This window comes from Saccopteryx leptura, chromosome 3 (genome assembly GCF_036850995.1).
Source record: "Saccopteryx leptura isolate mSacLep1 chromosome 3, mSacLep1_pri_phased_curated, whole genome shotgun sequence".
Classification (NCBI taxonomy): Eukaryota; Metazoa; Chordata; class Mammalia; order Chiroptera; family Emballonuridae; genus Saccopteryx; species Saccopteryx leptura.
Window position 1 is genome coordinate 47,286,096 of NC_089505.1, and position 72,089 is coordinate 47,358,184.

Sequence of the window (72,089 nt, forward strand, 5' to 3'; positions counted from 1 at the left end):
TTTTTTGTTTGTTTCCCTCACCTGAAAAGATATTAGAAAAATCATATTGCTGTGAGAAATGTCTGAGATGTTACTGCTTATATTTTCTTCTGAAATTTATGGTTTTAAGTCTAACTCACTTGGGGCCTTATTTGTTGGGGTTTTTTTCCAAGTTCATTTAAGCATAAAATTAGATTAGTTGAGATTTTTCTTGTTTCTTGAGGTAGGCCTGTAATGCTATAAATTTCCCTCTTATGACTGCTTTTGCTGTGTCCATGGATTGTACGTTGTGTGTTCTTTTTATTTATTTTTTGCAAGGTATCTTTTACTTTTTTCCTTAATCTCATTGTTCTCATTTATTATTTAATAATGTGGCCCTGGCCGGTTGGCTCAGCGGTAGAGCATCGGCCTGGCGTGCGGGGGACCCGGGTTCAATTCCCGGCCAGGGCACATAGGAGAAGCGCCCATTTGCTTCTCCACCCCCCCCCTCCTTCCTTTCTGTTTCTCTCTTCCCCTCCCACAGCCAAGGATCCATTGGAACAAAAACGGCCCGGGCGCTTGGGATGGCTCCTTGGCCTCTGCCCCAGGTGCTAGAGTGGCTCTGGTTGCGGCAGAGCGATGCCCCGGAGGGGCAGAGCATCCCCCCTGGTGGGCAGAGCACCGCCCCTGGTGGGCATGCCGGGTGGATCCCAGTCGGGCGCATCTGGGAGTCTGTCTGACTGTCTCTCCCCGTTTCCAGCTTCAAAAAATACAAAAAAAAAAAGTATTATTTAGTAATGTATTGTTTAGCTTCCATGTCTTTGTGTGTTTTTCAGTTTTTTTCTTGTGGTTGATTTCTAGTCTCATACCATTATGCTCAAAGAAGATGTTTGATATAATTTCAATCTTCTTAAATATACTAAGACTTGTTTTGTGTCCTAATGTGATCTCTTCTAGATAATATTTCATGTGCACTTGAAAAGAATGTATATTCTGCTGCTTGGGTAAAATTTTTTGAAGATATCAATTAAATTCAGATGATCTTGTGTCATTTAAGGCTACCATTTCTTTGTTGATTATTTGAAAGATCGATCCATTGATGTCAATAGGTTGTTAAAATCCCTTACTACATGTTTATTGCTGTCAATCTCTCCCTTTATGCCCAACAAGGTTTGCTATATAATTTAGATGTTCCTACATTGGATGCATAAATATTAACAATAGTTATATTTTCTTGTTGGGTTACTCCCTTTATCATTATGTATTATAATTTTTTGTCTCTTTATAAACTTTGTTTTAAAGTTTATTTCATCAGATATAAGTATTGCTATCCCAGCCTTTTTTTCTTTTCATTTGCATGAAATATCTTTTTCCATCCCTTTACTTTTAGTCTATGTATATCTTTCACTCTGAGGTGGGCATCTTGTAGACAGCATATATATAAGTCTTGTTTTCTTATATTTTCAGCTACCCTATGTCTTTTAATTAGAATATTTAAGCCATTTACATTTAAATTAATTATTATTAGGTATGTATTTATTGCCATTTTATTATTTTACCTATGTTCTTTTTTTCTTTTTCCTTCTTCTTTTTCTTCTTCTTCTCTTCCTCCTTCTCCTCTTCTTTTCCTCCTTACTCTTCTCTTCCTCCTCCTCCTCTTTTTCTTCTCTTTCTCCTTCTCCTTCTTAAAGTAGGCCATTTAACATTTCTTATAATACTGGCTTGGTGGTAACAAACATTGTTAGCTCTTTCTTTTCTGGGAACCTCTTTATTTCTCCTTCAATTTTCAATGATAGCTTTGCTGGGTAAAGTAGTCTTGGTTGTAGGTTCTTGCTTTTTATAATTTTGAATATTTTATGCCAATCCTTTCTGGACTGAAATGTTTCAGTTGATAAAACCACTAACAGTCTTATGGGAGCTCCCTTGTAGGTAACTAACTGCTTTTCTCTTGCTGCTTTTAAGCTTCTTTGTCTTACATTTGTCATTTTAATTATGGTTTGTCTTGGTGTGTACCTCTTTGGTTCCATCTAGTTTGGGACTCTCTGTGCTTCCTGGATTTGTGTCTTTTTTTTTCACCAGGTTAGGGAAATTTTTGGTCATTATTTCTTCAATTAAGTTCTTGATTCTTTGCTCTCTCTCTCTTCTCCCCCTGGTACCCCTATGGTATATATTTACAATAGATGTTGTTATAATTCATGTTGTCCTAACAGTCCCTTAAAATCTCTTCAGCTTTTAAAAATATTTTTTCTTTTTGCTCCTCTGATAGCTTGTTTTTTCTACCTTGTCTTCCAAATTACTGATTTTATCCTCTACTTCATTCAACCTACTTTTTATTCCTTCCAGTGTATTCTTGATATAAGATATTCTTCATTTCTGAGTGGTATGTTTTATGGTTTATATGTCTTTTTTATACTGTTGTAGTTCCCACTAAGTTCTTTGAGCATCCTTATAATTATTACTTTGGACTCTACTCTAATAAATGCTTACTTCCATTTCATTTAACTATTTTGCCAGAGATTTCTCCTGTTTTGTCATTTGGGGTCTGTGTCTTTGTTTCCCCACTTTGGCTGCCCTTTGTGTTGTTTTCTGTTTATTAGATAAATTTGCTATGACTCCCAGTCTTTGTGAAGTGACCTTATGTAGTAAGTGTTTATTGGGTCCAGTGATGTAGACTCCTTGATCAACTGAACTGTGTGCTCCAGAAATGTCTCTTGTGTTGATTATGTGGACCCTCCCATTGTAATTGAGTCTTGATTGCTGTTGAACCATTGTGTGTGGGATCAACCCTCAGGCTTGCTGACTTGACCAAAGTGTGTAAACTGCTGTGCAGGTGCTGACCACAGGAAGCAGATTCTCCTCAGCTGGGTTTGGTGCCAGATGAGCCTTTTCTTTGGATATGCCACTTGTAAAATGAATTAAATTCTGCTCTGATGTTGTCTGAATTTGGCCACTGAGTGTTTTGGTTCTGAGCCTCTTTGGAAGGACTTTGGTGCAGGCCAATGTCAGGTGTTTTCTGTGCCTCTCCCTCATCCACCTCTTTGGAGCTATGAGTAATTCACATCTTGTGGCTGACTTGAGTGCACATGGGAAGGGCCTAGCTACACACCAAGGCTGACTTCTATCAGCACTGGTCTTGGGGGCAGGTCAGCAAAAGTCTCAAGTTGCACAACCCTAGGTCCATTTCCAGCTGCCTCCACTTTCCAGCTGCCTGTTTGAGTCAGTCACTGAGAAAGCCTCTGATGGAGTTGGGAGGATAGAGCTAGTTGATCTTCCTTGAGTAAAAGGTGCCAGTCAGGCTTCAGGGAAGGTAGTGGGTGTGGCCTCAGCCCCAAAGTCCCATAACTCAGTCTGACCTGGATTTTGCTCTGACCTCAGCAGGGTAGAGCCACTAATAGTCAGAAGGGTGGGGACTCCATACCCAGGAGGGTAGGTCTACCAGAAGCTGAAATAGTAGTTCTATTGACTTCCAATGAGGGGGAAGCACCAGTTAGGTTTTCCAAGAAAGTGGAGAAAACTACCCCTTCCCTGTATGAATCTGCTCTGAAATTATGCAGAATTAGGATAACAATTAGAGACAGTGATGCACCCTAGAGTGAAAGCCCTGAACAGACAAGAGTCCAGGGCTCCTATGACCCATACTGGAAACAGTGCATGCTGGGAATAGCAAAACAGCAGGATAAGATTTAGCAACACAGAATATCTTTAGGCTCTCAAACAGAGATTAAAAGTCAGCATGTTCTTTGCACGTCACTTCACTCCCTGAAGACTTCAGCTGTCTGCTTCCTTGACTAATATATAAGGTAAGTAAAGCTGGGAATAAAGCTTCAGTCCTTCTGTCTGCTGATCAGGGTTGTTGCCTCCCCTCGGTCCCTTGGAGCATGTCATCTGGTCTCTGAGTAGTTCATTGTCACTGCTACAAGTGGTGCCCCATGTGAGGAAATAGAAGAAATAACCTCCTAAATCCTGGCAAAGGAAAAAGACATCTGCTTATCCTGTTTAGTAAGGGACACAAGCAGCAGGGAAAAGCCCTTGAATGCTTGTGATGAGGTCACTTTTAGGAACCATGCCATTGGATTCCCATTTCCTTTCATCTCTCCTTCGTCATGGAGAATTCCCTTTCCCCTGAGCACCGGAATCTCAAGTTATAGCTACAGGGACTCCTCCCTGCTACAGGGCATTGGATCAGAATTTAACTGCCCTCTTGCTCATGATCCAACAACAATACCCTTAGTATCTGAAGAAGGAGACTTCAGACTTAGAAGACTGGGAAAGCATTTTTACCCAGAGGATAATTAAAGCAATTTGAATGAGATATGAAAAGGCTCATTGGGATTGGAAAAGGCTTGTAAAAACTGTTCTCACCACCTAGCTTGAACTTCAGACCAGCCCCTCCCCTTAGATATTTCACCAACCCTAACCATTAGGAAGTAGCTTCAGCAGAAGAGACTTTCACTCCTTTTTCTTAAACAACAAAAGGCTGGAATGTTATGTTTAGGTCTGGGTTTCCTTTAAATTCAGAGCCCCTTTAAAAACTCAAATTTCCCGGCCCTGGCCGGTTGGCTCAGTGGTAGAGCGTTGGCCTAGCGTGCGGAGGACCCGGGTTCGATTCCCGCCCAGGGCACACAGGAGAAGCGCCCATTTGCTTCTCCACCCCTCCGCCGCACTTTCCTCTCTGTCTCTCTCTTCCCCTCCCGCAGCCAAGGCTCCATTGGAGCAAAGATAGCCCGGGCGCTGGGGATGGCTCTGTGGCCTCTGCCTCAGGCGCTAGAGTGGCTCTGGTCGCAACATGGCGACGCCCAGGATGGGCAGAGCATCGCCCCTGGTGGGCGTGCCGGGTGGATCCCGGTCGGGCGCATGCGGGAGTCTTTCTGACTGTCTCTCCCTGTTTCCAGCTTCAGAAAAAAAAAAAAAAAATGAAAAAACTCAAATTTCCCTAACAATTAAACAACTCCCTCAACCCTGGGAAGGTTCTGGACAAGGCCTTCAGGAGGAACCTAAGGATTGGAAAAGGGAGATAGTCTGTGATCAAGGACACAAACCTGTTACCACTGTGGGGAAGAAAGACATTTTCAGAAAGACTGCAACCGTGTCCTTGGCTTTTGTGTGTGCCTTGAGAAGTTAATTAAAATTCAATCTAAAAATCTCTTATAAAGTTCTGGCAAAGCAGACTGTAAAAAGCCAATATGATCAGTTACTATTCTTGTTGTCGTGTCTATGCTAATTACCAGGCCAAGTTAAAACTAGACTTAATACTGTAAATAGGATAATCTTAAAAAAAAAGAAAGAAAGGAAAAAAAAAAAAGAAAAACAACTGAGAGTGACTTTAGTAAGAAAAAAAATGAGAAACCAGGTCATTTAGATATCTTAAAGCCTTCTCCTGGAGGCCTGGGAGCTATTGTAGTCTTGAGAACAATAGAAAAGTAATTAATAATACTATAAAAGTGTAAAACTATTCTAATTTTTTTAACCAGGTGGTCTAGAAAAGCATTTGACATTACTACTAGTTTAAATTTTATTAGTGTCTTTTGAAGCTCTTAACAAAAAATATGTTTGTTTTGCCTGGGCTTACAAAAGGTTCCTATTATCTCTCTTATATCTTTTAAAAATATGAGATTGTTTGCCAATAAAAGAACCTGTTTCTAAAGGTCATGAAATATGTTCATAAAAACATCAATCTAAAATTACTAATTACTAACTTAATCCTCACTGAAAGTGAAAGTTTTTGAAAGTTGAGAATTCTGATTGATTAGAAAGAAATTGTATAGTTTTAATAATAAAAGGTACAGGGGGAGAGATATTTTTGAAAGGGAAAGGAAGAAAGTAAATTGTTCTGAAAGCTGGTTATTTCTGAATTGTGAAGAAGGTTTGTGTAAGTTGTAGAAAGTTTGTGCAGGTTGTAGAAGGTTTGCGCAGAGAAGAAACATAAAGAAAAGTAACTAAGAAAGTAGACAAAGGTGAGGAAAAAAAGAGGAAGGAAAGATTTTAGAAAAAGGATTGTTCTGAAAGGAAAATGGAAAGAAATATTAGGACATTCTTAGGGGCTTCAGGAGCTTGAGAAACTTACCCAAACTTACAGGAATTGCAGAAAGAGCCAATAGCCTTCTTAAACCCTAATTACAGAAACAAAAAAGGGGGAGTCAGAAGGAGAGACTCACCCCACAAGAACAATTGTATAAGGCTCCTTTTACTCTTAATTTTTAAAATATTTCCTCATTTGGACTTACTGCAACTGAGAGGCATTTTATTCCAGCCGAGCAATAGCCTAAGCCTTTCATATTGTACCAAGGTGTCTTAGCGTGACAGAATCTGGTCTAATTGCTAACCTAGGGGTAGCAGTATGTTGCAATTTTCTCATCAACAGGTCTTCTTTAGACACCAGCGAGGAAGGTGAAGCCTTATCATGAGTTGGTATCAGCCCCTAGAAAGCAATCTGGTTCCAGAGATTCAGAAATTGATAGTGAATCCACCTCCAGAAGAAATGAACTCGAAAAAGTGAAGGACACCTAACTTGCTCCCAAGCACTCAGGGAGCACCTGACATCACCTAGAACATTTAGAACATCTAACTAGGCATGCTGAAGTTTTTGCAAAATACATACATGATTGTAGCCCCTAAAAACCTGTTTCTCTCTATGCTTGTCCTTCACCTAACCATCTTACTCTCTCTTAATCTCGACTAGAACAAAAAAAGGAAGATATGTAGAAATATGCTCTGAAAATGTACAGAATTAGGATAACAATTAGAGATGGCGAGGCACCCTAGAACAAAAGCCCTGAGTGGACAAGAGTTCAGGGCTTCTCTGATCTGTACTGGAAACAGTGTGTACTGGAAGTAGCAAAACAGTGGATAAGATTCGGCAACACAGACTATGTTTAGGCTCTCAGCACAGAGATTAGAAGTCAGCATATTCCTTGTACTTTACTTTATCACTTGAAAACTTCTGCTGTCTGCTTCCTTGAGTTATCTGTACTAGCTAATACATTTCTGAGTAAGGCTGGGGATAGGGCTTCAGTCCTTCAGTCTGCTGACCAGGGCTATTGCCTCCCCTTGGCCCTTTAGCCCCTCGGAGCATGTCATCTGGTCTCCGAGTAGATCATTGTCACCATGGCATTTCCCCAAAGCCAGACAACTGAGTCACTGTCACCTCCTGAGTCTGTCTAGACCTCTACCCCATGGCCAAGGCAGCTAACAACTCAGCAGGGCCTAAGCTTGGTAGAGTAGAGGCAAGAGGGAATCCAATGTTGGGGCAATTGCTTTTCCCCAGGCTGATGTCAAACACAGTAGAGAGCTCCATCTAAGAAAGATGGAATCTGTAAATGAGAGAATGACTCAGCACAAGTGGTGTCTCCCTATGTCTCTCCCCAGAACTGCAAACCTCAAACTTTTTACAGGCAACTCTAGTCTACTTCTTTCTCCCTTTGTCAGAGCCCAGGGTGAGTGGCTGTGAATAAAAATTTTGTGTGTTGGTTCTTTAAGAAGGTGCCTGTGTCTCTGGCCATCTCTCCCTGGTTGACAGGAACACAACTGCTTTTCACAGCTGAATGTTATGTGGGTACCTCTTTCAGACTCTAGTGCTCTGAGCTAGGGAGCCTGGATTGGGGTTTTGGCCCCACACTTCTCAGGGTGACCCCCTTCCTGCTACTAAGATATTCTTTTAGAACTTTAGCCACTGCCTGAGCTACTGCACCAGCTCTTTTTGCTTCTTTATCCCTCCTACTAGTCTTGATGTAGCTTATTCTGTATATTCTTTGTTATGACTCCTCTTTAGCTAGTCTTCACTTGGTTATTCAAGATAATTCATCTCTAATTTAGCTGTAATTCTGGGTTGGTTTTTGGAGGAGGTTGGTGTAGCTTTTATCTACTCTGCCACCATTTTGATCTCCATATCTTAGGTCCTAAAACAAATATTTGAATTATGTATGCTCTCTTCCACATATAATTTTTTTTATAAATAAACAGGATGCAGTTGGTGGATTATCATAGTTATATTAATATAGCACATTACAAATTCCCTGTATGTGTATGTATAAATATGTGTATGTGCATATATATATATATATATATATATATATATATATATATATAATCTTTCATATGAATCAACCTTAAGGCTGGCTAATATCATACATATATATGAATGAAATACTATGATTAAATTAGAGCTATGTTTAATAATGTGAGATTTATACTTCCCTCTGTGTGTGTGTGCATATCATTTCACTCATATATACATATATATGTATGAATAAAATGATATGTCTAAATTACTTAAAGCAATGCTTAATATAAGATTAATAATAATGTTAGGATAACTTTAATATAAAAACATGAAGAATATATTATAGTTTGAGATTTATGAAGATGCTGGCTGACATGCCTTAGCAGTGTCAAATTTGACAGGCTCTATACAATATGTATCTAAGATCAGAACAGTTGAGAGCATCTAAATAGAAGAGAGACTTATGACTGATATACCACTGGAACAATGAAACTTTCATTAATTTTGAATTATAAACTTGTGTGGATGTTTTCATAACATAGAATTAAATTGTGAGTATTAACCTCAGAAGCCTGGATCCCTTCTGAATAACTGCTTCATGCTGCCTCATGTTTTATGTAGATTATGTTTTCGCTAAAATTGCCATTGCCAGACTACATTAAACTTTAATTTACTTAGAGAAAAATTGGATTATAAAAATTACTGTTAATATCATCATATCTATGTAAAAAAGTTAAGAAGCATATTGGAACATTTTGAAAAGAGACATAGGGAGGAGAAAGATGAATGATAGAGGAGAAAATAATTATTTTACTCTAAATATAGAATGATTTGATGTTTGGAGTCAAAGTTTAGGTCAGTTCTTCACAATCTGATTCACAATATTATTAACATTCAAAAGTCACTCTTTACTTCTGTCTAAAGTGAGCTTAGATTCTAATCAGTCTCTTTAAGTTAGTCTTCTTCAGAAGTGAGTATCTCGTATTTGTAGAAATTTTCTAACTAAATAAAATAATTATTATAATTGCATAGCAATATATTCTATATATTTATAATATGACTATGAAGAGTATATTCCTATGTGTCTTGTCTTGCTTATTATACTTTCTTTACTTGATTTAGGATCAACTGAATCATGACAAAAAAGATTTCCATAAATTTGAAACTTCCCTAGGACTTTCATAAATAAATTTGGGCTTTTCGACACATTTATCTTAAAAGTATAAAATCTATCCTAAAAAAGATAATAAAAACAAGGTTTCTTTTCATTTTTGGTTATTTTCTAATATATGTACTATATACTATTATATGTGTGTGTCTATATATATATATATACACATATATGGTATATGTATATATGATATATATATTGATATAAAGAACCTACTTTTATTGTTTAAAATTTATTCAAGGAAGTTATAATTAATACAACCTGGGAATATTTCAAGAAGTTGGTAAAGGCTTATTAAATGAAGTTTCAAGGTTTATCTAAAAGTGAATGTGTTGGCTGAAGAAAAACACAATCAGGGAAAGATATGGATATAAGGACCAATGAACAGATGTTGGGTACATAGATTTAATACTTTCCCTTTGCCTTGTTAAACATTTTATAGTTAAAGATAGTCTTTAATATTTATCCACATACCATTTCTAGTAATTTTATTGCTTTTAGTCAGTAGCTCCGAATTCTATTTGCTATTGTTTTCCTTTAACCTGAACACCTTCCTTTAATATTTCTTTTACTCATCTGCTGGTTATAAATTCTGTCAGCTTTTTCAGTTTTTTGCTCTTTGATATAAGATGTTTTCATTTTCTGAAGTATAATTTTGTGGAATATAAAATTTTGAACAAATTACTTTTTTAAGACTTTAAAGTTATTAAACCTTGCCTTTGTATTTACATTGCTTATGAAAAGAAGGTGGTTTAGTTTTCGTATTTGGTCTTCTACATAGGAAACCATGCATGCAACATGTCACTTTAATCTGGATAGTTTTACAGTTTTCTCTTTAACTTTATATGAAATGATTTGTCTCTGATGTTTTAAAGTATAGTTTTCATTATATTACCTTGCTTAAAATAAACTGAAGTTTTGGAATCTAGGTTGAAGTTTTCCATCACATTTGTGTAATATTCATTCACTGTTTCTTCAAATACATTTTTCCATTTCATATTCTTTTTTGAGTTTCCTTTATGTTGTTGCATATATCGGTAGTTTATTCATTGTATTGCTGAGTAGCATTTTATTGTACGGATGTACCATAGTCTGTATATTTATTTACCAGTTCACATACATTCATTTTTTGTTTTTCAATTTTTGGCTATTGCAGGTAAACTAGGATCATTGGGAGGCAACTGCAATATGTCTTGTAATTAAAAAAAAATTATTGGCTTATAAATATGTGACCCTCCCCCCAAATTCCATGTGATTCTATAGCAAGACTTTAACATGAAAATCAGGCTGCCTTCTTATATAAAATATTAATGGCTTTGAAAATATTTCATTAACGTGTCTTAGATTCTCAGTCAAGGCCCTGGCCGGTTGGCTCAGTGATAGAGCGTCGGCCTGGCGTGCAGGAGTCCCGGGTTTGATTCCCTGCCAGGGCACACAGGAGAAGCACCCATCTGCTTCTCCACCCCTCCCCCTCTCTTTCCTCTCTGTCTCTCTCTTCCCCTCCTGTAGCTGAAGCTCCATGGGAGCAAAGTTGGCCCGGGCGCTGAGGATGGCTCTGTGGCCTCCGCCTCAGGCGCTAGAATTGTTCTGGTTGCAACAGAGCAATGCCCCAGATGGGCAGAGCATCGCCCCTTAGTGGGCGTGCCAGGTGGATCCCGGTGGGGTGAATGAGGGAGTCTGTCTGACTGCCTCCCCGTTTCCAACTTCAGAAAAATACAAAAAAAAAAAAAAAAAAGATTCTCAGTCAAGGATGCACTTGCTAACTTTAACTTCTAAACAATAACTTAAGATATGTAATTCATATAAACTTTAAATTTTCATTAATTCACAAAAAATTAGCTGTTGCCTGACCTGTGGAGACATAGTGGTCAAGTGTGTAGACTTGGAATGCTGAGGTTGCCAGTTTGAAACTCTGGGATCTGCCTGGTTAAGGTTCATACAAGAAGCAACTACCATGAGTTGATGCTTCCTGCTCCTACCCCCTTCTCTCTCTCTCCCCTTTCTGTAAAAAAAAAATCAACAAATAAAGTATTTTTAAAAAGTTAGCTGTAGATATAGAATAGTACAGTGTAGTGATTTTGATCTATTTTTATTGGAGAATAATAGAGCACATGATTTTCAGTATTTCTTTCAGAATTTTCAAGGTTCAAACGTTAAAGTAACTTACTGCCTTTCACTTCTACAGTGAATTCTTTTTCCTCCAAGGACAAAAGTGCTGTTGATGCCCTCTCCAGCTTTAAGTCACAGTGAGGATGATGGATTTTGCTTTCACAGTCATCCTGAGAGAGCTGATACCATAAACACATTTGTAGTCACGCAGTCTGTGAAGTCAGCTTGTAGGTTTAGCAAAAAGTGAAAACAAACTCCTTAGACTCCTTAGCCTTAGTTGTGAAATGAGCAGTCTCTCTAGTTTCTAGTAGAAAATTGTAGAATTTTTCATAATGTATGTCATGTATTTGAAACCTGCCAGCTTCATAGGGTGGATAACATCATGGTTTGTAGAGTAGCTTTATTTTTTTTTAACAATTAAATCACAATAACTTGTATACACACTAGGCCAGCGGTTCTCAACCTGTGGGTTGCGACCCCGGCGGGGGTCAAACGACCAAAACACATGGGTCGCCTAGCCATCGGAAAAAACATATTTTATTTAAAAATGTATTGTATAATAAATATGTATTTTCCGATGGCTTTAGGCGACCCCTGTGTTTTGGTCGTTTGACCCCCGCCGGGGTCGGGACCCACAGGTTGAGAACCACTGCACTAGGCCATCTCTGAATATTCCAAAATACATTCTAGACATTGCAAAATTAATCTATCCAAGGGAGCTAGAAAAGAGCACATAGGATTTCCTTTTATTCCAAACAAATAATACATTTATAAAAAGTTATTTATCCATCTATAATTTTGATACAACTATGATGTAAATTTGTCATAAATTATGGTCAGATACCTCTTTACTCCTCTCTCCACTGTCCCCCGTCCCCAATTCTTGTGTCTCAAGGTTAGAGGCCAGCTGTGCCTCTTGCATCAACATTAAATTTAAATATCTACTTAGCATTTGCTAAGGAGCATCTTCTTTATTGAAAATACTGAACATACAAAATGACTTTTGCTTAAATAATTTAAAAATAAAAAATGAAAAATTTTCCTTTTATCTGCAAAGTTCATTTTTTCCTCAATCAGTATCCCATTCAATACTACCACTGCAAAAAAGGTATTTTCAAGTGGAAAACAATTTTTATTGCTAAAATATCTCAATGGTTTTACCATTATCTATGTTTAAAATGCACATTTCCAAATTAATATTAATGTTTGATTGAAATGTTTGGTTTAACAATTAGTCTTTTTCTTTTTTTATTAAATATATTGAGTACACAAAACCATACATATTTCAAGTGCACAACTCAAGACACACCATCTATTCCTTGCACTGTGCTCCCTCTACTCCAAACACTCTCTTTCCATATCCATTTCTCCTCATGTCCCAAACCTTTGCCTAACTCCACCAAGCCCCCCACCATCAACACAGTGTTGTCTGTGTTATGTGTTATGTACATAGGAATTTCGGCTAATTCTTCACCTTCTTTCACCCAGCTCTCCAGACCCCTCCTCTCTGACAGCAGTCAGTCTGTTCCATGTATTCATGCCTCTGTTTCTATTTTGTTCCTTAGTTTATTTTGTTCATTAGATTCAGCATATAAGTGGGATCATATGATATTTGTCTTTCTCTGACTGGCTTATTTTATTTTACATAATAAACTGATATTAGATTCTATTGAACATCCTTTTACTAAAAAAACCAATAAAACAATTACAAATAAACTTTTAGAAAATCAGAAAATAGATAAAATTAGTTTAGGGTGTGAGATGCATTAAAAATATCCATAAATGACCATGACAATGATGTTGCCAACACCCTAGTTATAAGATTCATGTCTCTCAATATAAATAGATTAAAGGTCATGATAAATGTAAAAATGTAAAAGAATAATAACTTGGCTTTTGCACAAAATAGTTGAACTTCCTATTTGCTAGAGGAGGTTACTATTTCTAGATAACTAGTGCTATATACTAAAAACCTAGTATTTGTAAAGCCTTTTAAAAATATAGCATAGCAGAATTATTAACAGTTATATAAACAAATGACTTTATATGCAGAATATAGACATTCTCTTTGAATTGTATGCTTTCTCAATGGTTCCAAACACCTTTTTCATTAACCTAACAGCTTTTGAGAAATTTGGAGGCCACATTTTGTTATTGCTTTGTTTTTACAGTTTTCCATGTTGGTTTAGTTTATTTTTCACACATGAAGAAAAGAAAATATGTCTTTTCTTTTCATAAAAACTACTCAGCATAATTTTGAAACATAATGGACTAAAAAATTGGCTTTCTAAATCAAAATTTATTCAGATCTGTTTTTCACTAGAAAAGACACTTTATTTTTTGTTATTGGAAATATTTTTAATACCTTTTGAAATAGTACACCTTAGTTTCATGAATGATAAATCTAATATTGTTTGTTCCTCTGGAAGGCATTCTGTTACATATTTGTTAATTAAAATGTGAATACTATAGCCTGACCAGGCGGTGGCACAGTGGATAAAGTGTCAGACTGGGATGTAGAGGATCCAGGTTTGAAACCCTGACGTTGCCAGCTTGAGCGTGGGTTTATCTGTTTGAGCTAGGTTCACCAGCTTGAGCCCAAGGTCACTCAGTCCGCTGTAGTCCCCCAGTCAAGGCACATATGAGAAAGCAATCAATGAACAACTAAGATGCTGCAACGAAGAATTGATGCTTCTCATCTCTCTCCCTTCCTGTCAGTCTGTCCCTATCTGTCCCTCTCTCTGTCTCTCTCTGTCTCTGTCACACACAAAAAAATGTGAATACTGTAATATGAACTGATATTTTCAATATTAAGAGAAGGTGTCTTAGAGATAGTGTGACTTGTTGGCTAGAGAGTTAAACAGTTGTCTGTGCATGTTGTATGTAGTATATTGTGGGACTTTTTAATCTATTTATCTGTGATTTGAAAACATACAATGAAATAAAATCATTTAGCACCTGCTCTTAAACATTTGAGGGTCTTTCTCTTAGTCAGTAAGAGTTCTACATTGGTGACTTTCAGGATTCCTGCTCTATAAACATTGAATTATTACTACCATTCTGCCATCAAATCAGGTCCCATGCCTAATTCCAATGTTTGAATCACCCTTTGGCATTCAACTACAAAACACTAACAAAATTAAAACAGCATAGTGCATGAAGAGAAAACTAAAACTGTAGTAATCAGAGCATTCAGATGTAAACTAGGTTGTGCTAACTTGAGATTTCTATCCAGCCTTTTTCTTGTATCTTTAGCAGATTTATTATCAATATTGCTACCAGCATCTAATCTCAGACATGACTCCCATTGAATGTGTGTCCATTTTACAACAACAACAACAACTACAGAAGAGCCTATTTCTATTTTGAATTAAGGAAATACTACTGACTAATTCCACTAGCATGCTAAGAGTCTTCTACAAGCTTCCCCTCTCCCCATACTGTCTTCATAGATTTGTCATTTGTTTTTAAATTTGTGGATTGTTTATTTACTGACTATTCTTTGTATATGTATTAGGAAATAAATCTTTGTCTTCTGTTTTTCTTTAAAAATTATTTTTTGCTTTTATAATTTGAATTTAGATGATTTTTCTTCATACAATTATTTTAAGAATGCTTGCTTTACTGGTGCTATTATATCTTGCATACATTAACCATTTCTTATTTGTATTTAAATATTTAATAATTTCTTTGATGTAAAATGGCACAACGTATAAAATTCTTTTCCTTTTCTTTTTTACAATTAGATAGCACTTGTGTTCTCTTTGACAGCACAAATACAATTAGCGAGCACATTATCTCAGTATTATTTATTAATTCTTAATTTTCATATTGCATTAAAATGCTTTCTTTTTAAATTTTTCCATTGATTTGAGAGAGTGTTGGGAAAAGTGAGAGAGAGAGGAAGAGAGGGAGGGAGAGATGGAGAGAGAAGCATCAACTTGTTCTACTTAGTTGTTTCATTTAAAATGTCTTTTTTATCATTTACCATATTGTCAAGGCACCATGACTTTGTTCAATTTTACTGAATTGTCCTTCTCTTCCTGCAGTTTTGCCCAGATGTTTTAATGTCACTAACCTGCCAGTATTTTTAAACTTTTTTTAATTGATTAATTTTAGAAAGAGAGAGAGAAGCATTCATTTGTTGTTCCACTTAGTTGTACTGTTTATTGGTTGCTTCCCATATGTACCCTGACTGGGGATTGAACCCACAACCTTGGTGTTTCTGGAGGACATTGTAACTGACTGATGTGACTGTCTAGGGCTGCCTTCTAGAATTTTTTAATATCTGCTATGTCATTAGATTCAGATTATTCTATTGCTAAAATTTTTACAGACTGTTTTAGCATGTTAATTTTTTCACATGTATTAAAATCAGTTTTTCATGCATTGTATACAAAGCTTATTGTTATTTTTACTGTAATCAAGTAAGTTATATTTATAGATCAATCTTTGGGGAAATGGCATTTTTAAAATATTGACCCTAGAAAATGTGAATTATTTTTTATTGATTGTCTTATATGTACCTCTAAACAATTTCTAATGTGCAGATAAATATCTAAATATTTCTTTGTTTACAAAAAGCTTTTTATTTCAGTGTATTTTTTTATTTCTTACTTTTGAATATGGAAATTTAAAAATATTCTGTTAGTATTATAATCAAGTTTCTTAATGACTTATTTTATTATTTTTAACAGTATTTCTACTGTTTCTTAGATTTTCCAGGTACTTGCTAATTTTAGAAATTCTACAAATCATAACACCTTTTCATTTTCTTCAGAACTTTTATGACGATATTCAGCTATATTTAGCATCCTTTTTTCTGTCTTTTTTCTGACTTTAATGGAAATGCCACTTGTTTTTTTTATTAATTTAATGCTATTTTATTAATACTTTATTAAATCAAGAATGAATGTTACTTTATATATATATATATATATATATATATATATATATATATATCTGGAAAACAAATCATTTTATATAGTTTCAATATCTGTTTGCATAGAGATAAGACAATGATTCTCATGTTGTCTTTTCTTGAACCCTGTAATTTGTGTTATGGACTGAATGTTTGCAACCCTCCCAAAAATATATTGAAGCCCTATCTTTCAATGTGATATTTTTAGGAGGTGGGGTTTTGGGGAGGTAATTAAGATTAAATGAGGTCATGAGTGTGGAGCCTTCCTGAATGGTATTAGTGCCCTTATAAGGATCACAAGAGAGCTTGCCTCCTCACTTCTCTTTACCAGGTGAGGATAGTAGGAGTCAGTTCCCTACAACTTGAAGGACGCCGGAATCTGACCAGACTTTCCACCTCCAGGACTGTGAGAAATACATTTCTGTTGTTTATAATCCATCCTATCTAGAGTATTTTGTTATGGCAATCCAAACTAAGACAATTTGCAAATTCATCATTTTAATTTTGTGTGGGTCTGCATTCCCTGAATTGGTTACCAGGGGGAAGGGATGGTGAAGAAAAGGGTTATATGGTGGAGGGAAGTAAAGAGATACAAATATATGGTGACAAAACAGGATTTAACTTTTAGTGATGGGTACACAACATAATCAACAGTTCAAATGCTACAGAGATGTTTACCTGAAACCTATGTACTCTTATCAACTAATGTCACCCCATTAAATTTAATTTTCTATACAAAATTCTTGCTTTCTTATTTGTTTATTTATTTATTTATTTATTTATTTATTTATTTATTTATTTATTTTAAGTAAAAGAAGTGGAGACAGAGAGACAGACTCACACATGCACCCCTACCAGAATCTACCTGGCAACCCCATCTGCGGCCATGCTTGCAACTGAGTTATTTTAGAGCCTGAGCTCCACGGAGCCATCCTCTGTGCTCTAGTCTAACAAGCTTGAGTCAATTGAACCATGGCTGCTGAGGGGAAGAGAGAGAGAGCAAGAAGGGAAAGGGGAGAAGAAGCAGATGGTTACTTCTCCTGTGCGCCCTGACCAGGAAACAAACCTAAGATTTCCACATGCCAGGTTGGCACTCTACCACTAAACCAAGCACCTAGGACCAATAATGTCTACTTTCATCTTTGAGAATTCCATTATTTTTCCGTTGTCTTAGATATTATTTTTTTATTCTTTATCAAGTTCCTTTATTTGTTCAAGTTCCTTTATTATTTAATAAAAGTTTACTTAATTTTTCTTCATTATCATCTGAAGGTTTAAGTTTTGATTTCTTCTGCTGATGTATAGTATATATTTTCTTAAAATACTTTTTCTAATTCTTGTTTTAATCTTGATTCTTCTTAGAAAAATTATTTATAGGAGAGAGATTAAAGTTTTAGAGAATTTGAAAGTGCATTTATTTTTAGAGAATATGGCATATATCCTAAAGTTTACAATGTTACTGGTATTTGCTATCTTTATTAGGATACTATTGATTATATCATCATTTAAATATTTCCTAAAAAGCAATTATAGTTAAGAAATGTATTAAGACACAGTTTTTTGTTTCTTCACTTGTTGGGGTATGCAGTTTGATACACGGATCAAGCCTTCTTAACTTTAGTACTATTGATATCTTGGGCCAGTTGATTCTGTACTGGGGAAGATGAGAATTGTCCTATTCATTGGAGGACGTTTAGAAGCATTCTTGGTCATTACCCACTAGATGCCAGTACCTGCTATTTAAAGTTAACTAATATTAATATTAAATGCCCTGTTCTGTTTCACCCTACAACATAATATATCTTTGCCAACTACCTTATTTCATACTTTTAGATTATATAGATACATATTTTGCATATAGCATATAATCTCTTTTATGTCATATTTCAAAAATTTTAAAAATATGTCAGTTAAAGCCATTTAAATTTATGATGGATCTTTCTTTTCTTATAGAGATATTGTCTATCTTGATAGAGATGTAGGTTATGTGGCCATACACAATTTTTAAAATTCATAGAACTTTATATTAAATATATGTGCATTTTTGTATGTAGTGTATTGCATTTGGAAAAATTCTTTACGTGATATAATTTTTGACTGGCCCAAAGACTTTTTTTTAATAAAAGGACAAAGCTTCTTTTTTTTTTTAAAGATTTTATTTATTCATTATAGAGAGGGGAGAGAGAGAGAGAGAGAGAGAGAAGGGGAGAGGAGCAAGAAGCATCAACTCCCATATGTGCCTTGACCAGGCAAGCCCAGGGTTTTGAACCGGCAACCTCAGCATTTCCAGGTTGACACTTTATCCACTGCACCATCACAGGTCAAACTGGCCCAAAGGCTTTTGATGCTGGATACATTAAGAGTCACATGATGACTGTGAGGCAGAGGAACACAAATTGCATTTCTGTAGGCTGCTATTCTCTCCTTTTTGCTATTTATTGAACAGAGACTATTTTAGCTTAGAGGAAAACATGGTCTGGCTTATGTTTAAAAATTTACATTCATGTCTGATTTTCTATAACATTGCTTTTCCAACATAGTCATTTTTTAAATACCTGTTTGCATAGACCTGTGTTAATAAGTGTCTTCTAATAAGTAAAAATCCAATTTTCTTACTTAATAAAATTATTGAACCAGACTATTTCTGATACAAAAGTTACTACTGTCTTAGAAATGTTTGAAAGTGAAAGAAAATATGTTAGAAACAAGAGAGCAATTTCTTTTAATGAAAACATCAATAGCACATTGTTAAGGTGGCAGACGTTTAATGAAGAAGAAAAAGAATAGTACAATTAGCTGTAATTATGAGATAATGTTGAAAACATTTAATGAGTTTTATTAAAGAGCTATTGCATTAGAGATACCTGCAATCTATTTTTCTTTTTACTTAAAAAAATAGAATTTACATACTTTAATTCTACTGGGTTGAAAAATATATAAAACACAAACCTAATAAATGAAATAGAGGGAGTAGCAAATGGTGGTTTAAAGTTGTGAGTATGTGAGACAGTATATTCTTATATCATTATTTATTAATCATTGTATTATTTTCAATACAAACAACTGTAAACTGATGTTTGCCCCACCTTGTATTTTGAAATGTATAGGAGAACAAACAAACCAATCAGAATGTTAGGCTGGGAAGATGATAATGTGCAGTCTGTTCAAAGTCCCTTCTGATTAAAACTTAGAAATTTTACAACATTAATAACATAGCTTCTTATGAAATTGATTTCAGGTGTGTGCTTAGATTTGAATGTTCTAACAAGATATAATACTTTTTTTTCTCCACAATATATTAATACTTTTATGAGACCAAGAAATAAATTTTAATGAAGGAAGAACATGGCACAACAAAATATAATAAGTTATATGTGAAAAATTTTAATATATATTTTTAGTGTATAAGATATTGAAAAGCCTGTATACTTTAGAATATGTCTTCCCATAGTTATTTATAATTTTTATTTTTATAAACTTTTTGGAGACTCTATTTGTCTTTTTGATCATTATTAGAAACAGTTATTTTTCAAATGTTAACAGAAGAAGACATTGATGATACACAGAAAAAAATGAGGATTAATATTCTTGAAATTTCTGTTGTGGTTCCTGTAGATTTCTTGAAATTCAGTATTGAAGTTGAAATTTAAAAACACTTGGTAGTGTTTGGCAATCAGCTCTTTAGTAACTGTATAAGTACTTTTGGGCTTACATACAACTAGAATCTGCTTTTTGAATCACTTTGATGATGTTTGCATTTATGTAAGAAAACATATTCTCTGTAAAATATATAGAGCATTAAAATTCAAGGAATTATCTTTTCTTAAATATTTCTTAACTTAATTGTTTTCTTTTTCTTTTCCAAGTGAGAGGAAGGGAGATAGAGAGACAGACTCCCACATGTGCCCCAACCAGAATCCACCCAGCAACCCGGGTCTGGGGTCAATGCTCTGCCCATTTGGGGCCATGCTCGCAACTGAGTTATTGTTAGCTCCTGAAGCAGAAGCTCCGTGGGGCCATCCTTATCGCCCAGGGCAATGCACAAGAACCAGTTGAGCTGTGCCTGCAGGAGGGAAGAAGGAGGGGGGGGGGAGGCATGGAGAAGCAGATGGTTGCTTCTGTACATCCTGACTGGGAATCGAATGCAGGATATCCACGTGCTGAGCTGATGCTCTACCACTGACCAGGGCTTCTCTTTTCTTTATATTAAAAAATTAACCTTTTTAAAAAACTTATTTGCACTGTTTTGAATTACTGATGTGTATTATGCCTCAAATAGTATTTTTAAATTTTTATTTATTTTTTGCTATACAATAGGGAAAGCAAACACTACTAAAGATTTAATTGCACACAAAAATGTATACAGTTTATATTGCTCAAGGTAGAAGATCTGGTACTGCCTTCTATTATAATACATTGGTACATAATCTAATTGATAAATGTCCACAAATTGATATCCTAGAGATTTTGGTGATCATATCTGAATTTTGGTTGGGCAGAGGTACAAGTAATAAAATTAAATATATTGCTAATGTCTAAGACATGGTTAGGAAGCATGGAAAATATTCTGGTTTGATATGATATAAAAATGTTAGGTTTTTACACACTAGAAAAGATTAGTAACATAGTCTTATGCAAACATGTCCTAAATAAAATGACTACTTTGAGATGTAGGTGAAGTTGTGAGAATGTTAAAATGTTTCTGGGGGTATAGTTTATGCTCAACCTCATAATTTCTTCTCCTTTTTAAAGAATCAACTTAGGTAAGAAAGTTCTGGAAACATGTGAATAAAATATTGATGATAGTGGCAAGGGGTAGAGGGTTTTTAAAAAATCAAATATATGGGTGGGAAGAAATTAACTTAACCTAAGCATTTATTGGAAAATATAAGATATAAATTAAAAGTGTCTGGATACACACACACACACACACACACACACACACACATATATATATCACAGAGCAGTTAATTTTTATATTATCTTTTTAGGTTATATAACTCCTTGATTTCAGTACGAACTTTTTTTAGAAATGAAAACATGCCATAAAAAACTTTGTATTCTCAAATACACAGTTTCTAGGACAGAGTTGTATTCCATAGATATTGATTTTTTTTTAATCACTATGTTTACATGTAGAAAACAATGAAACAGGCCCTGGCTGGTTGGGTCAGTGGTAGAGTGTCGGCCAGGCATGTGAAAGTCCCTGGTTTGATTCCTGGTCAGGGCACACAGGAGAAACAACCATCTGCTTCTCTAACCTCCTCCCCCACTCCTCTCCTCTCCTCTCCTCTCCTCCCCTCCCCTCCCCTCCCCTCCCCTCCCCTCCCCTCCCCTCCCCTCTCCTCTCCTCTCCTCTCCTCTCCTCTCCCCTCCCCTCCCCTCCCCTCCCCTCCCCTCCTCCCCTCCCCTCCTCTCCCCTTCCCTTCTCTCTCTCTCTTTATCCCTCTCTCTCTCTTTCTCTCTTCCCCTTCTGCAACCATGGCTTGAATGATTTGAGCAAAATTGGTGCCAAGCACTGAGGATGGCTCCATGGCCTTGCCTCTGGCACTAAAACAGCTAGGTTACCGAGCCCAGATGGGCAGAATATTGCCTGGTAGGGGGCTTACCAGGTGGATACCGGTAGGGGGTGCATGTGGGAGTCTGTCTCTGTCTCCCCACCTCTCAATAAGAAAACAAACAAAAATCCTATGCATCTCTTTTCTTAAAAGAACAACAGATAGACATTTGAGTATCACCAACTGTCAGATATCATAGTTCTTTCATCTGCCCCAAATAGTCTGACCTGCATCAACCTTAACATCTTTCTTTTCCTCCTCAAGATTTTCCTGCCAACCTCTGTCCCCCTTCGGTGCCTGTAAACTCAGGGAGAAATAATCATTTGGTTTCTAAGTACTATTTCTATTATTCCAAACGCCTTTTCATCCAATTTCCTCTCTGCTTCTCCACAACTGCTGGTGTAGTTCAACACCTCACCGTTTTTCAGCACCATGCTCCACTTCTCACCTGGAACACTGTAATAGCTTCCTAGCTGGTTTTTCTACCTTCAGAGTTTCTTATATTCCAATCCATCATCTACAGAGCAAGCAGCTTCATACTTTAAAAAATAGAGTTAGTAGTATACCTGCCATGCTTAAAATAAAATATTTATGGTTCCCTGTTTCTTATAAGACAAAATCCAAATGGTGATAAAGTAGAGATTCTTAAAATTTGGTTAATACTCATGGTTAAAATCCTTAATTTCCATAGATTACTAATAGATGCCTGAAATCTGTTAGCTGACTTTCATTTTAAGAGTAAAATGATGGACACGTATTTTAAAAAATGCTAGCCTATTTAGAATTTGTCTTGACTATAGAGTTGTACTGAGCAAACAAATGTTATTTCTCTCCATTATAGTGATTTTTTGCTATGTTCATATAATCTAAAATATGAGCTCAAGGATTAATGATATGTCAGGTCTCCTTTAAATCTGTTCTCACTGGCAATACAAACTGAAAAAAGAGTTCACACTATTTAAGTGGAAATACATCAATCACGGAAATGAGCAGGCTGCAGGTCCAGGTCAATACCTTCTAGCCCATTAAACAGAGGGAAGAAAAGCAAGTTAGCTTGCATTCAATATGCCAGAGAGCGGGGATGAATAGCAAGAATGCCCATCTCTGACTGCAGCTTGCCAATATTAACTTGAGAAATGATCAATCATTAATCTATCATAGTCCTAATTATTACTGAACTCTTGCATTAACAAGAAAGGAAATTTAATGAAATAGGTTAAAGAGCTTTGGTTTCAAAAGCCGTCTGATTAGATTACATCTAAAGACACATCCTGACACTAATGAACCTAGACATTTAAAAGGAATCCTGTGACAAGTTATGAAAGAAGTTATGTTGTAGAAGAAATGAAACATTCTAAAACATCTGCTCATTTCCTAAAAATAGAAGTTTTGTTATTCTAATATTTGTTCATATTTAAGGTAATGTAGGAAATTTCAGATTATTTTTCTGTTATTGAATACCAACAGTAGAAGAATGGATGCTCACTCTGCTTTCTTTAATCGAGTACGGCTCATTGGCAGTTCAGGAGAACAAAATTCTCATAACAGACTAAGATAGTGTTTGGCATTAACATGATGAGCAGTTTAGTTGGAGAGTCTGGATGATATAATGAACTCTGAGAGTAAAGCTTGAGTAGTTTAAATTGGAAGCCAGGATGTTCAGTTGCAAATTCCTGTGATATTAAAGCTGGTCCATCTGTCATTTTTATCCTTTCTTTTTCTCTGGGTAGATACAGGGATGATGCGAGTTTGTTCCTTGAAACATGCCTATGGAATATGTGTGGAGTCAAAGATGCGAGAAGGTACTTTATCATTTAATTTCATAGTGTGTTTTGAAGTCTTTTCCAATCTTTACCCTATTTTTGGTTCAAATTACTATAAAATCCTTGCAGAGCATTTCATATTTTAAACAAAATATGTTAATATCTAAAGAACTGAACCACCTATCAAATATTGCTTTCTATGTTCCATCTTTAATATTAGTGACTCATCTAAATTTCGTATTACAAAATGTAAATGTTCCAATCATAAACAATTTCATTGCTGTTGCTTTAATAATGATAACATTGACATTAAAGAGAAAAAGAAAACCTGACCAGGTGGTGGCGCAGTGGATAGAGAGCCGGACTGGGATGCCGAGGACCCAGGTTCAAAACCTTGAGGTCACCAGCTTGAGTGTGGGCTCATCTGGTTTGAGCAAGGGTCACCAGCTTGGACCCAAGGTTGCTGACTTCAGCAAGGGGTTACTCATTCTGCTGAAGGCCCACGGTCAAGGCACAGATGAGAAAGCAATCAATGAACAACTAAGGTGTCGCAATGAAAAACTGATGATTGATGCTTCTCAATCTCTCCTTTCCTGCCTGTTTGACCCTATCTTTCTCTCTGACTCTCTCTCTCTGTAAAAATAATAATAATAATAAAAAATTTTTAAAAAAGACTCCATTTGGTTTTCCAGATTAGAAAATGAAAATAGCAGTGAAAAAAAAATGCTGTTTTTCAAGTCAGTAACAGGCAACATCAGTAAAGCAAGTAATGCTTGGAAGTAATATTTAGAATTGAAAACAGAGTAAAGTAATGGCCATTAGCCTTGAGAGCCTAGATGTAGCTTCATGGTAATTAGCACATTTGTTAGGATCTTATATTTGATAACTCAATATAGAATATAGTGATCTATTAATCTCTGGGGAATTGAGTTCCATGCAAGTCCAAAACACCTCACATGATGTCTCCTTTCCTTTCAGTGGTCAGATCCTGCAAAGCAGTGAATATGAATATGTACTGAAGTACTTCTGGTGATTTTTGCAGGAAGATATATTTAGGATATTCAAAAACTCTTAAGAGGCCCTCGCCGGTTGGCTCAGTGGTAGAGCGTCGGCCTGGCATGCAGGAGTCCCAGGTTTGATTCCCAGCCAGGACACTCGGGAGAGGCACCCATCTGCTTCTCCACCCCTCCCCCTCTCCTTCCTCTCTGTCCCTCTCTTCCCTCCCACAGCCAAGGCTCCATTGGAGCAAAGTTGGCCCGGGCGCTGGGGATGGCTCTATGGCCTCTGCCACAGGCGCTAGAATGGCTCTGGTTGCAACAGAGTGGTGCCCCAGATGGGCAGAGTATAACCCCCTGGTGGGCATGCCAGGTGGATCCCCGTCGGGTACATGCGAGAGTCCGTCTGACTGCCTCCCGGTTTCCAATTTCAGAAAAATACAAAAAAAAAAAAAAAACAAAACAAACAAAAAAAACCTCTTAAGAGTGAATTAAACATGTATTAGAACATATCAAAAAGAGATGATGAAAAACTGCATTTGGATGCTTATGAACAACATTCTTTATGATTTTTGGTCACAAAAACCTTTGAAACAATTATGAAATACTTCCCTTTCTGTTAAAATAATCGATCCAAGATGCTGTTGCATTTCCAAAGAGATTGAAATTTGGAAAAATCAATGTTGTCTTTAAGGTATCTTATTAATTTATCCTACTTAATTTAAACTTTCAGTGCAATCAAACTCTGTTCCTTAAATTATGTTAATCTCTAGGTACATTTTTAAGTGTTTAACTTCAGTGTACTGTGTTGTTAAAGCAATGTTTTTATTTATATGAGGAATGTGAACCAAACTATGTATTATACTTACTGTAAAATTGCCTTTCTGGTCGTGCTCTCTTTTTTTTTTTAAATTAATTTTAATGGGGTGGCATTGATAAATCAGGGTACATATGTTCATCTCTAGGATAAATCAGGGTACAAAACATCTCTAGGTTATTTTGACATTTGATTATGCTGCATTCCCATCACCCAAAGTCCAATTGTCTTCCATCACCTTCTAACTGGTTTTCTTTGTGCCCCTCCCCTCCCCCAACCCCCTCCCTCTCCTCCCTCCCACCCCGTAACCCCCACACTCTAGTCCATGTCTCTGAGTCTCATTTTTATGTCCCACCTATGTATGGAATCATATAGTTCTTAGTTTTTTCTGATTTACTTATTTCGCTCAGTATATGTTATCAAGGTCCATCCATGTTGTTGTAAATGATCCGATGTCATCATTTCTTATGGCTGAGTAGTATTCCATAGTATATATGTACCAAAGCTTTTTAATCCACTCACCACTGACGGACACTTGGGCTGTTTCCAGATCTTCGCTATTGTGAACAATGCTGCCATAAACATGGGGGTGCATTTCTTCTTTTCAAGCAGTGCTATGGTGTTCTTGGGGTATATTCCTAAAAATGGTATAGCTGGGTCAAAAGGCATTTTGATTTTTAATTTCTTGAGGAATCTCCATATTGTTTTCCACAGTGGTTGCACCAGTCTGCATTCCCACCAGCAGTGCAGGAAGGTTCCCTTTTCTCCACATCCTCGCCAGCACTTAATTCTGTGTTGTTTTGTTGATGAGCGCCATTCTGACTGGTGTGAGGTGATATCTCATTGTGGTTTTAATTTGCATTTCTCTAATGATTAGTGATGTTGAGCATTTTTTCATATGCCTATTGGCCATCTGTATGTCTTCTTTGGAGAAGTGTCTATTTATTTCTTTTGTCCATTTTTTGATTGGATTGTTTGTCTTCCTGGTATTGAGTTTTACAAGTTCTTTATAAATTTTGGTTATTAACCCCTTATCAGACGTATTATCAAATATATTCTCCCATTGTGTAGTTTGTCTTTTTATTCTGTTCTTATTGTCTTTAGCTGTGCAGAGCTTTTTAGTTTGATATAGTCCCATTTGTTTATCCTGTCTTTTATTTCCCTTGCCCATGGAGATAAATCGGCAAATATATTGCTGCAAGAGATGTCAGAGAGCTTACTGCCTATGTTTTCTTCTAAGATACTTATGGTTTTATGGCTTCCATTTAAATCTTTTATCCATTTTGAGTTTATTTTTGTGAATGGTGTAAGTTGGTGGTCTAGTTTAATTTTTTTGCAAGTAGCTGTCCAATTTTCCTAACACCATTTATTAAAGAGGCTGTCTTTACTCCATTGAATGCTCTTACCTCCTTTGTCAAGTATCAGTTGTCCATAGTCAAGCTCTCTTTTAATTGTTTTGAAGCTGAATGAAAGTGGCAACTCAGAGGTAAATCAAATCACTCAGAGTATGTCCTATTATAAAAACGAGCTAGAAAGAGGCAATTTAAAAATAAGTAATCAAACTCTCAAGAGAAAAATCAAAGAAAAGAATAGTTAGCAAGGAATATATACTTCCCAACCATGAGAACATTCATTTACATTTTGATTATAAAAATATTTTGCCAGATCATTTAAATTCTGTGTTTAAGAAAATAATGCTGGCTTGACTGGTGGTGATCCAGTGGATAGAACATTAACCTGGGATGCTGAGGTCCTAGATTCCATATCCTGAGGTCACCAGCTTGAGTGCAGGCTCATCCGGCTTGAATGCAGGGTCGCTGGCTTGAGCGTGGGATCATCAACATAATACCATAGACTCTGGCTTCAACCCAAAAGACTCTGGCTTGAAGTCCAAAGTCACTGGCTTGAGCAAGGGGTCACTAACTTGGCTTGAGCCCCTTGGTCAAGGCATGCATGAGAAGCAACCAATGAACAACTAAAGTGAAACACCTACGAGTTGATGCTTCTCATCTATTTCCCTTCCTGTCTCTCTCTCTCTAAAAAAAAAAAAAAGAAAATAATTTTTATTGCTGAATATAACAACGTGCTGTCCTTTTATTCATAATTGGCTTAGTGTGTGCACTATTCTTTTTACAAACATTGTCATCAGTTTTTCATTTTAATTAAACTTTTAAATTTATGCATGTAAATTGTGTTAAATGTTAAACGTCAAATAATTCTGCAAGATTATGAAAAAATAGAACCATTCTGCCCTCCCTGCCATTTCTATACATCATGGGCTCTTACCTCTTTAAGCCATTTTAATTTTTTTGGTTTTTGTATTTTTCTGAAGTTGAAAACGGGGAAGCAGTCAGACAGATTCCCGCATACTCCCAACTGGGATCCACCTGGTATGCCCACCAGGGGGCAATGCTCTGCCCATCTGGGGCATTGCTCTGTTGCAACCAGAGCTATTCTAGCGCCTGAGGCAGAGGCCACAGAGCAATCCTCAGCGCCCGGGCCAACCCTGCTCCAATGGAGCCTTGGCTACAGGAGGGGAAGAGAGAGACAGAAAGGAAGGAGAGGGGGAGGGGTGGAGAAGCAGATGGGTGCTTCTCCTGTGTGCCCTGGCCGGGAATCGAACCCAGGACTCCTGCACGCCAGGCCGACGCTCTACCGCTGAGCCAACTGGCCAGGGCTACAAGGGTTTATATTTTCCTCAGTCTGCTTAATCAGAATCACTATACATATGCTTTCAGCTTCCAAAATTTTGTCACTACCAGCTCTTAGCCAGTTCTCTTTGTTCTTATGAAAATATATGATCTTTTATCCTTTTCTTTATGTGAGTGAGATTTTTGAAGACAGTGCAGGTCACAAGTTTATATCCTGCCATATTTCTGTCATTTATTTTATTTTCTGTCTGTTATAAACTCATTAGTAATAATTAATTCAAATGTAAAATTACAAGAATGCTTTTATGTAAAAGAGTTTGAATCTTTATCAGCTCTTCTACCTATAATTATTTTAATCAATTATCTTCATTTCTGCAATTTATATATTTTTATATCACTAGTTCATTTCTCATTTGTATAATATAGCTATAGTATATATCTTATATATGCTCAAAAATAACACTGAATTCTACTAACAGCATAAAAAATGCTCATTTTATGTTTTCAAATGTCTATAAAAATATTCAACCATTAGTCCTCACTCTAACCCTCTGAAATAGTCAGCTAGAGGCAACCCTGTCTTTACATTTACAGAGAAAATGTCTGAGCCACTGAGGGACTGTGGAATTCCCGAGGCACCCCCAAAATCAGGTGTGGTAATAAAGTACTTCTGACCTCTGTTATTTTAATATTACCACGAGCCTTTATTCATTTCTTCATAATCAGATCTATCTAAGTACAATAAATACTTTCCTACATAATCAATCTTCACTATTTCCCAAAAGTGTTTGAAGAAAAGTTAAGAAATTTTATACATTACATGCATATATTATAGATAGCAAAAACATTTCACTTGGAGAAGGGTCTTCCCATCTGGTATATATTTTTCACATCAATATTTGTCAAAGATTCAAAATAATATAATAGTCTCTTGGGCAAAACAGGCACTTGGTTACCAAAGACGTGAAAAACTACGTGCATGCTGTCTTTCCACTGAACCGTATAATGCAGCACTTTGCCTTCCCCATTAAAGACCAACTTTGTACCACACCATGCATTTTATAATATTTCTATCTAAATGCAGATTTCTACATTCCATGTGTATCATGTAGTCAGGTTTTCCATAAATATACCAGCAGGAGAGTACATTGAAATTCATTTTGCATATTAAAGAAATCTCTCTCCGAGATTCCTTCTTTTATTTGTTTTATCAACTCAAGCAATAAACAAGAAAATTAGAGTCTCAGCAATGATGGAAAAGCTATTTATGATTTTATCAGCCTTGCTGCCTTTTTCCTCTGCTTAGACAATTTACAGACTCTTAAGAGGAAGCCAGTTTAAAGTGTTTCACTGGAAAATGAAATAAGTCTATCTGTATCATTTCACCCAAGTACTGTAGTACTCTACTACTTGACGAGAGCTTCACTTTGAGTAACATGCCCCCTGAATGCTTTTCTTCCCAGTATCTACAGCACACATAAAATATGTCCCCTAGGAGTATGTTCCACTTGAAAACATTATTACAAATGCCATAATATTTCTAGCATATATCTTAATAGCATGGTTGGGTCAGGAACACAGTCAGGGCCTGACCTATAGAAAATAATGTCTCTTCACACTTCTTGTAAAATTTTTAATACAGAAAACAAATTTGAAAATGACTGTCACTGGAGTTATGACTAATTTACAGCTAACTTATTATACTCAGCTATTGCCTAGAGGCACTTTAGCATGTAAGGAATAAATAGATACATGGATAATAAAGTCCACATGAAATTAAAGAAACACTGCTTCAAAACCCATAAGTACAGATATTAAAATTCAAAAAGTGTTTTCTATATTTATTTTTATAATTTCTTTTCTTAAATCTGTATAAACTTTAAAATATTAAGTTATAAAAGAAATCAAGATAGGTTACATATACATATATTTTATTCATATATGAATGAACATTTATATCTGATGGGAAGCCTCTTATTAAACTGATGGCAGTAACTTAGAATGTTTAAACAGTTTGAATAAATTGACCTCATGCAGGTTGGTGAAAATCTAAATCTGAATTTCTGCAATGACCTGAAAATTATGTATTATTTTATATACATTGTTATTTTGCCCTTGTGTACATAGCTTATACCTATAGCATAAAATCAAGTAGTTTTCTACCCCATTTTTATTGTTCACTTAGATTTCACAATTTGTGAAATCAAATTATTTTTAATTTAATCCCCACATATGTACACATTTTTCCTATTTAAAAAAATAACATAATTTAGCTTTTTTTATTATTCACTGTATCTACAATAGTGAGAACCTGTTTAGGAAAGAAATGGAATATTACAATTATTTTTCTAAGTCTCAATGGGTCAAATTTATATCATAATAAACTATAAAGATACAATATTATATTTGTACATTAAAAAACAGTACTTTTAATACATTTTGAGTAAGAGCACACATTATTCACATTCATTCGTTAATACAGTGTGTCCGTAAAGTCATGGTGCACTTTTGACCAGTCACAGGAAAGCAACAAAAGACAATAGAAATGTGAAATCTGCACCAAATAAAAGGAAAACGCTCCCACTTTCTGTAGGATGATGTGGCAGCATGTGTGCATGCGCAGATGATGATGTAACACCATGTATACAGCGGAGCAGCCCACGGTCATGCCAGTCGAGATGTGGACGGTACAGAGGAAAGTTCAGTGTGTTTTGTGGCTCGCTAAATTCGAATCTGTGACCAAAGTACAACATGAATATCAGCACGTTTATAACAAAGCGCCACCACATAGAAATAACATTACTCGGTGGGATAAGCAGTTGAAGGAAACCGGCAGTTTGGTGGAGAAACCCCGTTCTGGTAGGCCATCAGTCAGTGACTAGTCTGTAAAGGCTATATGGGATAGCTACCTAAGGAGCCCTAAAAAAATCTGTGTGTGAGCCCACATGGAACTGCACTGAATAGGTATGAAACTGGGAGAGTTTTCCTTTTATTTGGTGCAGATTTCACAATTCTGTCGTCTTTTATTGCTTTCCTGTGACCAGTCAAAAGTGCACCATGACTTTACGGATACACTGAAGTTAAGATTGAAATCACACAGAAAATAGTTTAGATGTTACTGATTTTTGATAAGCGTGGTGGTGGTGATTCAAATTCAATCAAGATGGACAACATTTGGAGGAACTAGAAGCTTAATCCATACTGCTATGGGATTATGTTATGGTCCAGGTTCAGAGGCATCCTGAGCTGTCAGTGATCTGGAAAATAGCACAAGGCAATATATGACTCTGAATATATTCTCTTCTTAGTTGTAAAATAAATATTCTAATTACTGTGCATATCAGCTATTACCAGGATGTAGTTCTTGTTTTTCAGCACATCACCTATAAAAACTTTTTGCCTATATTCATTTTAATCAATGTTTCCTTCTCAGCAGAAGTCCAGTATCTAAAACACATATGAGCTGCCTCTTTAATCCTCGCATCTTCATATTTTATTCTGTTCACTTGGCAAAAACAATGGCAGAAATGCTCTATGTGTCCTTCTGTGGGAAAACAGGAAACGGCACTGTTAGGGAGAGAAGATTCATGTATGCCATAGAATTTTGAAAGGATTTAGAATGGAATTTAGTAGAAAGAGAATGATTTTCATTGCTTTGAAGGAAGAAGTTGGGAATACTAAACCGAAAGAAAGCCTAATGCAAGGCCAAAGAAACAACTATTGTTGGCAGCTTTAAAATAAAACGAAACACCTCACTTCCAGCAAAAGGTTGCATACTGTCCCTGGAGAGACAAAGAATTAAATAATGTCACAGTTGATCTATGGCTGACATTCTGAACGATATGGCAGGTTAAAGTTGTAGACTTCTCTGGTAACTGTTTTCTCCCAGTTGAACAATGAAAAGCCAACGACAAAATTTCTATTCAATGGTTCTTTTCCCCTTCAAGCTACCCTTTTTAGTTTATCCACAGGAATACATTTGGAAGGAAAAAGAAGTTTAATCAAGTTACTCAAAGAAGTGTGATGTTGTCCACAGTTTATAGTCAAATTATTCTTTTGCTCAAAATTTCAATACGGTAGCACTGTTAACCCAAATCTTAGGTATTGTGATTCCTAGTGTTTAGTCCCTGAGAGCAAACATTCATCAGCACAGTGTAATATAAAGTAAATGGACTTTTACTGAATATCCCTCATTGATCTCCAACTCATTTTATCTTGATACATGTCTAAGTCAGTGCAGGCATTGACACCTGCATTGAATGACATCTGAATTTATATGAATGAAAAAAAAAGCATAGTCTGTTCAAGTGTTGCCCTTCTATTTTTATCCTTTCACTTTATATTTTCTGACTGCTTACTGATGAAGGAAGATGTTTAGAAATTCAAATACTAAAGTTGGAAATATTTGTGATTGCAAAATTATAGAATTATTTCATCACTCTTCAGTATGCAAAGCTACTTTTTCTATGACATAGATTTCTATGACGGTGTACCTCCAAAGTTTTCATAGTCAATGTGTAGTTTTTACTTGTTACAGAATTTGAATCTAGAGGAAACAATGGTTCATATATTTCTTAGGCCATTTTTCCAGAATATTCATCAGGTCAGCCAGACTGATAAATTTTAGCTTTTCATCAGAGAATTGAGCTTAAATTGTAGTTTAAGTGTAGAAATACTAGGTGGAATCTTCAATTAACTATAGACATACTAAATGCAACTTCTCTCTCAGCTTATATATGGCCAAGACATTACATGGCAAATGTCATTAAACTATTCAAGGATATGTATGTATATACATGATAAAGTATGTCTGTATATCAATGGTCTATGCATATGCATTATATACAAATACACACACATACAATTATAATATTGTCAATGAATTTCAATTTCCTCAGCTTTTCATTCTGAATATTATTTCCAAATTATTAAAGTGAGTCCTTTGAACCTTCTATTTATACACCCTTCTCCAATTTGTGACCCGGAAGCAGCCATGATAAATGAAATGAAAATGTATTAAATCATAGTTCTTGCATATAAGAATATGGATTTTATTTTTAGTTCAGTTAGAATCTAGAATTAATAGCTTTACACTACAAGAGAAAATGGAACTGTATATATACAAAAACATTCACATAGAAACCTAGTATCTATTGAGATTTCTTTCTAATAACATTCTCAATAATTTATTTCATTCTAAGTATGCATGATAACCAATTTACTATCTCTGCACTTGAAGTTAGAGTGTTCTCTAAGTCTTTTGCACAAATGTCATTTCTCAGTGAGATCTACTAAAACAACCTATCAAAATTTAAACCTACCAGACTTCTTGTCTCTCTTGATCCCTCTTATTCAGCTTAAATGCTTTTTCCATAGCATTAGCATCTTCTGGAATAGCATTACATTTGTATTTATTATATTTACTGTTTGTTGTCTCTTTCTCACAATAAAACGTAATCTTCACAAGGCTGGGTTTTGCTCCTTGTGTTTATCATCTAGCTAGAGCCACGGCTCACACAAGGTAAGTACTCAAGAAATATTTACTGAGTGAATTTCTTCTTATCTCTCTTAGTATGAGATCCTGAAAATGCTCTTTGCAAATCTATCTTTCTGGATAAGTGAGTTTATGTTTCAGTAACAAGCAATTTCCAAGTCTCAGTGAGTTAAAACAAGAAAGATCAACTTCTCACTCATGCTACCTGTCAGTCATAGATCAAGGAGGCCTTGAACTATGTTTTTATCTGCCAGGTACCCAGGATGAGGTAGACTCTGTCTCAGTGCTTCCACTATTGTCAAGGCATAAAAACCAAACATGACAATTGATGTGCTGACTGACTCTAAAGATTCCAGTTGAAAGTGGCAAATGGCTCTTCTATTCATATCTTATTGGAGAAGGCAAATGATCTGGTCACATTAACTTCCCATATCCAAAGAAGTGCAGTCTTGCCATTGCCCAGATGGAAAATGGAAAATATTTCAGTGAGTACTTAATGACCAAAACATACCACAATAACATGTTAATTTTTTCCAACAAGTCATTGGTTACACATTTGTATGTAACACATATAAAATGGAAGATTATAAATATAGTTATGCTAAAATTAAATTATTTTTTGCAAAATTTCATAATTTTACTTATGACATAAATAGCTTTGCAACCTCTTGAACAGAAATCTTTACTACAAGTGTCCTAGAAAAAAAATCAAATGGAAAGCTCTCAATAGAAGGAAAACAGATGTACCTGTAAGAGCTGATCTTGCCTAGTTCCTTCTCTTTGTCTTAGAGTGCTGGAAGTTTTTTTGTCCATGAAAAACTGATATTTAATGTATGTCAAAAACAATAAGCTTGCTTTGGTGTTATTTCTTCTTCATTTTCCTTCCACTTCTTTTTAAAAAATATTTTTATTTAAATTATTAGAGTTTCATTGTTTAACCTCTTATCTATGTTCTGTCTTTATTAATTATTTTTGGTAATGCATGTAAGTGGAATCACACAATATTTGTTCCTTTGTGTCTGTCTTATTTAATTTAGCATAACATTTGCAAGGTTTCCCTCTGTTGCAGCATGTATCAAAACTTTATTCTTTTTTTTAAAGCTGAATACTGTTTCAGTGTGTGTGTGTGTGTGTGTGTGTGTGTGTGTATCACATTTTGTTTATCCAGTTAGCTGTTTGGGGTATTTCTACCTTTTGGCTATTGTAAATAATGTTGTTGGGAATATTTGTGTACAAGTATCTGTTTAGGTCTTTGTTTTCATTATTTTGGGTATATATTTAGTAGAATTGCTGGGTCACATAGTAATTCTATGTTTATTTTTTTGAGAAACTGTTTGCACAATGGCTGCACATATTATATTCCCACCAGCAATGCATAGGTTTCCAATTTCTCTCCACGTCTTCTTCAACACTTAGTATTGTCTTTTTTTAAATTATAGTCTTTCTACTACCTATGTATTAGTATTTTATTATTGTTTTGATTTGCATTTCCTTAATGACTAAGGATGTTGAGCATCTTTTCATATACTTATTGGCCATTTGCATTTCTCTGGAGAAATGTCTATTCAATTACTTTGCTCATTTTGAATTGGGTTGTTTGTCTTTTTGTTGTTACATTCCAACAGCTTTTTATGTGTTCCAGATAGTAAACCTTTAACAGATATATGATTTGCAAATATTTTCTTTCCTTCTGTGGGCTGCTTTTTTACTCTCTTGATAGTGTCCTTTGATGCACACAAAAAAATTTCCCCCTTGCCTATTGAAAGATGTTGAGACAGTGTTCATTTTTTTCAGTGCTTTTAATGATCTTGTAATAAGCATTCATGTCCTTGCATCTACACATGCTATTTTGAATTTTGCCATGTAGAAGTAAACTTGTGGGATAAGGACAATCCACTTTTAAAACATGTTAAATATCCTCTCTATTCAGGTTGCTCCAGTACTATATAAAAATACTTAATCTCCACCATATTGTCACATTATCCTCTGTTTTTTAGCCTTTATATATAAAAAAGGTTTTTCAATGATTATATTTTTAGAGATCAAATCATAATAGGTTTAGGGGGATTTGGGGAAACAAATTTTTATAATAAACTGATATTTAAATGCAATAGTTAAGTTCATTAACAAAGAAAATTCAGACCCTGGCCGTTTGGCTCAGCGGCAGAGCATCTACCCAGCGTGTGGAAGTCCTGGGTTCGATTCCCAGCCAGGACACAGAGGAGAAGCACCCATTTGCTTCTCTACCCTTCTCCTTCTCCTTTCTCTTTGTCTCTCTTCTCCTCCTGCAGCCCAGGCTCTATGGGAGCAAAGTTGGCCCGGGCACTGAGGATGGCTCCATGGCCTCTGCCTTAGGTGCTAGAATGGCTCCAATTGTAGAGGAGCAATGCTCCAGAGGAGCAAAGCCTCGCCCCCTGGTGGGCATGCCAGGTGGATCCCGGTTGGGCACATCCGGAGTCTGTCTGTCTGCCTCCCCTCCACCCACTTCTCACTTTGGAAAAATACAAAAAGAAAAAAAAAAGAAAGAAAATATGTGAACAATAAATTTGAAATGAATATTTGATTTATTAAATAATAATCATTTGTAAAGTTACTTATTTTTTAATCACATACTGCTAAAATATAAAATTTTAACCTCCTTGCACAAATAAAAGTATAGCTAATAACTAATTACTATGTATAAGAGGACATTACCATATGAAAAATATTTGCTAAATATGAATATGCTAATAAATAGTTCCATGTCACAATTTTGTTTCTCATATATTCCAAAATTTCATGTAGAAATTATTAACAAAAATTATTAACACCTTAAAGTATAATTATTGTAATAAAATAAATGAGTCATTTAATACCTGATAATTACTAATAGTAAATATTTATAAAAACAAAAGTAACAAAATATTCAGAGATAAACTGTCAATGCTTCTTGCATAAATAATATGTTTTTTTAATTTATCAAACACAATGGTTTATATTTATCACACTGGAACTAAGTAGATTTAACCATTACATAATATATTTGCTAATCTGAGATTAAGAAATCTCATGAGATAAAAAAAAAGTTCATGAAGCATTGCATGCAGGCAGTCCTATATTTCCAACTTCTTTTGGGTCTTTCTCTCTGTGTGAACTTGGGCAAGTTACATGTATTTTTTAGTTTCATTACTTTTCTCTGCAAATAAAGATGATAGTGTCAGCTTCATTAGGTAATTGTGGGGATTAAGTGAGATAATGTATGTGCTTACCATAGGGCCTAGGAAATAATATATGATCAATACTCAGTAATGTTGCCTTCACAGAAATTTAATATGTATATGATATAATACATGGAAATGAAAGCTCAAGGCTTTTCCATCTGCTATTCTTCCAAAAAATACGTGGATGAGATCGTTTGCACTCTATCCTAGTGTATATTTTGTGTAGTTAAAAAAGCATTTAACTGTTCTGTTAAAATGCTTAACAGTAGCCTGTGGTGTTATTTAAACAGTAAAAGATTTGTCTCTGAAGTTAGAAATACCTTTAATATCTTTATCTCTAATTCTAAGACTTGCATTAATACGAGTGGGAGGTTGATACAGCTATAAACATGAGGAGGCAATGATAGGAATTTCTACCTAGCGATTTACCAACCGGGTTTCTAAGAAAGGGAATTCCATATGTCCCTCCTGGTGAGAGGCTTTAATTCAGCACTGCAGACTGCCAATGCTAATTATCATGTGGGGTGTTTACATAGATAGTGGAATAAACATTATTTGTTTTTAGGAAAGGGAATAACATGAAAATCTAAAGTTGATTCTATTTAGAGTCAAAGATTTATGTGATAAATAAATTTACCCTCCTGAATATTGAATACAACTATTGTTCCTTGTGTATGAGTACCAGATTTCAGTGCATGTGAACACAGACCCATCATAGGTAGGCATTTAATATATGATATTTTTATGCCTGACCTGTGGTGGTGCAGTGGATAAAGTGTCAACCTGGAATGCTGAGATTGTCTGTTCAAAGTCGCAGGCTTTACAGTCAAAGTACATATAAGAATTTTTTAAAAATAAATATTTTTAAGAGTAATTTTGAAAAGTTGACATGGTAGAAATAGAAAGAAGATAAATTACTTTGGCTTTTCTCAATCTATGAGATTGCTACAGTGGTCTGTGAATCAGTCATCTGTTCACAGTAAAGTGCAAGCATGTGAGTGTCTCCCAAGAAACCCTGACCTATTAATTAAAAGTTAAAAAAGAAACAGGAACTATCACTTTATGAGGATGTCACGACCTCTTGCAGAAAACATGCTTTCTCTTAACCTTCCTAATTGTTGGCCAACCCCGGAATTTTCAGCACTAACCCTGATCCCGCTGCTGCTGAGTCTGATCCTTCTCCACTGACAACCCACCCTTTTTCAAGTCATGATGAACTATGAAAACAAATGGAAATACTGTAACTTGATTGCTCTTGCTTCATAGGTGCAAATAGAATGTTTGAAAAATACATTAAATATTACTAAGATTCAAATGGAAAATTTTATCTCCGTTTCTTCATAATTATCCCAATTTTCTTGATCATTATACTTTTTCTTTCCTTTTCTGAGTCCATTTACTTTTCTCCTTCCATTTATTTCCTTTGAGAGCCATTCTCACCAGGTACAACCGGGCATCTAGAGGAATACAGAAATGGCCATTTCAAGAGCCATCACATTTGGCCCCATTTCCTACTGACACTTAAGAGAAAAAAGTCTTAATGTGACACCAGTGATCCTAAGGGGAATGAGGTGCTCAGAGATGCTTAATACTCTGCAAGCTTATTTTTAAAAGCACCATTTGGGCCTCCAAACAGTTCAGTTCTGGGGCTTGCTTCTTGCCGCTTTCATGTTAAAAAGCTCCTTTGTCAAAGCCCTTAGGCCCAGTGGTGATAACTGCTACAGAAAAATACTAGTGATAGAAAGATGTATTTTCAATAACCCTTGACTTTTATTAGTTTAGCCACTGCTAGAATAAAGGGTAAGTGGGCCCTTGATATTTTAAATGTTCCATGTCCCAGTCCATACACTTCCCAGGTCAGCATTCTTTACCGATAAAAATTCTGGTCTGGAACTTGGTTTGCTGTCATGGGGAGAAGTGTCTGCAATATTATCTACCTCTGAGCTTTGGTTGTTATACTCAAAAGCCTAAGGCCAATAATGGGAGCGTGAGTTTTGTAGTAGTTTTCTTATTTTCATCATGTCAGAAAACCTGGTGCCAGATTAATAAATAATGGGAGGGTCCTTGGAGGTGGAGGTTTCCTGAAACAGGAGAACAACACTGTTTTGTGGGCTAAACACTTAAACGATCCAGAAGACTTTTAAAAGCCACCTAAAACTTTTCAGAAGAAATCTTGAGGTAAATGTTATAAATAAAAAAAAATTAAATTCTATTACCATAAGACATGCTAGCACACAATTTTTAAATGCCTCTTTCTAAATTAACTGATTCTAACATGAAATGCATTATATGACAAGAAGTATTTAGCACAAAGATGTGTAGAACTAATGCTATTATTTTTAGTATAACTTCAAATTAGCTCAAAGATTTTACTCTGAATCAATCATTCATGTACATTAAGCTATCAGATCCCTACTAAGGCTTTGGATCTAATGACCAGTTGGTAGAGTGAAAAGAACACTAATATGAAAGCTAAGGCAAGCTGGTTCTAGCTATGACAGTGGGTGATGGCCATGTTAGTTCGTGCCTCTGAATCTTCAGATAGATGCTTACCTATAAAATGAAGAAACTTTAATAAGTGGTTTTGGGATTTTTTGAATTAGCAAATTCTGTTTTTATTGAGAGATAGTGTTCATAATTTTTGCAGAACTCTTGAGGTCAGTTTAAGATGAAATTAGTTGAAAACTTTATATATATATATATATATTATTAATTTTACTAGGATGACATCAATAAATCAGGGTACATACGTTCAAAGAAAACATGTCCAGGTTATCTTGTCAATCAATTATGTTGCATACCCATCACCCAAAGTCAGATTGTCCTTTGTCACCTTCTATCTAGTTTTCTTTGTGCCCCTCCCCCTTTTTCTCTCCCCCCTCAACCACCACACTCTTATCAATGTCTCTTAGTCTTGTTTTTATGTCCCACCTACATATGGAATACTATAGTTCTTGTTTTTTTCTGATTTACTTATTTCACTTCGTATAATATTATCAAGATCCCACCATTTTGTTGTAAATGATCTGATGTCATCATTTCTTATGGCTGAGTAGTATTCCATAGTGTATATGTACCACATCTTCTTTATCCAGTCTTCTATTGAAGGACTTTTTGGTTGTTTCTATGTCTTGGCCACTGTGAATAATGCTGCAATGAACATGGGGCTGCATGTGTCTTTACATATCAATGTTTCTGAGTTTTGGGGGTATACACCCAGTAGAGGGATTGCTGGGTCATAAGGTAGTTCTATTTTCAGTTTTTTGAGGAACCACCATACTTTCTTCCATAATGGTTGTACTACTTTACATTCACACCAACAGTGAATGAGGGTTTCTTTTTCTCCACAGCCTCTCCAACATTTGCTATTACCTGTCTTGTTAATAATAGCTAATCTAACAGGTGTGAGGGGATATCTCATTGCAGTTTTGATTTGCATTTCTCTAATAACTAATGAAGATGAATATCTTTTCATATATGTGTTTACCATTTCTATTTCTTCCTGAGAGAAGTGTCTATTCATGTCCTCTTCCCATTTTTTTGTTGGATTTTTTGTTTGTTTGTTGTTGAATTTTATGAGTTCTTTGTATATTTTGGATATTAGGCCCTTATCTGAGCTGTTGTTTGAAAATATCATTTCCCATTTAGTTGGCTGTCTGTTTATTTTGTTGTCAGTTTCTCTTGTTGAGCAAAAACTTCTTAGTCTGATGTAGTTCCATTCATTTATTTTTGCCTTCACTTCCCTTACCTTTGGAGTCAAATTCATAAAATGCTCTTTAAAACCAATGTCCATGAGTTTAGAACCTGTCTTTTTCTATGTACTTTATGGTTTCAGGTCTTATATTTAGGTCTTTGATCCATTTTGAATTAATTTTAGTACAAGGGGAAAAACTGTAGTCGAGTTTCATTCTTTTGCATTTGGCTTTCCAGTTTTTCCAGCACCATTTGTTGAAGAGGCTTTCTTTTCTCCATTGTGTATTGTTGGCCCTTTTATCAAAAATTATTTGATCATATATATGTGGTTTTATTTCTGGACTTTCTATTCTGTTCCATTGGTCTGAGTGTCTATTTTTCTGCCAATACCATGCTGTTTTGATTGTTGTGGCTCTATAATATAGTTTGAAGTCAGGTATTGTAATGCCCCCAGCTTCGTTCTTTTTCTTTAGAATTGCTTTGGCTATTTTGGGTTTTTTATAATTCCAATTAAATCTGATGATTTTTTGTTCCATTTCTTTAAAATATGTCATAGAATTTTGATGAGAATTGCATTAAATTTGTATATTGCTTTGGGTAATATGGCCATCTTGATTATATTTATTCTTCCTATCCAAGAACAAGGAATATTCTTCCATCTCATTGTATGTTTTTTGATTTTTCTTAACAATGGTTTGTAGTTTTCATTATATAAGTCCTTTACATTCTTTGTTATGTTTATTCCTAGGTATTTTATTTTTTTTGTTGCAATTGTGAAGGGGATTTTTTTTTGAATTTGTTCTCAAATGTTTCATTGTTGGCATATAGAAAAGCTATGGACTTTTGTATGTTAATTTTGTATCCTGCGACCTTACTGTATTGGCTTATTGTTTCTAGTACTCTTTTTGTAGATTCTTTGGGGTTTTCGATGTATAGGATCATATCAGCTGCAAAAAGTGATACCTTTACTTCTTCTTTTCCGATATGGATCCCTTTTATTTCTTTGTCTTGTCTGATTGCTCTGGCTAGAACCTCTAGCACCACATTAAATAAGAGTGGTGACAGTGGACAACCCTGTCTTGTTCATGATTTAAGGGGGAAAGCCTTCAGTTTTGTGCCATTTCATATGATGTTAGCTGATGGTTTATCATATATGGCCTTTATCATGTTGAGATATTTTCCTTCTATACCCATTTTGTTGAGAGTCTTAAACATAAAATTATGTTGTATTTTATTGAATGCCTTTTCTGCATCTATTGATAAGATCATGTGGTTTTTGTTCTTTGTTTTGTTGATATGGTGTATTATGTTAACCGTTTTACGTATGTTGAACCATCTTTGAGATTCTGGGATGAATCCCACTTGATCGTGATGTATTATTTTTTAATATGTTGTTGTATTTGATTTGCTAGATTTTGTTTAGTATTTTAGAGATATTGGTCTGTAGTTTTCTTTTTTTGAGCTGTCCTTGCCCGGTTTCAGTATGAGGGTTATGTAGGCCTCATAAAATGTGTTTGGAAGTATTGCTTCTTCTTCAATTTTTTGGAAGACTTTGAGTAGAGTAGGAATCAAGTCTTCTTTAAATGTTTGATAGAATTTGCTAGTATAACTGTCTGGGCCTGGACTTTTATTTTTGGGGAGGTTTTTAATGGTTTTTTCTATTTCTTCCCTACTAATTGGTCTGTTTAGGCTTTCTGCTTCTTCTTGACTCATTCTAGGATGGTTGTATTATTCTAGGAATTTATCCATTTCTTCTAGATTGTTGAATTTAGTGGCATAAAGTTTTTCATAATATTCTACAATAATTCTTTGTATATCTATGATGTCCATGGTGATTTCTCCTCTTTCATTTTGGATTTTGTTTATATAAGTTCTTCTCTTTTTTCCTTGGTAAATCTTGCCAAAGGTTTGTCAATTTTGTTGATCTTCTCAAAGAACCAGCTCCTTGTTCTATTAATTTTTTCTATAGTTTTTCTGTTCTCTATTTCATTTATTTTTGCTCTGATTTTTATTATCTCCTTTCTTCGGCTGGTTTTGAGTTATCTTTGTTCTTCTTTTTCCAGTTCCTTAAGGTGTGCAGTTAAGTGGTTCACTTGGGCTCTCTCTTGTTTGTTCATATATGCCTGAAGTGATATGAACTTCCTTCTTATCACTGCTTTTGCTGCATCCCATAGATTCTGATATGTTGTATTGTCATTTTCATTTGTCTGTATATATCTTTTGATCTCTGTGCTTATTTCTTCTTTGACCCATTCATTTTTTAAAGTATGTTGTTTAGTTTCCACATTTTTGTGGGGTTTTTTTCCTCTTTTTTGCAGTTGAATTCTAGTTTCAAGGCTTTATGATAAGAAGATATGCTTGATACAACTTCAATTTTTCTGAATTTGCTGATGTTGTTTTTGTGGCCCAACATATGGTCAATTCTTGAGAATGATCCATGTACACTGGAGAAAAATGTATACTCAGTCACTTTGGGATGAAATGTCCTATAGATGTCTATCATACCCAGGTTCTCTAGTGTTTTGTTTAAGGCCAATATATCTTTATTGATTCTCTGTTTGGATGACCTATCTAGAGCCATCAGTGGTGTATTGAGTTCTCCAAGTATGATTGTATTTTTGTCAGTTTTTGTTTTAAGGTCAATAAGTAGCTGTCTTACATATTTTGGTGCTCCTTGGTTTGGTGCATATATATTAAGAATTGTTATGTCTTCTTGATTCAGTGTCTCCTTAATCATTATGAAATGACCATTTTTGTCTCTGAGTACTTTTCCTGTCTTGTAGTCAGCATTATCAGATATGAGTATTGCTACGCCTGCTTTTTGGGGGATGATATTAGCTTGTAGTATTGTTTTCCAGCCTTTCACTTTAAATTTGTTTTTATCCTTGTTGCTTAGATGAGTTTCTTGTAGGCAGCATACAGTTGGATTTTCTTTTTTAATCCATTCTGCTACTCTGTGCCTTTTTATTGATGAGTTTAATTTATTTACATTTAGAGTAATTATTGACACTTGTAAGTTCTCTATTGCCATTTTATACATTGCTTTCAGTTTTGTGTCTTGTTTGATTCTTTTCTTTCATTTTCTATCTTTTTTTGTTGTTGTTGTTGTATTCCATATATCTTTCCTCTGTTGCTACCTTTTTTAAATCATGTGCTACTGTGGTTTTTTTCAATGGTGGTTACCATTAAGTAATGAAAAGGTTTCCTACCCTGTTCATTGCAGTTCACTGTCTTGTGAGTACTTTTGCACTCCATCATCCTTTGCTACTGTTAATCTCCATCCTCTCCCCCCTTTTTTTTGTTATTGTCACAGTTTAAATTTGATTTTATTGTGTTCTTGGTGGAGCTTTTATTTATGCTTTTGTTTTGTTTTGTTCTTTGTATCTGTTGGAAAACTCCCTTTAATAATTCCTGGAGTGGGGGTTTTCTGATGATAAATTTCCTCATCTTTTCTGTATCTGTGAATATTTTTATTTCTCCTTCATATTTGAAGGATAGCTTTGATGGGTATAGTATTTGTGGCTGAAAGTTCCTCTCTTTCAGGACTTTAAATATTGGGGTCCACTCTCTTCTAGCTTGTAGAGTTTCTGTTGAGAAATCTGATGATAATCGAATGGGTCTTCCTTTATATGTTGTATTCTTCTTTTCCCTGGCTGCCTTGAGAATTTTTTCTTTGCCGTTGGTTTGTGCCAATTTCATTATGATGTGCTTTGGAGTAGGTTTGCTGGGGTTAAGAAAACTCGGAGTTCTGTTTGCTTCTTGAATTTGAGGCTTTAGTTCTTTCCACAGGCTTGGGAAGTTCTCATCTATTATTTGTTTGAATATGTTCTCCATTCCATTTTCTCTCTCTTCTCCCTCTGATATACCTATTATTCTTATGTTATTCTTTTTGATGGAGTCAGACAATTCCTGTAGAGCTTTCTCATTTTTTTAAATTTTTGAGTCTCTTTCTTCTCCTCTCTGTTGTGCTTCATGTTACCTGTCTTCTATTTCACTAATCCTACCTTCTATTTGGCTAAGCTTGTTACCTCATTTTTCAGCCTGTAAATTGTGTTTTTTCATCTCTGTTTGAGTTGTTTTTATAGTTTCAATTTCCTTGGTAATATATTCTTTGTGTTCATTGAGTTGTTTTCTGAGCTCCCTAAATTGCCTTTCTGTGTTTTCTTGTATATCTCTGAGTATTTTTGGATTTCTATTTTAAATTCTCTGTCATTTCGCTCCAAGGTTTCCAATATATTAAATTTTTTCTCCATAGATTTTTCCTCATCTATCTATGCTATCTCTCTGTCTTTTGTATTCATGATATTTGATTCCTTTTTCCTTAATGGCATCTGAGGGTGGTTTTGTTGATAGTATTGATGAGAATTAATAAAGAATAAAAAATTTAAAAAATAAAAATAAAAAAGGATAAAAAATATTATTCCCCCCCCCTTTTCCCTCTTATCTCCTCTCCCCTCCTCGAGAAAATCTTGTGGTGAAATTTGAAATATATTGTGCTAGATAGAACAAAAACTACCTATAATGGAGGGCCTGAGTTGAAGAGAAGTGATAATAGGGCAAAATGGGGGTATGGACCCACAAAATGCAAAAAAGGAAAAATTTGGGGTCAAGAATAAAATGATTTGCTTTTAGGTGATGGTTGACTAAGAGATATGATGAGAGGAATAAGAGGGAAACAGGAAAAAGGGGGAAAAATTTAAAAATTACTATTGTATTTAGTGGAGCAAGAACTAGATAAAATGGAGAGCCAGGGTTGGGAGCACTGCTAGTGAGTTAAAAGAAGTGAAGTAAAAAACCCCCAAAGCACCACAGAGAAAAATTTGAGTTCCAGATAAAGCAATTTGTTCGTGATTGAAGATTGAATGAGAGAAAAAGTAAAGGAGAAAAGAAGAAACTAATATAGAGGGGGAAAAAAAGAAAGAGGAAAACACAAAAAGAAGAAAAAAGAATAATAGGAGAGAGAGAGTTAAGGGTTTTGGAGTGCAACCCTCATAGAGAGAAAGGGAGAAGGAAGAAAAGATAATGGGAGATGTAACACTTATGGGTAGTGTAATTCAAGGAGAGGAGAGAGTAAGACCAGCAGAAAATTAAATGACCAAATTGGAAGAGGAAGAAAATAATCAAGACAAGAAGATAAGAGAAACAAACGAACAAATATAATAAAACGGGATAGGTTATAAAGTCTGTGGATTATTCTTGATTTTGAGAGATTATCTTCTTGCTTTTTCTTTTCTCTCTCTCTTCCTGGTCGGTGACTCTGTACCCTGGGTTCTGCCCCTGTGGCACACGTAGGTAGAGTTTTGCAGTTGATAAGTCTCTTTGGTGATATCATATATTGGGCTTCAGTCTTGTTGGCAGTCAAGGCTCATTAGCATTTGCAGGCTCTGCCAATGAGAGAGTCCGTATTCCTGGAGCCTCTCTCCTAGTCTTTCCTTCCTGAATTAGTAGCCTGATGATCCAGCTATGGGGTTGCTGCTGCCTCTGCCTGAGGAGTAAAAGGCTTACAGAGCTGGCAAATCCCCACTTTTCCCACTCAGCACAGGGATCTGGGTAAGGCTCTGTCAGTCTGAGGCACTAGTATAATCAAGGCAGGACTTTGGCCCACACAAAGACCTCTGAGTCTGCCCCTCTGTTTGGGAATACAGGCACCCAATCCCGGGGAATCTCTTGCCCACTTTCTGAGCTCGCCAACCAGTATATCTGGCCAGCTGCCTCTCACTCCCAGTGAGGAGCCCCGCCCACTTGGAAAAGTTCTAGCATAGGGAATTTTGCTCCCACTCACTCCCTGAGCACTGCTTTTTGGTGTGCAGGGGTGACTTCAAGACTCTGATTTTGGCCCACAGAAAGGCCTCTGACTCTGTCCCTCTGTCTGGTAACACAGGTGCCCACTCCCAGGGCTCTAGGAGGAATCTCTCGCCTACTATCTGCGTGCGCTGACCAGGAGATCGGGGCAGATGGCTGTCCCAAGTGCCTTTCTTTGTCTGGGTTTGGCACGAGTGTTAGCTTGTGTTGACTGAGTTGCCATAAGCACAGTTTTTCCTTGGCTTGGATGTCTATGCCACAGCTTGGTTCGGATGTTTGTGCTGCAGTCTGGTTCTATTCACACCCTATGCTCGCCTTAGTTTCTATACTCTCAGTTCCCAGTGAAAGCAGCCCTTATTTAGGTTATTGAGGAGGGAGGAGTGTTTCTTCCTCCTTATTTCCTTTGGGGTTGATTATATATTTAGTCAATTTTTTGCTCAGTCATACCTTTGGGCTTAGTGTGGAACTTCTGGAGGCTCCAAAGATAGATTTTTCTGTCTCTGGTTGAAGATTTTGTTGAATTTTTGGGAAGATTTATCAGTATTGCTCCTTACGGTGCCATTTCTCTGATGTCTTTTGAAAACTTTATTTAAAAAGGAGTATTTTATTTATAGAACTTCCCAATTTTAGTCTATCATTTTGGCACTAATATTGTATCATTAATTCATTGTAAAATAATTTTGAATATTACCTTATCTGCTCCAGTTCTTAGGTCTGTGATAAAATGGAATTAATTTAGAAAGAAATCAATATTATTTTTATTTTGTGTAGAACCTTATGTATTTTATAAAGAATTTTCTTATCTTTTAGCTGGCATGGCATGCAAAATAAATCCCATGAAGTATATAGAATGGAAATTTTGGTACACTATTAATAAGGTCAGACATAAACGAGGTTAAATAAATTTTTTATTTGAGTTCATATTAAGAAAAAAGAAAAAATTTAAAAAGAATAAGGATTATATAAAATCAATCCTCTCTCGATAAATGGGGCAGTCTGGGGAAAAAATATAAGCACACAAACAAACAGAATAGAACATTACAAACTGATAAGAATATTAAATTTCAGCATTTAAAATCTTAACTGAAAAGAATGCAATGTATATCTTTTAAATATTAATTTTAAAAGATATTCAGTGATCTTCTAGAGATGCCAATTTGAGAACATCCTTAGATATCTCTCTTCTTATCTAAACATTGCCATTTATTACTAGTTAAGACTCATAGACACAGGGAACAGGCTGACAGTAGTCAGGGGAGAAGAGTTGGGGCGCTGTGTAAAACAAATGAAAGGATTAAGCAAAAATAAAACCCTCGTAGACATAGACAACAGTATGGTGATTACAAAAGCGAAAGGAGGAGATAGAAGAGGGTAAGAAGGGATAAATGGTGACAGAAAAAGACTTGACTTTGAATGATGAATACACAATAGAATATAGAGGTGATGTATAATAATATTGTACCCTTGAAACCTATATAAATTTATTAACCAATGTTACCACAGTAAATTAAATAAAAATTAAAAATAAATTTAAAAAAGACTCAGCACATTTGTTTGTTAGAAGTTTCTGCTTAAGTGCTTGAAAGTCCAGTCAGGGGTTCTTAGGCCCTAGCTAGCTGGCTCAGTGGATAGAGTGTCAGCCCAGCATATGAACATCCAGGTTCAATTCCCAGTCAAAGCACACAAGAGAAGTGACCATTTGCTTCTTGCCCCCTTCCTCTCCCCTTTCTCTCTTTCTTTCCCTCTCACAGCCAATGCCCTGATTGGGTCAATCATTGGCCCCAGGCACTGAGGATAGTTCCATTGTAGTGCATTAGCATCAGGCACTAAAAATATCTCAGTATTTCAACATTGGCCCAGGCAGAAGATCCCAGTCAGGGTCCTTGTGGGAATCTGTCTCACTATCTCCCCTCCTTTCACTTAAAAAAAAAAAGAGTCAGAGATTCTTTGTAATCTCTCCATTTAACCAATTTGTAGATTCTTCTCATTCTCTGTTGAAAGACTTGATTTGGGGAAGAATATGGAAGAAAGTTGGTGGCAGACTTTTGGAGTATAAAAGTAGTATTTCAACAAACAATAGCATTAGATTAAAAATTAAAACTATCCCTTCTTATATTAAATTTGATGGTATTGAAATAAGCCTTAAAACTCTAGAATCTATAAGCATGCTTTGATAAAGACTGTCATATTGATTTATTCAGGTGCTGGTTATGGTGTGTTTAAACAAATCATCCATTTGGTGAAACAGAGTGGTGGAATACCACTGTAATGTTGGTTTAACATTTCTCTAGGACTAAATACATACATACATACACACACACACACACACACACACACACACACACACATATATATATTGTTGTTGTTGTTTGCTTATTTAAGATTGAGAGTATGTATAAGACCATATAACATTCTTGAAATTCAGCAAATGAACACATAGCTCTTATGCCAATGACATTAAAAATAAAATGGTCTTTACATGTGGCACTATAAAAACAGAATAGTGATGGTAAATAAGCCTATATTCAACTACTATTATAATACATGTTCACTCATTTGTGTTTTCCACCACTGTCATTCTGTTAGATTTCATTCTAGAATAGTGATTTTACACTGATCTGTAAAAAAAAAAGAAACAACTTTTGGTTTTATGTTTTTCAGATTTTGTAAATACTAAATTTTTGTTTCATATGAAATATCAACAAGTACAGGAAAATATGCTTTTCTGAAATAAATTGTGTACATGAGGCACTTAGAAAATGCTCCACTGTCCAACATTACCAACATCAAACTGCACAAAGTAAATATCACTTTGCAAATGTTCATATATATTTCTTCTGATTTGAGAGTTAAGGTTACTGATAATTTCATGTTTAAATAATAACATGCTTGTATTGTGAAAATGTAAATCTCATAAGATTGATAAGACAAAGATTATGCTATGGAAGTTGACAGAACATTAACTAACTCGATCATTTAATGACTTCTTAGGGGCCTGTCACAGACCTTCCCCTAAATGGTGAAATAAAGGCAAACAACCACAAAACACTCAAAACCACCACCTAATAGGCCCATGTGAGTTAAGTGTTGTTTTATATCTATATATGAATTAATTAAGCTAAATAAATAAATTCCAACTGTAGTATTAGACACTAGTGCATAACTGTAAACAAAACAAAAATATAAATGCATAAACATACATATAAAGTACGAGATATATTGTTATAAAAGATAGATAAAATACACCAATTTCTTGTAAGACATAATGTATCAAAACTCACACAGGGAGAAATAGATAATCTAAATAGGCTTATACTATTAAAGAAATACTATTAATAATGAATACCCTTCTAAAAAACAAAGTACCAAGACCAGATAACTTCACTGTTGTATTCTATCAGTTTCCTAAAGAAGAAAAACACTTCCAGACAAACTCTTCCAGAAAATATGAGAAGAAAAACATTTTATTCCACGATGTTAGCATTATCCTCATGCCAAAACCAGATAAAAACGTCACAAAAAACATAACTATAAACCGACATCTCTCATCAATTTAAACAGAGAAGTGAAATAGTCTTAATTGTGATACTTATTTTGAATCATTTCTCCTCCTAATTTAATTTCATATCCTTGAGCTATACCACACATTTTTCAAGTATCTAATTTACTTTGCAATATCAAGATAAATTGTGATTAGAAAAATCAGCCAGCTCAGATTAAATAATAAATTTTGGTTCTTTTCACACCTCCAACTGAATGGCATATTCCTCCCATCACAACCTACCAATCTCCATTCCTGCATTATTGTTTTTTCACATTATCCAATAATCTCTTGGGTGCTTCTTCACCAACATGAACTATTTACTTCATGAACTCTTCACTCTTTCTTTGAGACCATTTACAATGTATATCCCCTCAAAACCTTCTTAACTGACTTTAATTTTTAATAATGTATAATAATGAAAACTTTAGCTTAACTACATTTTGCTCTCTTGCTTTCTTCCTAAAATAAAAAAGTACAATAACAAAAAAAACTTAATGAATATTTGAGATTTTGTGTTCTGAATCCATGTGCTAACTAAGACACCAGAATGTAGTCAGTAAAGCTCTCAATTAAGCTCAACAAAGTTCTGTGATAACCATAATATTCTACTATGAATTAAAGGGGAAAACATCAGATTTCCATATAGAGGTACACAGTTAATTGAAAGGATGATGGAAACAGAAAATATGTCTCTAAAACATACAGATAAATTGCAAAGAAAATAAAAAGGAACAGGATGTGATATTAGTGTCTAAATTGATGGCTCCTCTCTCTGATGATTGCCTCTGATAACTGAGAATAGAATTTTGCCTCTGAAGGGGTTTCAGATAGAACAGCAATTATTGGGTTCCAAGAAACCAGGGCTTGATGAGGTGCCATTTTAAGAAATCTGAGGAACAAAACTAGTAGTGATAAAGAATAAATATGATTTGATTGAAGCAGCCTAGAAAGTTATTTTAATTTGTTTGCAAAACATCACACCTGCAACAGGCTTATTAGGGAAAAATCAGCTCTGAGTACAGAAGAAAGAAAATCTGAAGATTTCCCATGACCACTCTGGAAACGTAGACCTCAACCAAGCAAATAAATTTTTTCAGTTGACAAATCCCTGATGCATGCATCTAATTTATCTACACACTTATTGATACAAATAATTGTATGATTAAAATGCTCATTTTGTTTTTCTGTAAGTTAGATTGTCAAAATAGCTTGTAGGGGCTCTGACTGACAATTAGATATACAACATTTTGTACATTCTAATTAATAACATTTTTGTACATTCTAATAAATTTTATTATTTTCTGCCTGTGGTTTGTCCTTTAAATCAGAATTTTCTCAAACATTTTTGATAAATAAAAGTCATGATTTTAAAGAATAAAAATAAATATTTAAAGTTAAATTATATTAAAAAGAATTAATGATTATTGACTATAAAACAGAAATGAAACTTAGTTTAAAAACTAGCACTAAAATGATCTACGGTATGTGTGTTGCCATATAACTTGAGCTATAGCTCAGGTTTCCTATCCAGTCATGCTTATTTTTATTCTTTCTTTTTTTTTTTTTGTATTTTTCTGAAGCTGGAAACTGGGAGAGACAGTCAGACAGACTCCTGCATGCGCCCGACCGGGATCCACCCGGCACGCCCACCAGGGGGCGATGTTCTGCCCCTCCGAGGTGTCGCTCTGCCGAGACCAGAGCCGCTCTAGCGCCTGGGGCAGAGGCCAAGGAGCCATCCCCAGCGCCCGGGCCATCTCTGCTCCAATGGAGCCTTGGCTGCGGAAGGGGAAGAGAGAGACAGAGAGGAAGGAGGGGGGGGGGTGGAGAAGCAAATGGGCGCCTCCCCTATGTGCCCTGGCCGGGAATCGAACCTGGGTCCCCCGCACGCCAGGCCGACGCTCTACCGCTGAGCCAACCGGCCAGGGCCTATTTTTATTCTTTATTATACAAATTAGAAACATATCATATAATTACTAGTTGATGGTAATAATGAGTTGTTCTTCGTTTTGACAAATAATTCTAGATAGTTATATTGACCATGAACCCAAAAACCAAGAAAAGATTTCATGCTGAAAACCACCCCAAAACTAAGTGGATAAGACTTTAAAATGCAATAACTGAAGTATCTCACATTTCATTTGGGTGTAAGAAATGAGGCCCCTATCCATTCAATTATGAAAAGTTTATTTATTTTTTTAAATTTTTCTTGTGTCCTACTTTTATGTGGTGTTGCATATTCTCAAGAGTGATATATTATTAATTAGTTTCTTTTACAAATAAAAATTTCTTCAAGTTTCAGGGGGAAAAATCAATGTCTTAGCAATATCTACTATAATTGGGTCTTTTTGAAATACTGTTTTCCTAATCTCAATTTTCTTTCACACTATTCAAGATATTCACTCCTAATTTTCACTGTTTTGTTTCATATTTAAATAAAGTCAGAAGTTGCAGTATTGACCAGATATATTCTCTGAATAAAGCTGTGTAAAGATTGCTACTTTTTAATACATTTATTCATTCTATTCCAGTTGTACTTATCTACATGTTACTTAGAAAAGTAACTTAGAATTATATCAATTATCTTTCTTGACATTATCAAGGTGATAAATAATGTTGTGAAATCTATTTCTTATTTTGAAAGCTCATGCAAGTATCTTTCCTTTGACAGCTTGTGTTCTATACTAAGAGGAAGTCAAACCTGTGCTTGCTACAATTTCTTCACATAGCATATGGCAATGACATATCCTTAGTGACCACAATTTGATTACACTCCTAATTTTCACTGTTTTGTTTCATATTTAAATAAAGTCAGAAGTCACAGTATTGACCAGATGTGTTCTCTGAATAAAGCTGTGTAAAGATTGCTACTTTTTAATACATTTATTCATTCTATTCCAGTTGTACTTATCTACATTAATTCCAAAGTACTTTTTCAGTTCGCATTGAAATGAAAAGAAGTTATTGTAACCACTACACAAATATACAAAGAATCATACAAACAAAAGTATAAAATATCATAGCCAATGTTCCAAAAAAATTAAAATAATATTGATTTTATCTTATCAATAGAAAAAAGATAAGAAAAGACAAACAGAGAAACAAAAAGAAACAGATGTGAAAAAATTAAAGAAGAGATCAATAGAAATAACTTATATAGAAAATACTATTTTCAAATTAAACATTTCTATATAATAATATATAATAAGGAAGAAATCACATGAGAAATTAAAGTGCATTTTGATTTATTTATAAACTATAATAAAAATGTATCATGCCAAACTTTATGGAACACAGCTAACACTGTTCTTAAAAAGCAACTTTACATTTTAACTGCTAATATTAGGAAAAAATGAAAGGTTTAAAATCAATAATATAAGCTCCTACCATACGAAATTAGAAAAAAAGCAAAACTAAAAATTTAACCTACTGAAGCAGAGTGAAGAAAATGACAAAGGGAAGGACAGAAGGCAATAACATACAAAATAGATAAACAGTAAAAAATAGAATTTTAAAACTTCAAATTTTATTGTTTGAAAGATTAATGTAATTGATAAACCATTAGCTATATTGATCAAGGAACAACAAAAAAAGAGAAAAAGAACACAATTAACAGAAATGGGAACAAAAAATATCACTACAGATCCTAGAAGCATAAAGATAAGAAAATTTAACAAATAAAACTTATGGTACTAATTAAACAACTTTGATGAAATGTATAGATCCATTAAAATACATTACTAAAACAGAAATAAAAATTTAAATATCTTAATATAATGTTAAATGTTTAAATTCATTATAAAATATTTTTATAGAACTAAACTAGGTACAGATTATTTAATAGTAAACTTTTAAAATATATGTTTAATTAAGTAATTATACAAACCCTCAAGAAACTCTTTCAGAAAATATAGGAATACTCGTTTTATGAAACCTGCACAACCCTGATACCACAATATTGCAAAGATATTATAAGAGAAAATTAAAGATTTATATCTCTTATGAATATCAGTGCAAAAATACTTAACAAAATATTAGAAAATAAATTGCAGCAACATTTTTTGAAAAGAATAATACTTAATGCTCAGTAATGCTCAATTTAGGGATTCAAAATAGGCTTTAAATATTAATATTCATCATCACATTACCATAAAAAGGGAGAAATCCACATAACCATATCAACAGATGTCCAAAAAGCATTTGAAAGCACTTCAACACTCCACGATAAAAATAGTTTCTTTGCTGTGTGGAAGATTCTTAATTTGATGTAGTTCTACTTCTTGATTTTTGTTTTCTTTGCCCTTTTTTTTTTACTGTCAAATGCAAAAATTCATTGTCAAGACTGATATTAATTACCCCTATGTTTTCTTCTAAAAGTTTTATGGTTTCATGTTTTTAATCTATTTTGTGTTAATTCTTGTGTATGGTGTATGATAGGGATTCCATTTCATTATTTTGGCATATTTCTGTCTAATTTTTCCAATATATTTATTTAAGAGACTATCCACTTCCCATTGTATATTCTTGATTCTTTTGCCTTAAATTAATTCATTAAATATGTGTAGATTTATTTTTGCACTCTCTATTTTTGCACTGATCTATGTGTCTGGTTTTTTTTGTCTTTTTCTAACTATAGGACCATACTGCTTTGATTATAACTTTGTAATATAGTTTGAAATCAGGACATATGATATTCTAGTTTTGTTTTCTTTTTCAAGATTGCTTTGGCTATTCACAGTCTTTTGTGGTTTCATACAAATTTTAAGATTGTTCTATTTCTATGAAGATGGCATTTTAATTTTGATATAGAACTTACTGACCTTTAGACTGCCTTGATAGTACAACAATTATAACAATATTATTTTTTTCCAATCCAGAACATGAATTTCTGTTAATTTATTTATGTTGTTTTCAAATAAAAATTTTAATCAATGTCTTATAGTTTTCATTATAGACACATTTTCTCTCCTTGGTTAATTTTATTTCTCAGTATTTTATTCTTTTTGATGTATTTGTACATGTGATGTTTTTCTTGTTTTATTTATTTTTATTTTTTTAGAGAGACAGAGAGAGAGTCAGAGAGAGGGATAGATAGGGACAGACAGACAGGAACAGAGAGATGAGAAGCATCAATCATCAGTTTTTCGTTGCACATTGCGACAGCTTAGTTGTTCATTGATTGCTTTCTCATATGTGCCTTGACCGCAGGCCTTCAGCAGACCAAGTAACCCCTTGCTTGAGCCAGCAACCTTGGGTCCAAGCTGGTGAGCCTTGCTCAAGCCAGATGAGCCCGCGCTCAAGCTGGCGACCTCGGGGTCTCGAACCTGGGTCCTTTTGCATCCCAGTCCGATGCTCTATCCACTGCACCACTGCCTGGTCAGGCTGTACATGTGATTGTTTTCTTAATTTTTCTTTCTGATAGTGTGTTGCTAGCATACAAAAACACAACAAGTTTTTTTCTATTTTGATTTTGTACCCTACAACTTTATAAGATTTGTTTGATTTAACAGTTTTTGGTATATATTTAAAATATTCTATAAATAATATCATGCCATCTATACGAAAGGGCAGTTTTACTTCTTCCTTTCTGATTTGGATGTTTTCATTTTTATTTCTTGGTTCATTATTCTGGCTAGGACTTCCAGTACTATGTTAAATATATCTGGCAAGAGTGGAAATACTTGTCTTGTTCTTGATCTTAGAAGGAAAGCTGTCAGCTTTTACTATTGAGTATGATGTAAACTGTGGGATTATTTTTTGAATAAGAAAATAGTTTTGTGATTTACAAAAAAAGTCTTGGCAATTTTGTGATACAAAAGTTAAACACATTTATTAAAGAATGCCTCATAGCATTTTCTGTAACAATAGGCATCATGATTCAAAAAGAGATAAATTTTCTTTCAAAGAATTTCTAAACTTCATACTTTTTGGAAGAACATTAGGAAATGTATAGCTCTACAGGGTCTTACCAAAAAATGGAAGAAACTTTTTCTCTTTTAAAGAGTACAAATTTTGTTTAAAATAATTATTGTCTCATTTTAACTATTTATGTATTTGTTTTTTTATCTTAATCTACTATTATTTTGGTTCCTATTGATGCAAAACTTTGCACAAGAAAGGTTATCAATTTCTTACTAAATAAAACCATCTTTACTCAGAGCAAGGTTCTCCCCAGAAATGACAGATATTTTATATATCTGTAGTCCCAGGATTATGACAAATGATAAGGCAAAATTATTTTAACATTTATTTTAGGTAAATATATTTTAACTATAAATTAAGTAGGATAAAACCATAATAATGTATTGGCTTTTATTGAATTGGAGATACCATTGACACATGCTTAAGTCAAAAGGAAAGAATTAAGATTCTTAGCCTTCAGTAGATCAGAAGAGGTATAAACAGTTGTGTCAGTAAATCTTTCACCCTCATTTATAAACAACACAAAAAAATTCTGCTGGCATCATGTATAATCAAACTTTGCCTTCTGTAAGTTAAGGCCTCAAGAAATATCATACTTCTGCTCAAAGAGATTCTTTAAGTATGAATTAGATCATGAATACAGGGTTTTATGTATATATCTTAATCAGAGGTCATGTTCATGTAGATATGAAAAATTCAGAAATGATAAAGCATTGATATTTTTTAAGTGCCAGGCACTATACCATGTGATTTAAGATGCATTATCCCAGTCTGTTACGTTGATAGAACCTACGGCAAAAAGTAAATAATTTATAGTATTTACCATTAGAACTAAGCGAAGATCCAATCTGCTGTAGAGTGTTTAATTCATAAAATTTGCCAAAGTTTTAATAACATCTAAGATGAATATTTTTTTTATTCTAGTGCTGTTTTTTATTTTAAGGTAGAATCTAATTATAAAGTAAGACTCTCAGCTTACTTTTTTTCTCTCTCTCACAAACTGATCTTTTAAATTGAATTTTCAAGAGGAGCCCAAAGCTATTAATACCCACTGTTCAAGTGGAAGATTTGTCCCATTTGGCTGGAATTTGGTCATCTACATCAGTAAAAATCTGCCTTTGAAAACTCTGTTATAATTTACCTTAATCCACATAAAATACAGTCTGTAAAGATTTTGTTTATTTTTTTATTTGGTATTTCAGACTTTAATCTCAGTGACTGGTAGATCATTTTATAACCACCAGAACAAGAAATTATTGGTCTACCTTTAAAATCCTTGGACCAGAAAATACTAAGTGAATGTTTGAGTGTCTTCCCTTATTTATAACATGTTTTGTAAAATTATGTACAGACAGTGACAAAGTGGACTATTTAGACTTATTACCTTAAAAAAGAAAAAGATTAGGATGTATAGATACCAAACTTCTTGAGCTTAAAATACCACGAAAGTAGCAGCCTTTTCAATTATTTTTGCCATTCACCAATAGTAACTTTGTTTTGTTTGCATCAGAAACTGCCTTCTTGTCTTGATGTTCTTTATAGCTTCTTAGTAGATTTATTCCAGATACTAATCCTTATTTTCATCACTGCCAAATGTGCTTTACACTTGGATAGATAAATTTATATGACAGTATAATCTTTCTTTGACTATACTTTTCACAAAAGACATCTTTAGTTGTATGTCCTCCTATCTGACTGTTGATTGATTATATTTCAACTCCTAATCATCTTTGTCTTCATTTTTCTACACTCAATTTGGATAAGAAACTTCACTCACAAAATTGTTAAGGATATTTGTTTTATACACATGACAATAACCTAATAAGCAAAAAGTGCCCACATGCCTTTTTTTGTAAAAAATGCCTATACAAATTGCCTAGTTTTGGAAACCATGATAAAACCTCCAGTTTCATCCTCCAAATCAATCATTAGACTTTTGAATTTTTCTGATTTCTTAAAAAAATAAAACTATCTCTTTGCCATTTTATTTATGCTGTTGGGCAAAAAAAAAATCTAAACTTCTCATTGTTGAAGTTTTGAAAAAAAGCTTATATGGGTTCAAATAATAATAATACTAATAATTCAAGTGAGTACATATATAGTACTTTCTATATGCCAGAAAGTATTCTAAGATTTAACCTATATCACTCATATATCATTAATACTTCTCCAAATTCTATGAAGAATAAGCTTGTCTTTCTTCATTTTACAGATGAAGACAATGAGACTCAGATCTGTAAAAACAGTGGTGATTAAGAAAAATTTCCAGTCATACATACATCTGAACCTTGGCAGTATGAGTCCAGAGCCTATAGTTTTATGTAGTGCATTATATAAAGTGTTTAGCACAATGACATAATAAATTTAAATGTTTGTTCTCTTACTTTCTTCCATTTTTATAATTCTATGTTATCAATTCTTATCAAGGTTCTTTATCATTTGTACTCATCAATAACCTTTAAAAGTTCTGATGCAGAAGGTCACATTCCTCAGGACTACACAAAGTCTACCCTGTACCACCCATGACTTTGCTGCAAAACAGACAGAAACCTGATACATTGGAATTACTTGCAAATCTTCTCAGCCATCAGATACATCAAAATCCTGAACTGGTGGCATATGTGAAAGGTTTGGCAGGATTTTATCCAAGGGAAGAGAAGATGAGGACTAGAAGAAAACATTTTGAATCTTTGTTGAAACAAGAGAAATGTGAAAAACTTGTGATTTTCTTTTTTTTTTATAAATAAATTTTTATTTTAATGGGGTAACATCAATAAATCAGGGTACATATATTCAAAGAAAACATGTCCAGGTTATCTTGTCATTCAATTCTGTTGCATACCCATCACCCAAAGTCAGATTGCCCTCCATTACCTTCTATCTAGTTTTCTTTGTGCCCCTCCCCCACCCCCTCCCCCTCTCCCTCCTTCCCTCCCATGACCCCCTCCCCCCACCCCCGGTAACCACCACACTCCTGTCCATGTCTCTTAGTCTCGTTTTTATGTCCCCCCAATGTATGGAATCCTGCAGTTCTTGTTTTTTTCTGATTTACTTATTTCAGTCCGTATAATGTTATCAAGATCCCACCATTTTGTTGTAAGTGATCCGATGTCATCATTTCTTATGGCTGAATAGTATATCATGGTGTATATGTGCCACATCTTCTTTATCTAGTCTTCTATTTTTTTTTTTACAGTGATTAAAGCCTTTAAAACAAACTCTTGGCCAATACAGCAAAAAACTTGTGATTTTTCAAAAGCAAATTTCTCTTAAGTGTATCTTTTGTGACAAGAGGCAGTCATTTCCAAATAACATTCCAATTTCTTTCTTTCTCAGAAAAGAATTAAGAAGATGTGGGAATGTGAATTTAGCTGTACCAACTTTAACAAATATTGAACTTCCTCCAAGATGCCTTATTTATTTGTTAAGCACAAATATCTTAAGTGCTATCAGGCATTTAAAAGTAGGTACAGGCCCTGGCCGGTTGGCTCAGTGGTAGAGCATCGGCCTGGCGTGCAGAAGTCCCGGGTTCGATTCCCAGCCAGGGCACACAGGAGAAGCGCCCATCTGCTTCTCCACCCCTCCCCCTCTCCTTCCTCTCTGTCTCTCTCTTCCCCTCCCGCAGCGGAGGCTCCATTGGAGCAAAGATGGCCCGGGCACTGAGGATGGCTCCTCGGTCTCTGCCCCAGCGCTAGAGTGGCTCTGGTCACGACAGAGAGATGCCCCGGAGGGGCAGAGCGTCGCCCCCTGGTGGGCATGCCGGGTGGATCCCGGTCGGGCGCATGCGGGAGTCTGTCTGACTGTCTCTCCCGGTTTCCAGCTTCAGAAAAATACAATAAATAAATAAATAAATAAAAGTAGGTACAGAAGTAGAATAACAAGTAATATACTACCACTACTCTTTAGGAAATATTGGATATTTGAAAAGACATGTAAAATATCAGTAAGTCGATAACATGATTATAATGTGATAAAGACCATAATAGATGCTATGGTTGTAACAAAGGATGGACATCCCACTTATCACCTATAAGAAGAAGAGGTAGTAAGGAAAGGTGAGACGTGAGTGTTTCAGGGAGAGGAAACACCTTATACAAAGGTCCTGAGTCTAGAAAGGTCAAAAATGAGTGGTATGTTAATACCGTTATTCTGAGTTATGTGCTTTAATTTTTTCCCCAATGGTTTAAACAATATGTCTCTAGTAAAACTTCCATGTTTAGAAAGTGACTGATAACTTATTCTTTCTCTATACTAGCTCACACCCTTGTAGTAGTTTTTCTCTATCCAGATGATAGTTTTTCTCTATCTTCAGGATAGCTGTACTTGTTAACACTCATTATTTCAACATGTGCTACCACAATTCCCCTCCCATTTGTAATTTTGCATCAGTTTTAAAGACATAACTTAATGTTACTCTTAGAATTAACTGAAAATAATTGGAGCACATTTTTAAAAATTTATTCTTAATTTATTGGGATGACATGGTTTGCCAAAACACATAGGTTTCAAGTGTACAACTCAATATAACACCATCTGCTCACCACATTGTGTACCCCACCCCAAGCGAAGTCTCTTCCCACCTCCATTTCGCCTCCCTTTTGCCCTCTTTCCCCTACGACACCTCCCCCTTTCCATCTGAGTACCTGTTTTCTGTGTCTATGTATTATACACATGTTTTTTGGTGAACGCTTCACATTCTTTCATCCAGTCCCTCACCCTCCTCCCCTCTGAAACCTGTCCATCTGTTCCACGTATCCATGCCGCTGTTTCTATTGTGTTGATCACTTTATTCTGTTCATTAGATTCCACATAAGTTAGATCAAATATCCTTAAAAGTAGAGGGAAGCTTGCCAGGATCAAAACTGACAAAATATGGGGTGATAAAAGAGACATTTGGGCTGTACTTGGCAAATATCTTCCATTTTCTAAGAAATGATATAATTCTCTATTATTTCTTTAGACCTAAAGTGCCTGATGTACTGTTTGATGGCTATTAAAAATGGAAAACAGTCTCTTTCCTGCTCTCAAAGCTAGATCATACACAATCATGGAGTTAACACCTGAGTGTGTATTATTGCATGAGTTGGAATTTTACTACTTATCATTTGGACTGTGATATTAATATCTGTGAAAATGTGACCATGAGCACCCTGAAAGGTTAAAAAAATGTTCCTGATCACTTTAAAATGTTCCTAACTTATCTGCCATAATATTTTTTTTGTTATGATTTTCTAGTAAATGAAACAAATATGTAACTTTGAGCCAGAATTCAAATCCTGATGTCACTCCCCCAAAACTCTTGCTCTTTAGGCTTTAGTAAATAACTAGACAAAGTTCAAAGTTCATCATAGCTGAAAGAAATTGGAAAGGATAGGAAATCCAATTTTATATTTCTCAACGAAGTGGCAACTTCTGCACCTCATCAGCCCTGCTTGCAAATCATAGCATCCCTGTATGGCCTGTAGTAAAATTAGATGAAGAAGAATCTCAGTAAAGTGGAAAAACAAGGACACCAGATGTGCAGCAACTGGAGAAATAAATGAATGAACATCTTATCCTTATTAGTCACACAACTCTAGATTTTTCAAAAAACAAGCTTTTAAAACAGCAAGGAGATTCTTCAACATCTTGCTCCTGCTCTCACAGAAAAGTGCGAATACTTGCAAAATATAAAAACCAGGTTCTATATTTGTCAGTAGTGGTAAGAAAAGAAAATAACAAGGTCGTAATATATGCTGACTTGTGCACAAAAATATGAGCATTCATTAAAGTTTGTCACATGTAAAGACATGCTGAAAAATCGGGGCAGACACAATTCCACAGTTAATGATCATTATATTAAACAATTCCCCTGCTGTTTTCTTTCATCTTTTTCAAAAACGGCTTTGTATGTAATTTGCCTTAGATGCTGCAAAAGTAGAGGAGTATTTTGTGGCTGCACATGGATGGGGTAGGGAGCAGTTTTGAGATCTTAATAATGCTCCTTGCAGTAAGACTATTGATAAACCCTAAAGGACAAGAGCTTAAAAAAGTCACTCTAGAATTGATCCTGGCTCTAGAAGTAACAAGCTTAAATAAGAACCAACTATAGAAATCAGTTGAAGATTCAAGTCATTTTGTTGTGCTCACAATAGGGTTCAAATTTTATAAAGTCCTGTAATGAGAGATGCAGCACATAAACCCGTAGATGAAAATAAGATGGAAGTGAAAGGATCTATAGAGATGATCATCTGATTTTTATTTATTCTTTATTCTCTTAGTGTGCTGTATCTCACTTATTAATTGGAGCATGTTGAACCATCTTGCATCTCAGGGATAAATCCCACTTGTTTCTGGTGCATCATCCTTTTAATGAGCTGCTGAATTTTACTTGCTAATATTTTGTTGAGAATTTTTCATCTATGTTCTTCAGAGATATTGGCCTGTAATTTCATTTCTTGTAATTTTTTTCCCCTCTGGCTTTGTTATCAAGGTAATGTTGACCTTTAAAATGAGTTTGGAAGTGTCGCTTCCTTTTGAGTTTTTTGGAAAGAGTTTGAGAAGGATTGGCAGTAATTTGTCTCTAAGTTTTTGGTAGAATTAACCAGTGAAGCCATCTGGTTCTGAGATTTTCTTTCTTAGTAGATTTTTGATTCCTGATTGGATCTTTATATTAATTTATGTTTATTCAGATTTTCTATTTCTTGGGCTGGCTTTAGTTCAGTGGTTTCTCGGAGTCAAGTTCACTTGTTGACCTTTTAAAATGAGTTTGGAAGTGTAGCTTCCTTTTGAGGTTTTTGAGAAGAGTTTGAGAAGAATTGGCAGTTTTTTTTCTCTAAATTTTGGTAGAATTAACCAGTGAAGCCATCTGGTTCTGAAATTTTCTTTCTTAGTAGGTTTTCGATTACTGATTCAATCTTTATATCAATTATATGTTTATTCAGATTTTCTATTTCTTTTAATTCAAACTAAAGAGTTTCACAGCAAAGAAAACAAAAAATAAAAATAATCAACTAATAGAGTGGTAAAATATTTGTCTACAATATATCTGAAAGGGGTTAATATCCAAAATATATATAGAATTATATAAAACATAAAGAAACATACAACTAAATAGCAAAAAAGAAAATATGATTTAAAACTGGGCAAAGAATGTGAACAGACATTTTTCAAAGACAATAAATGGCCAACAGGTATGTGAAAAAGTGCTCAACATCTCTGAAGTTGCTGAATGTGATGTTTTTGAGATGCATGCTGAAATATTTATGAGTAAGTTGACATAGTACATAGTTTTTGCTTTGTAATACTCTAGTAAAACAGTTTCAAAAATATTTTTAAAAATGAATGGAGAATAGATAAAGCAAGAATGAAAAAATATACTTTTCATCTAGCTTCAAAATTTATCAGCATTTCACTATACTTGTTTTAACTATTCCCACCACTATTTTTTAAAAATAAGATAATGAAAACTAAAAACATACAGAAATGTTACAATTACAATTAATATTCTAATCATATTTTTGTCATATTTAGATATTTTCTCAATAATTTTAATTGTGTTTTAAGTATTCAATAAATTATCTAGTAACTCAGGGTCATTTTGAAATACTTATTCATATATCATCATTTAAATACACTAGAATAGATTAAGCAAGGCAGTTTAAAAAACATTTTTCAATCAGGTATGCTTAGTAGGCTGAGGAAACCAAGGAGGCCTCACGGAGACCTTCTCATGAATCATTTAAAATGAGACCATATAAGACATTTGAAATACCACGTGGAGAAGAAATCACTGTGAGTAAAGCAGTATGTTGTAAAAATATGTCCTGTGTTATCACATCATTACATTGAAATGCCGGGAGCTTCGCTTCTCAGCATGCAGACCCATGAAAATGCAGTCTAGGACTTGGTAACGTCTCTTGAAAATGCGCACCTTGCTGAGGCACCGAATGACTAGAAGGGTTCATTCATCACGGTTGAGCTTTGTGACTTAGAAATAACACACTCCTTTATCTTTCTTATCAAATCTACATCTTATGGGTTGTCAACACATTAAATAAAAAATTTCATAATTTAATATTTGGAGACAAAAATGATGTTAATTATGGATTGCCTTGGGACATTTTAGTTTGTAAAACTAAATATAAAGCCAGTAGCCGTGGCCACCATCACAGCCGCCTGGCCCATGCAGGTTCGCATTAGATTCGGACAGACGGTAATTAAACAACAGAGCCACGAACTGGTCGGTCATCATCTTTAATCCTAGCTTGCACTTGGCGGGCAAGTAAAAACACACACTGGGCTCCAAAACACACTCATTCAGCACTCACAAAGCTACTGATTTATCCGAATTTCCTAGAATCAAAGGTGTCTACCTCAACAGCCTCATTCTCCTTTGTTCCCCATCTCCTTCTCTCTACACAAACTCTGCACAAACTGGCTTCTCTTTCAGCATTCCACCATCTTGGCTGCCTCTCCTTGCCTCCACATAGCCTTTATCTGCTCTCCTCTCTAATGCTAATCTCAGGAACCGAGATTAAATGTCTTGATTTCTACACTACAAAGTGGGGCAGACCAGGAGCTTGCTCTCTGTCAATTCCTGACATTAGCTTTAGAGGAGAGGGAAGCAGAGAGAGGCCATGTGGAGGAGGCCAGGAGAAGCAGCCAAGATGGTGGAGTGCTGAAGGAGAAGCCAGTTTGTGCAGAGTTTGTGCAGAGTTTGTGCAGAGAGAAGGAGATGGGGAACAGAGGTAAATAAAGCTAGTGAGCTAGAAACCTTTGATTCTAGGAAACTCAGATAAGTCAGTAGCTTTGTGAGCACTGAATGAGTGGGATTTGGAACCCAGTTTGTGTTTTTACTTGCCTGCTGGGTGCAAGCTAGGATTAAAGGTAATGGCCCACCAGTTCTTGGCTCCATTGTTTCATTACCATCTGTCTGAATCAAATGCGAACCTGCATGGGCCAGGCGGCTGTGATGGTGGCTGTGGCTACTGGCTTTACACTCCTTTTAAAACCTTTTGGCACAAAAGCCCTCCCCCAACACACATTAATATAATCACACCCATTCCAAGCAAGAAGGGTAACTAATATTATAACCTGGGCGACGGGCTTCCACGTGGGCAGCGCCATCTTTAACAAAGTGAGCATAATATATTTTATCTGCCCAACAGATGGGTATGAGAAGCAATGAACAACTAAAGTGAAGCAACTATGAGCTGATGTGTCTCATCTCTCTCCTCTCTCTCTCTCTTCCTGCCTGTTTCTCTTTTCATCTCTTTCTGTAAAAAAAAATTATTAACATAATGGAGAAATTCTATAAATTAAGTACTATTATTATGCTTTGCAATTCATATAGCACCTGAAACATCAGTCTTGATCAATGTTTGTGAATAAATGAATAAATACCTTGATGTCTAGGGGGGAAATTATACTTATAAAATTTCTAGACCTGGCCAGTTGGCTCAGTGATAGAGTGTTGGCCTGGTGTGTGGATGTCTCAGGTTCAGTTTCTGGTCAGGGTACACAAAAGAAGCAACCATCTGCTTCTCTACACCTGCCCCCCTTCCCTTCCTGCAGCCATGGCTCAATTGGAATTATTGTAGGAAGCAACAGCTGATGAAAGATATCAGAAGACACTCAAACGACTTAGTTAATAGGAGAAGGAGAATTTTTTAGTAGCTGGCAGATCACATGCGGCTAGCAGCACCAAAGCACGAGCTTCCTGAATTAGATTTTCTTACAGGTTATATTCCTTTCCAAGCAATGGGCACACAATTCCTTTGTTTAAGGTTTCCCAGGACTCAAGGAGAGGGGGGGGGGAGTTTCAGTGGTGTCAGCAAGGAGGAAGGAGTTTCTGGATCACTGGTCATAGCTATATACAGATCCTGCTTTTCCTACTTTGTGTTGCAAGCAGCTCCAAGCAACCATTTAGAGAACTATAGGATATAGTTAATTTATAACTAGCTGACTCATTTATTCTTGTTGGCTTCTTTCCTTTGTATTCTCCTGGTTTCTCCCTTCTCAAGGGAGAAAAGAGGCTTGCTCCCTCCTCAGAATGAGTTGGCCCTGAGTGCTGAGGATAGCTCCATGGTCTCTGCCTCAGGCGCTAAGAAGAGCTTGGTTGCTGAGCAATGTTGAGAAATGCCCCAGATGGGCAGATCACCGCCCCCTAGTGGGCTTGCTGGGTGGATCCTGGCCAGGGTGCTAGCAGAAGTCTGTCCCTCTGCCTCCCTTCCTCTCTCTGAATAATAATAATAATAATAATAATAATAATAATAATTTTCTGGAAAATAGATTATCTTTTCTAAATAACTTGTTTTTTAAATCTACTAGCGATGTTAGAAGCATATGCTCTTAGGATGAGAATGCAGTAAAGCTTTTGCAGTTAGTTATTCTGTGTTTTTACATGTTAAATCACAAATGAGGTGAGTGACAGATAATCTTCACTATTGGGTAACATGAAAAAATGATATGGCAAAATAATCAACCTTGGCTTTGTTTTTATAATTTTATTCTTAAAATTGTGATGTTCTGGCTACATAGGATGATAACAATAATATTTCTTCTCCCGTGTTTTTGTCTATGTTCTCTTTCGCTTTGGATATAGAGGTTTGGATTTAAATATCCATTATTCTGCAATTGATAAGCAGAAATCTCTGGAGTAAGAATCATATAGCCTTGATCTAAAATTGAATCTCCCTTGAAATTTTATGATAAAATTGATCCAGCTCAATTAAGTTAGGTAGATAGCATCTCTCTACTATCTGACTTTGAGGCCTCTACTCATGTTTATCATTTCTGTCAATGTTATTCCAATTTGTGCAGCTGATTTGTTGTTGTGTGGCAAATGTAAGGTAACATTCTTATTCAAATGTTGTTGAACAGATGTCACATTACTTTTTGTCTAGTTATAGAAGTAATGTGTTCTCATTGTGGAAAATTAAAATTATAAAATATTATATTTCTAAAATTAAAATCACTACCATATGTATTCATAGACTTTCTGTCTTTTTTCTGGGGGGATGTAATTGCATTTATATATAATCACACTATACATATTATTTTTAAGTTTTTCCATTTAACATCATGAACATTTTCTAATGTCATTAGTATTATTCTCCAGCATGATATTTAATGATTGTATAGAATTATGCTACTAAATTATTTAGTTATATAATCCAAACACTTAAACTTGAATACTTAAGAGTTTTATCACCACTTTACTTGTTTAACAGTCTGATGAACAACCTTGTATGTAAATTTCCATGCCTAAAATATTTATTCATAGAAGTAATTTTCTGGGTCAAAAAATAAAAACCATATTCATATTTTATACAACCACCTTTAAATGCATGTTTTTCTAATACAGAGTAATATTATACTTTTTAATAAACATTTGATATACCCTGACAGCTTCAGATGTTTGAATTCATGTGTATATGGATTTCTTTAATTTCACCTTTTCTAAGAAAAAAATTTTGTGCTTGTCTTTTTCATATATTTTTAACTTTATTACTGATAGAGTAATTCTCTGTAGAGATAACCCTCTGTTTTTCAGGTTATCTTGTGACTATATAAGAATTGTTTTTCTTCCATCTTTATTGTCTTACTCCATTTATCTACTAGAACAAATAGAACTTTTTTGTTGGTAGACAGGATATCCAACACTATTCCAAACAAATTACACTCTATTTAGATTTTTCCTATGACAAACTTAAAATAAGGCCTGAACTTACTGTAGAAGAAAAAGGGGCTACATGCTGAGCCTGACAAGCTCAGGTGAGGCCTGCACGGCAGCCTTGCAGACTCAGAGACCCAAAGTAACCACACAGGACGGTCTGAAATTAAAACTTCCTTCTAAAAGCAGTTCACAATGAATAATCATGTCCTAAGGCACTATTTTTCTCTAACAAAGGTCAGTCCTTCCCTAAGTGAGCCTGTCTGTTTTCTTTTTGCATCTATAATAACTGGTAACATATATACTTCAAAACTGTAAAAGTAATCTTCTTTTCTGGTCCCCTCAGGGCCCAACCACCTCAGCAGAGCAGAAACCACAAATCCCATTGTTATTATCATGTTAATTGTTAACTATTTTATACCTGCCTGTATAAAAATATGTCTATATATTTTGCTTATTATCCAACCCCCAAAATTTCCCTGCTTTGCTTTCTCCCGCCTCCTGAATCTATTACCAATGGATTTCATGTAGCACCCTTATATCTTCCCCTTTGATTCTGATATATAAAGTAAGTGGTGAAACAGCCATTTTCCAGAGCATAATCTCAACCCTTGAGATTCCTGGCAGTTGTCAACAGTCTGGCTCAAATAAACTCATAAAATTTCTTACAGTTTTGGACATTTCTTATGTTGACATTACTAATGTAAATATCTCTATGTTATGTGTCTCTTGCTTTGTAGCCAAAATTAAAATTATTTGTGTATTTTACAGTTTTCTAGGAAAACTCAAGACTGCACAGCAGAAAACTCATTCTGTAAACTTCATAGCAAGCAGTACTTTTGACAAAACTGCTACCACATGACTCCCAAGTCTGCAACTTTGACACACACAGTGACTGTTAACATTCTGTTACTTGCTAAATCTTAATGTTGTGACTGTTGAAAATACACATTAATTAGTTTATATAAACGCACTTCTTTAGGATTATTATTTGAGCAACATACTCTATGCCAAGTTATTCCAGCAACATATCAAATATTTTGCAAGTTGGTTCACAATGATTCAGCAGGTTAAAGCAGGGGTCTTACTGTGGTTAGGGAGTTAGACTAAGCGTTTTCACAGAGGTTATCTAAAAACCAAAAAATTATGGCAAACAATATATTATATTATACCCACTTAGTGATGAGAAACTGATCTCAGTGATATTAATTGATTTGTCAGACTCACAATTGCTAATATGCTCTAGAATTTGAGCATAGGTCTTTTAACTCTAAAGTTACCACTTTTTTCCATTGCTCTTTTCAAAAATTATTTTATTCTTCTGTTATTTATTTTTAGGAAATATGTACTGAATCTTAACTTATTGCAGGTTCTGTATTTAGTACTGGAAATAAAAAGAAATATAATTAATTAAATAAAAATTATTAAGGTAGTATGGATCTTTCTTTATTGAAGTTAAATGTCTAATGAAGGGAGACAAATAATAATCAAAATATTATATAACACTAATATTCTTAAGAGAAATGAAAAGTTCAGAAATTCAGATCTATATAAAGTAAGGAAGAATATCATAAAAAGAATAAGTGAAGGTAAAATAAAAACTTTTATTTTTTATTCTTAATTGATCTAAACGACAACAGTATTTTCAAAATAACAACAATGTACATATATATACATGTGTATATATATACAAACATATGTATATACATATTCCATATACACACACATATACACATACATAATGACAGCAATGATATAAGGAATGGAAGCAGGGAATTAAGAATATTTTTTACTATATGATAATTATACTACCTGTGAAGTGGTATGCTGCTATTTGAAAGTAGATTGAAGTAGTTGTAAATGTTTATTGCAAACTCTAGGACAATAACCAAAAAAAAAGTAGAACAAATGAGTATAATTGATATGCATCCTATAACCCTCTCCTCACAAGTAGGTGGTTTTGACAGTTAATCTCATGCCTTTACTGTCAATCCAGTCCAGGTGCCTTGACTTCTGTCCCAGTTTGTTCTTTCCCAGCTTCTACTAGATATGCTGGGGCTCTGAAGATTGTGCTGAGCTACTACAGCCGAACCATGCAGGAGGTCCACCCTGATTTCCAACAACAACCATATTCAGCTCTAAAAAATAACGTGCGAAGATCCTTGTTTAGCCCTATAAATCATCTCTACTTATGTACCCATAGCTATTGTCATGGAACATGAATTTGCTAAATTTTATTTGAGATAGTAAGTTTAAATACTGCGATCCAATTTCTTCCAATAACTGGAGACTAACTTTACCCTGATCTCCACGCTACACATTTTTCTATTTCCCACTAGGGCCACTGCTGAATTACTGAACATCTTGTGATGAATCCATGTCAGATATGGATAAATTTTGGGATGCACAGAAAAAAATATATGAAGTAATAATCAAAATTAAAATCAAATAATTATTAATCTCATTGCTTACTATATGTTGGGCTATTTTTTAAATGTTTTGCATGTATTAATTCATTTAATTTTTACATTTGTATAAATATGAACTATCATCATTTTATAAATGAGGAAATCAACTGGTATATGGAATAGCTTTCTCTTTAGGGGTATTCCTTCTTCAATCTGTCATGCCTTATTCATTTTAAGACAGCAAAGAGTGTTTTCAAAACCAGTAGAGTATGTGGATACCTTTCTGTTTGCTCCAATCATAGATTACTCTGTGTTTTTAATTTTTTTAAAAACATTTTACTTATTGCCTTTTTTGAGAGAGAGAGAGAGAGAGAGAGAGAGAGAGAGAGGGAATGGGGGGAAGGTGTGGGAAGCATCAATTCATAGTAATTGCTTCTCATATGTGCCTTGACCAGCAACCCTGGATTTTCCATATGGTAACCTCAGAATTCAGGTCAATACTCTAACCACTGCGCCACCACAGGTCAGGCTGTACTTTCAATTTTTCTTAACACTTTGATCAAGTGTTATCTAATTTGTGGCTAACATTTTATGATAGTCTAGACATTTTATGATATTCCTTGCATTTGTTTTTTACTAATTATAGCATTTATTGGTATAGCTTATATCATTTTATAACACAAATTTATCTGTATACTTACTGTGCTTTCACAGTGGTTCTTGAATTTGATCTTCTTGCCTTTTCTTATTAACAATGAATTGTATAATAAAAAATTTAGTGTGTTCTACTATGCTAGCCATGTTTCCTTTGTAGCATCCCTTGCTACAGTATTATTTCTATACTTTGAAATCTAGTTTGAGATAAATGTTTGACAATATCCAGAATTATATCTTGACTTTCATTCTGGAGGCTTTTAGGTTCTTCTGTCTATCCTAGATTTGTTAATATTTCCTTTTATTTTTTTAATGACAAAAAGCAAGACTTTCATCAACATGTACATAACAATGCAGTAAAGTACATGTATGGATAAACAAAAAATAATTAGATCAAAACTTTATAGGTGCTTTTTGCTTCTGTATAAAATTCTAGATTTTCTTAGTTTTTATAATATAGTTGATTTAGTTTTAGAGATTAGCTTTAGCTCTTGTATTATGGTTTTAGTGTATAGGTTAAGCAATTAGATTGTATCTGCAAAGAAAAAAGTATTTTGAGTAACCGCTACCTTAACAACTATTCCAGCTATGGAGCCAGGATAGAGCTTTTTAATAGATTTAAGTTCTCAGTTTTTGTTATAAATCTTCCCACACTAATAAACCAAATGATAAACCATATTTAAGCTAACTATAAAGTGAATTGCATGTTTTCAGTAAGACATGATTAACTGTGGGTTATGTTTTGTTCATTCACCAGGGCTTTCAATGCATCTATTCAATCTGGAAACTTCTATCCTAATTTAGGCTGTGCAAAGTTTCCTTGTCTCAGTCATATGATCAGCATGCCAAATTGCTTTGTTCTCTTTTTCTGAAATTTTTATTAGTTAAATGTTTGCTATCTTTAAAAAATAATTGTATTTTTGTTTTATCTTCATCTTGCCTCCATCATGCTTCCTGAGAGTTTCTCTGGTTTATGTTTTCTTTAATATTATATGTACACGGTGGCCGAGAAGTCACTTGTCTGCTCAGTGTCCGGGAGGCTAAATAAATGGTTTAAATGATTCTTACCCAAGTATTCATAAATGAGTCTCATTTTCAATCACTACCTCACCTGACATTCCTGTTTTCCTGAATGCCTGGGAAGATTTTCCATGGTCAATCTGCCGGCAGATTATCTGATTCTTCCTCCAGGGACAAAGATGTTTGCCTTTGCATTTTGTGAGTCAATCACTTAATCTTTTTCTCCCCTCTAATCATATATTGTGTTTTGGACTTACAAATATTTCTTCATTTTGAAGATGGAGTTGGTGTTTCTTTTTCTTATTTTTCTTGGAATTTTAGAATAATTTTAAAGTCAAAACTGTCAAAACTACTGAAGATGCATCACTTTCAGCTGACCATTTTTATTCCCCTTTTTCTTGTCTCCAGGGCTTGGTAAATGCAATTCTCTATTTAGGGGAAACTCACCTACAGTTCCCTTTACTTCTCTATCACGGCTGTAATCACAACTCAGTTGTTATTGTCTAAATGCTTGTTGGAACAGAGGCCTGCAGACCCCTATATATATGTTGAAAGGATTAATGTGTTTTGTTTTGTTTTGTTTTGTTTGTGACCCTTTCCTTCACCCACACATGGACCAGTGGATACAGAGAGGAGTGATGTTGATGACTCTGGGCAGACTTTGTGTCATGTCTTGGATTCACACTCCAGAAAGATAACATAAGAGCCAATTAGCCATTCCATCTCTGCATATGGCTGTCACCATATGCAGAAAGTC